Genomic DNA, 70,768 nt, shown 5'->3' with positions numbered 1-70,768 from the left:
AGCCACCATTACCGGGTATGTGAGGACCACACACCATGCCGACACCACCATCACGGCCACTCCGGCCACAAGCCCCATCCCCGACCCTGACCTGCCCTGCCCCAACAGCTGGGCGGCCATTCCCAATCTCACCAGCCAGGAGCAGTTCCAGATCGGCGACTGGGTGGAGGCGGTCCATACCCAGGAACGCCAGCAGCAGCAGCAGCAGCAGCAGACCATCAGCAGCAGCAGCAGCGGTAGTCGCCGGCTTGAGGCATTGGCGGCGTCGGCAGCGGCAGCGGCGTCAGCCAAAGCACCGCAATGTCAAGCCAAGCCAAGCCAAGCGGTACCAAGCGCGCCAATAATTCCGCTTCCCACACTCCAACAAACACAGACACGTATCGATGCACCGTATGCCGATGCATCGTGTGGAGAGAGCCGGAAACAGCAAGGAGCGAGAGAAGGCGCAAAGAGAGAGTGGGTAACAACCTCGTACCAGCGACAGTACGAGAGGGCACTCGAGCAGCCTCTGCACGAACAGCAGCCAACAAAAGATTCGTGTTCGAGTGCCCGTTCGGGAGCGAGTTCGAACTCGGTTCCAAATGCAATGCACACAGCCAATACCACAACCACAACCACAAATACAATGATGACATACATCAGCACAGCGACATCAAACACAAAAACGACAACTACAGTTACGTCGGCAGCCAGACGACGATGCCTGTTAACAGCAATGTTAACAGGCGGACCCCCCCCCCCCCCCCCACCACACCACCGCCGCCAGAGGAACATCAGCAGCAGCAAACACATCAACATCAACAACAACAACATCAGCCAACGGCAACAAACACAGCCAATACCGATGATATCCCATCCACCTCTGCTGCAGCAGCGGCCCGTTCGCCACTGAAGCGCGTCCGCGCCGAGGTGGATGATGATGATGACGATGATGACAGTGATGTTATGGTTGTTGAGTTTGATGACGATGATGACGACGACAATTTGGATGCCAATCATGCATCGGCCAAACCACGAGTCCGGGAAAGTACCAACAAACAGGCAAGCAAATCCCATATCCCCCAAATTCAAAACCATCCCCATCATCACCAACAATCAAACCAGCAACAACATCAGCGGACAATTACACAAAATGCCCCTGCCCCCGCCCTGCCCCTGCCCCTGCCACTGCCACTGCCACTGCCAATGCTCCACTAGCTCTACCTCACTCACCTGCAAATGCAACTAGTAGTTGCGGCACAGGAACCCACAGCAGCAGCAGCGGCGGCGGCGTTGGGCTGCTCCAGCTGCCCTCCCTGAGTATGCCCAATGCCAGACAAATTCGGATGCTGCAGCGACAGCACCAACCAACGACAATTATTTCCCCCCCCCATCATTCTGCCAGCTGTCCACGACATTATGCCCATTCTGGACAAGCTGCAGAATGACCCGAGGGTGGGCAACAGTAGCTATCACACCAAGCTCATCAGCCGCAATGGTGTCCGTATCCCAGGCCCGCGACATGGCTACCAGGGATGCCATCATGGCAATCCTGGGCGATGGCGGCGGCAGCGAGGCGATGACTGGCCACTACACACACTAGCACAAGAGTGACCGTGGGCTACGGATCGTCGTGCGAGATCTCCACCACTCCACAAGCACCCAACTAATAACAAATCAGATGGCCGAACTGGGCTATTCAGTTAAATTTATTAGAGCCATTAAAGCGAGATCCGATGGACAGCCACTCGACCAGTTCGAGTTGGAGATAGACCCCAAGCCGGATGAAAGCCACCACGATGTCCTCCAATTAACCCAGCTGGGCAACCAGTTGGTGATCGTTGAGAGGCAGGCCAAGCCAGTGGACCCAGCCCAGTGCCACAGATGTCAGGCTTTTGGGCACACCCGCACCTACTGCAGGCGTTCATTCGTCTGTATGAAGTGTGCGGGTGCCCACGCGTCCACGGCATGTGCCAAGCCAAGGGCAGACGCCCCTAAATACGCCAATTGCCAGGGCGCCTACATCAGCGCCTACAAGGGATGTCCGGCATTCAAGGCAGCAAGGGGCCGCCTTCTGTCGCACCGAGTGGCCATGCAGGAGTTGCGTCGCAAGCGCAGCTCGCTTCTGCAGCCATTGCCAGAGCAGCAGCCACCAGCAAAAACAACACCAGCACATCCAGGGCGCCGACAGCAGCAGCAGCAACAGCCAGCTCAAACGCCAGCCAATCCCTGGCGCGGACAGCAGCAGCAGCAGGCAGCATGGACGCCACTCAATGTCTCCTCTCCTGGGCGACGAAGAGGACAACAACAACAACATCAGCAGAAGCAGAAGCAGCAGCAGCCAATACATACAAAAAAACAGACGCCTGCTGCCTCTGGCCCACGCACTGGGCGACGACGTCCAGAGCAGCCATTGAGCCGTTCTCAGGCACAACAGCAGCAGCTACAGCAGCTGCAACAGCAGCCGCAGCGCGAACAACAACAGCGACAGCAGCAGTTTGCCAACAACCGCTCCCGGCAGAAGATGCAGCCGAAACGCCAATCTTTCGAGGGATCCTGCAGCCAGGCACTGTTGGAGAATACGCAGAGGATGACGCGATTGGAAAAGAGGCTGGAAGTGATGATGTCACTACTCACCTCGCTCATCCAATCCCAGGCAGTGACGGCAACTCCAGCAGTTCCAGAAACATCGGAAAATCCACCAACAATGGCAGCAGCAACAGTGGTTGCCCCACCACGATCACAGCCACCACAAAAAACGTTAGGGCGAACGCCAGCCGCCATTCCAGAGACGGATCCTGAAATGGATGAAGAAAATGATGACGAAAAAATCCATCAGCCACACATACGAAAAAAAAGGGCTCTCAAAATACTTACCGCCAGCCATTCAGACACACACACACAAACACTTGGGCGGCCGGACCTGTGCCGTTCGAGTTATGTGTGTCGTTGTCCGCCATTGCCCACAGCTGGTGGCCGGACCAGTGCCACTCGCTCTACATTAGGGCCACAATTGCCGACGCACACACACACAAACATCCATTACACTTGGGCGGCCGGACCTGTGCCGTTCGAGTAGGTGTGTCGTTGTCCGCCATTGCCCACAACTGGTGGCCGGACCAGTGCCACTCGCTCTACATTAGGGCCACAATTGACGACGCACACACACACTCACATCCATTTCACTTTGGCGGCCGGACACGTGTCGCCACAGTAAAATGTGTGCCATCTACTCCTGGCTCCCAGCTGGTGGCCGGACCAGTGCCACTCGCTCTACATTAGGGCCACAATTGCCGACGCACACACACTCACATCCATTTCACTTTGGCGGCCGGACCCGTGTCGCCACAGTAATATGTGTGCCGTCTACTCCTGGCTCCCAGCTGGTGGCCGGACCAGTGCCACTGGTTCTCCAAGAGGGCAGCCACAGCCACAACGACGACGACGAGGTGCTAATTGCACCTACTTCTGACGACTTCGGATGACGCCAATTTCGACGACCAGGGGGGACGACAGGGTCGGCCGGTATGCAACGCAATGTCTTTACAAGCATTGTGTTTTGCTATGCCGGCCGATGCTCCGCTGTTTCTTGTCTTCCCTGTAATTATAGAAAAAAAAGATATAGACATTATTTTAAATTGTTATGTTTATTGTAATATTGTAAACGTAAATCAATTGTACCTGTTTTGTCTCGTCTTTGTTCCAGTGTAGTATCTCTTTTATTACCTGTTTTTCCGTCGTCTTCACTCCAGTCTACTACTTATCTGTATTTTTATTTCTGCAAGTGCTTGTCTCTTTTTTTTATATTTTCCACGCAAAGCACCTGCATTGTTTACCTTTTTTCTATTCCTCAATTGACTACGTGTTGCAACACTGCATTTTCTGAATTTTCGATCTCATTTCTTTAACCCCTTCTTCCACCCCCCCACCCCCGCCCCACCATTGTTATTTTCGTAATTAGTGCGGTTCTCCGACACCCCACTTCAAAATTATTACAATCTGTGATAAAAATCTTCGGCGGCAACGGTGCTGACAATTGATTATCGGTTTCAAATCGACTTTCAAATCAGCATCAGTTGCCGCCACACCACCACCACTACGGCCTAAATGGAGCCAAAAATGCTAGTCTTCGCATAAAACAATTACGCCCCCTATAAACTGCCCGCCCACATGTACATGATACATTCCTAGTCGTCTGCCCTCAGCAGGTGGCAAGGGTAGTAGAGGGGACTGAAGACCACACACCGCATTACAGCCAACAAAACATCAAGTTGACGAACTCACAGGGGATTGCAAATCAAATTTATAAGTTAGGGGGAATTACAAAGGGAAGAGACAGCATACTTTTGAGCGTGGCCCCACTTTACTTTCTTGACTCACACCACACACACACACACACACACTTGACACACTATTACACACACTTGACGAGTCCCCCTCCCCCCTCTTGACAAATCGTACTTTTGGAGCCTTTTGCCCCGATCGTGGATTGGTCTCGAGTCTGGGTCTCTGTCCAAAGGAAAAGTCGTGTCGTAAACGTTGTGGAGTCGAGACGTGTTCGAGGTTTAGTTTAGTCCCTCCGTCAAAAAGCCGAATATTTTGTGTCTCTCTTTTTCCATTTTCCCTTTCCCCCCCCCTGCTGGCGGCGGGCCTATTTCGTGGTTACAAGTGTTTCGTTGCTGCAGTATTATATGTTTGTAAAGTTTATTGTGCCATCAAATGTACTAGTGTGTGTTTGAAGTGTCGTTTAAAGTTTAATTGTAAAACAAACACAAAAATGTACATAAATTAAATTAAGACATATACTGCCCAAAAAAATATTAATAAAGCAACGCGCTTGGTTGCTGGCGGCTCACACCCCAGCCTCTCCGCCCCTCCCCTGTTGGAGCACTGAGAGCCCTCAACCCAAAGCGGGTATATATTGAAAAAAATCCAATAAAAAACTGTGTGAATAATTTGGCTTGACAAAAACTCCACTCGCGTCGGTCGAAAAATTTATTACCAAATCCAACCAAAGCCAATCCAGCGCAGCTATGCCACGCGGATCCACTGCCAGAAGAGGACGACGACGACGAGGACCACACGGCGTCACAGCCAGGGATCGCCCCAAATCAGCCATTTCCACTGCCAGCTCCGACAGCGCCGCCGACGGCGAAGCCAGCGCCGACAGCGCAGCGACCGGCACCGTGGCAAACGCAGCGATACTGAGACGCCAATCCACCGACTCCGCCACCTGGTTGGAGGCACTTCCTCCAATTCCTGGACCGGCTCCAGCCACCATTACCGGGTATGTGAGGACCACATACCATGCCGACACCACCATCACGGCCACTCCGGCCACAAGCCCCATCCCCGACCCCGACCTGCCCTGCCCCAACAGCTAGGCGGCCATTCCCAATCTCACCAGCCAGGAGCAGTTCCAGATCGGCGACTGGGTGGAGGCGGTCCATACCCAGGAACGCCAGCAGCAGCAGCAGCAGCAGCAGACCATCAGCAGCAGCAGCGGTAGTCGCCGGCTTGAGGCATTGGCGGCGTCGGCAGCGGCAGCGGCGTCAGCCAAAGCACCGCAATGTCAAGCCAAGCCAAGCCAAGCGGTACCAAGCGCGCCAATAATTCCGCTTCCCACACTCCAACAAACACAGACACGTATCGATGCACCGTATGCCGATGCATCGTGTGGAGAGAGCCGGAAACAGCAAGGAGCGAGAGAAGGCGCAAAGAGAGAGTGGGTAACGACCTCGTACCAGCGACAGTACGAGAGGGCACTCGAGCAGCCTCTGCACGAACAGCAGCCAACAAAAGATTCGTGTTCGAGTGCCCGTTCGGGAGCGAGTTCGAAGTCGGTTCCAAATGCAATGCACACAGCCAATACCACAACCACAACCACAAATACAATGATGACATACATCAGCACACAAACAGCGACATCAAACACAAAAACGACAACTACAGTTACGTCGGCAGCCAGACGACGATGCCTGTTAACAGCAATGTTAACAGCCACAGCCACAACGACGACGACGAGGTGCTAGTGGCGCACAGAATTTTAATTTACATTGGCGAGAAAGAGGAAATTAAGCTTGTCGGTAGTGGTTGGGAAGGGGAATGTGAATGTGTGTGGGGCGAGTTGGGAAAATGGCTGCTTGGCTTGGCGTCGGCATTTTAATGTATTCCTTATTGGCGTTAATTAAGAATTTTTAACAGTTTAGTTGGGCGGCAAACAAGTTAAGGGGCTCGTTAGTCGCCCGACGTGTCACAGCGCTTCATCTGCCTCGTCGATCATCTGTAACTGTTTCTGTATCTGTACAAAGGAGCCTAGAATTTCTTAGATCTGTGTTCTTCTACCATCCTCTACATGGATTGGTTCCACATTAATCCTAAAGATGCACAAATTTTATAGCTTGAACAAAAAAAAAAAACACATACAATAATCGCATATCACATATTATGTTTTTTGTGTAGAGGGGGAGGGGGAGGGTTCCAAAGTATTTACACGGTCCAATGTTTGCACGGGTAATATAATGGAGATTCTCTTGGTAAAGATTTTATTCGTAATTTATTCGCCCAACTATCGAGAAAGACTCGCGTGTGCCGTACGATACGATCCATTACGATACGATATCGTCTGTGGGCTATATATGTATGTATATTGATGTGTGAATATGTATGTAAAATCCGAAGAGAGGATTACTCTTGTTTTGTTCTCTTTCCTAGATGATAATATCGTATCAGTGGTTCTGGAAGGGGGTGCTTAAACCTACGACGAAAGCTATAATCCAGTGGATGGGTCGGAATAGGTGTCCTGTTCCTCCGCTCAGACATAGACCTCTCCTGTCTTGGCCTCGGGACTGTGTTTGGCGAGGGTTGAGGTAGCACTCGTGGCCGTTGCCGTTGCCGTGGCGCCGCTCTGGGGCAGGGCGATCGTGCCACCGGATGAAGAGTTGTCCACTGTATCCACTGTGGGGGCTCCTGCCGAACGCACCGAGGAGCGCACTGTGGGGTCCTGCAGGTTGAAGCTCAGACTGAAGCTGTTGTTCCGCGAAATGTTGCCGTTGCCGCTGCCGTTCAGGGGCTTCACGGACAGGAGGGCCGTGGTGGTGATGCCGCCGCCGCCGCCCGCACCCGGCCCCACGGTCATGCCGTTGCTGGAGCCACTGTTGCTGTAGCCGTCCTGCTCCTGGGCCAGGTCCACGATGGACAGGGACGAGGGGAAGCGCTGAATGGAGAGCGAGACGGGGATCGTGGTGATGACGTCATTGGGCTCGTAGCCACTGGCCGTTGTCGTGATGGTCGGCAGCTGGGCGTTCGCCGCGATGGGAAGGATGCTCAGGGTCCCCGTGGGAATGGTGTACCCGCCGCCGCTGCTGTGGCCATCGCCCGGTACTCACTGCTGTGAACTCGCTGTAAATGATGACCACTGCGGGCAGGGTCAACGCCTTGACGCAGCACATGAGGAACCCAAAGAAGAGCCACGCGATCTCCCCGCAGGTGGAGAAGCGGAAGAGCTGCAGGAAGCCGATCGGCTGTGTGGGCTCCAGTCCTGCGGCCACCGGCGCCTCATCCAGGGACTTGCCATCGGTTGTCGTCGTGCCAGAAGCCTCGTCCATCTATCGGGGCGACGAAGGCCGGAGGAATAGTGTTACTCAAGCCAAGACCCGCGATTTATTCACAGACACGGACAGAGACAGACGGCACGTAAAGGTTAATTCAATTACTGCCACACTCTCAGAGGCATGTATCTTTATCTGTGGCTGTGGCAAGGGTACAGCAGCTACTTTGTATCTTTTGCCATAGTTCTCTCTCATTGACCCGCGGGGTTAACGAGTAATAGAATCTACCGTTTATTATTGGACATTCCAACGCCAATTTGGAGCGATTCGATTCGATTCCCTTTCAGAGGCCCGTACAGAAATCTGTGTGGCGCCATTCGCCCCCTGCCCCCTCTCCTTGTCGTGGGATGGATGATCACCTTTTAATTGATTTTCAACACTTTGATCCTTCAGATACTGTATCTATGCACTGATTTCTGCAGAAGATCCGTTACTGCTCACTCGGACCGCCCAAGCGCGACTGCTGGAACACCGTCCGCGGAGCCACCCATTTATGTTGATTCCCCGATGTGGATGCTGGACAGAGTACTCGGGCTTGGGCATGAGTACTCGTGAGTGTATCGTATCAATCGCTCGCTTTGGGGTTCACAATTCTAATTGATCTCCGCTTTCCGCTCTTGGGCTTCAATTTACAATGAGACATTCTGTAGAGGGTTTTTCTTTTCTTTGCTTTTCTTTTCTTTATTCTTTTTCTTTCATTTGGAGGGTGGAAGGTGCAACAATCTAAAACGGAGGCAGACTCTTGAGCCTCCTGCTGGTGCGCAGCACGAATGGTGCCGGCTGATTTGTACCGGCATTTCCTCCAGCGGGAACGACTTCGGGAGCAGCTACGGGAGCGACTGCGGGAGCGACTCCGACCGACTCGCCTTCATCGTCCGAGCCCCCGAGCATTACGCTGTCCAAAGTAGTGCGGGACGCCCGCAGTGTCATCATGTGCCGGGTGCTGCGTTCGCCCAAGGTGTTGCGCACCTTCAGGCAGCTCTTCTGCGACAGGGTTCTTTTTTTTTCGCCCGTACCCAGGGCGAGGACGCGGCGCTGGCACTCGCCGAATGCCACGGCATGGCTGCTGGTGGGCCCGTCGTCCTCATTGCCGGGCCGTTCAAAAATCGTCTCGAGACCGGTGGGCCTCGACTTTGCGATGGTCTGCGATGGCGCCTGAGAACCGGTGGTCGGCGTCAGGCTGGGCTTCTTGGCCAGGCGGCTGGGACTAAGACTGGGCCTGGCGGCGCTCTGGCTCTTGCTCTTGCAGGCGCGCGGCGGCATTTGGCGCCGAACCATAGTCGCGGTTGCCACAGATCCTGTATCCCCCAGTATACTCCCGGCTGAAATGAGACGAAATGAGAAATGAGTTACGACTGTCCGATGGCCGCAGAACCGAGTACTTCCTTTACCTTTAGCTTTGCCTTCAAGTTTTTCCTTTGCAGCCATTTCTCGTATCTTTTTCCGGCTTTTCCGTCTCCTGGGTAAACCTTTCGACTTCTCAAACGAGCAACGAGCCTCTTTGGGTTGAGGGCTCTCAGTGCTCTACAGGGGAGGGGCTGAGAGGCTGGGGTGTGAGCCGCCAGCAACCAAGCGCGTTGCTTTATTAATATTTGTCTTAATTTAATTTATGTACATTTTTGTGTTTGTTTTACAATTCAACTTTAAACGACACTCAAACACACACTAGTACATTTGATGGCACATTAATTTACAAACATATAATCTGCAGCAACGAAACACTTGTAACCTCGACTAGGCCCGCAGCCAGATGAGAGATCGCCGGCCAGATGAGGCCAAAACTCAGGGTGGAGTTGACGATCGGCAGCGGTGGACGTAGACATCCTACGCCCACAGCCAGGAAACATCTGCTCCCAGCACGTGCCAATATCAGCCTGTTTCAAAAGTCGCTGGAACGGTTGATCAATCTCAACACCGAGATTAGAATAGCGCAGGACATTGATGACGTCGTTGACTTGTTTTTGGACAATATACGGGTAGCAGCAGCAGCAGCAGCAGCAACAACACAACATCAACAGCAGCATCCAAACTCACATCGAAGATGGCCACAGCAGCGACAGCATCAACATCAGCAGCGGTCACAGCAACATCACCGGCACCATCACCTTAAGCTGGACGTGGCTACTAGCAAGCTGCTTTCCAACAAACAGCAGTGCAAGAGGATCTGGCTGGCGACTCGCACCATCGAAGCCAGACGAAACTACAGGGCGGCGCAAAATCGTCTTAATAAGGTGCTCACAATCCTGAAAAACAAAAATATCAACAAACTGCTCACAGGGATTGACAACAAAGACCGCTATCAAATGCAGAAACTTTGGAAACTGACCAGCACAATCAAAAGACAGCCGCAGCCAAACTGGCCACTGAGGCTGCCAACTATGACTGGAGGCAAGGCAAGTGTCTCGTGGACAAAGTCAACAGCCGAGACAGCCGATGCCTTTGCTACTCACCTGGAGGAGAGATTCAGCCCGATACTATCCAACTCAGATGAAGAGCGGACCGCAATCAACAGAGAGCGTGAGCAGTCAAAACGGCAGAAGCAGCTACAACCAGACCAGGAAATCAGGATTCCCTTCAGACCAGTCACACTGCCTGAGCTGATGCAGATTGTTGATGCATTGGAGCTGTCCAAATCACCTGGGGGCGACAAAATCAATAACAAACTGATTAAAAATTTGCCAAAAAAAGCGCTATTATATTTAATATTAATTTATAACTCCATTTTCAGACTGGGCCACTTTCCAAGTCAGGGAAAAATGCCCAGATTAAAATGATTTTAAAGCCGGGCAAAAACACAGCCGACATGTGTTCCTACCGGCCAATCAGTCTATTATCTGGCCTTTCAAAGATGATTGAAAAATTGCTGATGGCGAGATTGTTTGAGGTGGAGAATTTTGCCAAGGCCGTACCCAATTACCAATTTGGATTTCGGCGGAGCATGGCACTGAGCAGCAGCTGGCTCGAGTCACACAATATATCCTCAAGGCGTATGAGAAAAAACAAGTTTGCTCGGCAATTTTTCTGGACAGAGGCCGAAGCTTTTGACCGAGTATGGCATGAAGGGCTGCTGTACAAGTTGAAGAAGCTGCTGCCTTTAAATTTGTACTGCATTCTGGAGAGCTACCTGGCTGAACGCACTTTTTGCGTGAGCTGCGGAGACGATGATCTGTCAAGAATCGGAAAAATATCAGCTGGAGTCCTGCAGGGTAGTGTACTTGGGCCAATACTATACACGATCTATGCCTCGGACATACCCATGCCTCACCTCATCCCTGACAGCACTGGCTTCCATCCAGAACGGGAATCAATGCTGCTGTCCACGTATGCCGACGACACGGTGATAATGAGCGCATCTGCAATCCCAAATGTGGCAGTCAAAAATAACCAGCGGTACCTACAACACTTCTCTATATGGGCCAAGAAGTGGTGCATTAACATAAATGCAAAAAAAACCGGACATGTAATATTCACACTGAGGACAATTAGATCAACGGACTTAAGGCAAACGCCGACTATAAATGGACAGGCTGTGCCACTTGACAAATCACACACATATCTGGGCATAAAATTGGACAAAAAACTCACCCTAAGCTCACACATCACGACGCTCTGCACAAAACTCCGATCAAGAGCGGCCAAACTGGAGTGGCTTGCTGGCCCAAAAAGCCGGCTGCCTAACGAAATCAAGGCTATCGTCATCAAGCAGCTCATCATGCCCATTTGGCAATATGGTCTTCCGGTTTGGGGCGCACTTACATCCGATTCCCAGCTGCGACGGGTGCAAAGCCTACAAAATAAAATCATGGGCAATGAAGGCGACAAGGTTCACCAGGAACGATGCCATAAGGCAGACTCACAATCTAGACACAATTGACGAAGTGTTCCATGCGGCAAGTGGGCGCTTCGCCAACTCCTTGGTTAGCCATGTCAATCCGGAGGCTCGGAAACTATTACTGCAGCCGTATGAGCCACAGCGATTGCAGAGGCCACGATATCTGCAACAGCTGCTCCAACACTTCCGCCCGCTGCAGCCTCAAAATCAGGATCGGAGCAGCCATCAACAACAACATCCAGATCCGGCCATCTCCGAGGAATCGCTTCCAACGCTGGTCCGTCTCGAAGAGGAGGAGCTGAAAAGAAAGAGACAGGAGGAATCAGACGCCAGGCAATTAAGAAGAATCCAACAACAAAATATCATCAATCCGAACCCCGAAAGGTTCAACGGTTCGATGATAAATTGCTTCAGGAAACGATACCTCAGCGGCCAAACTCCCCGAGAAAGAATAGTGACTCTTATCTTTGGCCAGCCACTATCTGTCCAAAGGATAATCCTGCCAGATTACGAGGGGGATCCCGATCCAGTGACGCAGCAGCATACCCAGCAGCAGACTCAGCAACAGACGCAGCAGCAGACTCAGCAACAGATGCAGCAGCAGACGCAGCAGCGGACCCAGCAGCAGACACAGCAGCGGACCCAGCAGCAGACACAGCAAATTCTGGCGAGCAGCAACCTGCAGACGTCACATTATCGTTGCCAGACACGGGCTGCAAGCAGCAGCTCACGCACCCTGGACGACAGCCATCGACGCAATCCGCAAGAGGCACTTCTGGACCACGGACTGGAGCAAGTCCGACGGCGCCTTGAACGGGTGGTCGACGACGACGACGTCCAAATCATTACCGATGACGACGACGACGACGTCCAAATCATCACCGATGTCCAATCCATCTCAGATGACGACGACCACAACAACGACGATGATGCCGGCCGGCACATTGCACACACCGCCACAGACACTCCGCACTTTGGTGCAGCAAGGCGCCGATTATTGGGACGCCGCAATCCGGCCGCAGCAAGTCCAATATTCCTGTGGTGGACATTGTCGTTGTACCTGGTAAATGTAAAAATGACATTAAAATTTGCAAAATTATCCCCTCCACAGAGCAATTTAAAACGGCACAAAATTCACCTGAAGCGTGTACAAACACGCTTGCGACACCGGGCGACACCCCTAGTTGCTCCTCTGATCCTTCCTCATGGGCGTCACCACGGCATCCGGCCTCCAGAAGGGCTCCGCGGACGAGAGTCATCACGGCTGCTGGTTGGCCATGAATGCAAATTTGGACACGCTTGCGCTGCACACATGGCGCATCCGAATCCACGCAGGGGTGGTTTTCCTGCACTTCATGGCTGCTGGCAACCATCGCCACACAAATTTGGCCGAATCCCGGGCCACCTGGAGGACCACGGCGATCGCTCCATCCACTCTGCACGGCGCTGTGCATTGTCCACGTCTCCTGCCGCACCTTACACACGCGCTCATCCAGCGCCGTACGGTTGCGCACCGTGCCAAACACACTGCTCCAGACGACGACGATGATCCAGTACCTGCAAATAGAAATAAAATATAATTAAATTAGATTAAAATGTAAATAATTGTTCAAATATTGTCAATACTTATCTGTTTGTGACCACTTGCTGATTTATGTACGTTAATCCTGTGATTGACACATAAGGGCTGCCAGACCATTAGTTTCATGCTATAATGTTAATGTTAATGTAATGCTAATGTCAATGTAATGTTAATGTTAACAGCCCGCCAATTTTAAAATCGCATTATTGTTGTAAGTTAAGCTTAAATGTAAATTGCCATGTCCTAGGTAATAAGAAAAAGCTGAAATAAATTCCGCCAGTAGCAAAACTGGCGGGCGAGTGTGCGTAACGTAGGCGTGCACTTGCATAAAAAAAAAAAAAAAATCAGAAAGGCTTTTAATGCGTCCAGGCTCACCCGGAACGAATCAATTAGGAAAACTCACAATCTTAACACAGTAGATGAAGTATTCCAAACGGCAAGTGGGCGCTTCGCCAACTCTCTGGCTCGCCACGACAATCCTGAAGCCAGAAAATTGATCCTACAGCCGTACGAGCCGCAGCGATTGCAGAGGCCAAGATATTTGCAACAGCTGCAGCAACACATCCGTCCGCTGCAGCAACAAAATCGAAGCAGCCAACATCAAAGTCCAGATCCTGTTATCTCCGATGATACTCTTCCAACGCTGGTCCGGCTTGAGGAGGAGGAGCTGAAAAGGAAAAGACAGGAAGAATCAGACGCCAGGCAGTTGAGGAACATACAGCTGCAAAATATCATCAATCCGAACCCCGAAAGGTTCAACGGATTGATGATAAACTGCCTACGCAAACGTTATCTCACTGGACAAACGCCGCGGGAAAGGGTAGTGGCCCTCATATTCGGCCAGCCACTATCCATACAGAAGATAATCCTGCCGGATTACGAGGGGGATGCAGGGATACCAACACAACCGCAGCCAGCATCCGCGCAGCAGCCACAACATGTGCGTCAAATTTGCGACCGGCCGACATCACACCAGAGCTGCCAGACACGGGCTGCAAACAGCAGCTCACGCATCCCAGACGACATCCATCAACCCAATCCGCAGGAGGCACTGCTCGACCACGGACTGGACCAAGTCCGACGGCGCCTCGAACGCGTGGTGGACAGCGACGACGACATCCAAATTGTGGACGACGACGATGACGAAGATGCCGGCCAGCGCAATACACGCACCGCTGCAGTCTCTCCGCACTTTGGCGTAGCAAGGCGTCGATTATTGGGACGCCGCAATCCGGCCGCAGCAAGTCCAATATTCCTGTGGTGGACATTGTCGTTGTACCTGGTAAATGTAAAAATGACATTAAAATTTGCAAAATTATCCCCTCCACAGAGCAATTTAAAACGGCACAAAATTCACCTGAAGCGTGTACAAACACGCTTGCGACACCGGGCGACACCCCTAGTTGCTCCTCTGATCCTTCCTCATGGGCGTCACCACGGCATCCGGCCTCCAGAAGGGCTCCGCGGACGAGAGTCATCACGGCTGCCGGTTGGCCATGAGTTCAAATTCGTAAATGTTTGCGCTGCACACAAAGCGCATCCAAATCCGGGCAAAAATGTTTTTGCAGCACTTCATGGCCACCAGCTATCGTCCTCGCACACTCCCGGCCAAATCCTTGGCCGTCTGGGGTCCCACGACGGCGGCCTCATCTACTCCGCACGGCTATGTGCCCTATCCACGTGTCTGCTGCAACATACCTACACACGCGCACATCCAGCATCAAATAGTTGCGCAAAATGCATAATACGCTGCTCCCGACGAAGATGACGAATTATGCTGCACCAGTACCTGAAACTAGAATTAAATTAGATTAAACTATTAATAATTGACCATTTTTCTCTAATACTTATCTTTGAGTAACCAAGTTTCTTTGTACTTTTGTGTGGACGTTGACATGCAATGACTGCATCTTTCAAGAGGCGATGCAGTTACTGCACCGTCAAGTGGCCCGTGTGACACCAGCAGAAGGCTGTGACGCGCGGATCCCAGGCAAAACGCAGCCCTCCTCCCGCCCAACCGACCGAGGGGCGCTGCCGCATGACGCGCGGTGCGTAGCCGAACCAAACGCGAACATGCAATAAATATAGCTATTAGACTAACATTCGAGGAAAATTAGTACTAAACTTACTAAGAAACTAAGCATGCAATCAAAGTACAAATACCACTACAGTTACTAATTAACAGAAAGGTGTGTAAGGATTAATAATTTAATAAGAGGAAGAGAATTAGTGGTGGATATAATATGGTAGAGGGAATTATAATACGAGCATAAGACCCTAAACGGTTCATGCAAGGAATAATTCGATCTACAAAGTGGAAGGAACAACGGTATAAAATTTCTAGTCAGTCTAATAGGAATCGTGAAGTTTATGCGGCTCAACAGATCAGGGCTGTCTATGTCACCCCTGATCAAGTTGTGCATAAATATCACACCAAGCATTTTTCTACAGTTAACTAAGGATGGGAGGTTTACTAATAGTAGTCTACTAGAGTAAGATGGGAGTCTTACACCCGCATCCCAGTTAAGGCCCCGCAGAGCAAAGAGTAAAAAGTTTTTCTGTACTGATTCTATACGGTCCTGGTGTACTTTGTACTGAGGGCACCATACACAGGAGCCGTATTCTAAGATCGGACGAACAAGCGAGGTATAGAGAGTCTTTGTTATATAGGGGTCGTCAAATTCCTTTGACCACCTCTTTATAAACCCAAGCACGCTCATGGCCTTATTTACCATGGTAGAAATGTGTTCGGAAAACTTTAACTTGGGGTCTAACATAACACCCAGATCATCCACCAGGGTAATTCTCTCAAGAGAACCACCAAATAGGGTGTAAGGAGCCAACAAAGGGCTAGAACGATGAAATGTCATAACTTTGCATTTCGAGGCATTAAGGTGTAACAAGTTTGCACAACATCATGACTGAAAGTTATTGAGATCGGATTGCAAGCGAGAATGAAATGAAATGTCCTTGTACTGGACACAGAGTTTAACATCATCCGCATACATAAGTACTCGAGAGTATGTTAATACTGAAGGTAAGTCATTAATAAAGAGTGTGAAGAGTAAGGGGCCTAGATGGCTGCCTTGTGGTACTCCCGAAGAAACCTTTACTGGGAAAGAGAGGGAGTTTTTGAAGAGGACTCTTTGAGACCTAGAACAAAAATAGCTAGAAATCCATCTCAGGAGGTTGGGCGGAAACCCTAAAAGGTCAAGTTTATGCGCTAAAAGGGAATGGTTTACAGAGTCGAATGCTTTACTAAAGTCGGTGTAAATAACATCCGTCTGTAAGTTACCTTGAAAGCCTTTAATAATGAAAGAGGTAAACTCTAACAAGTTCGTGGTGGTTGATCGCCGCCTTATAAATCCATGCTGAGTTGGAGATATAAGTGACTTGCAGAGATGTTGCAAGTGCGGAGTTAAAACCTTCTCAAACATTTTAGGAATAGCGGATAACTTTGCTATACCTCTATAATTTTTTGCATCAGACTTGCTACCTTTTTTATGGAGAGGAATTATAAACGATTCCTTCCAGATCGGGGGGAAGCAAGAAGAATCAATGGATAGGGTGAATAGTTTAAGCAAAGGTCCACACAGAGCCTCGGCGCAGTACCTGAGTACACAACCTGGAACCCCGTCTGGACCCGGTGAAAACACCGGCTTAACTAGTCGAAGATCATGAAGTAGGGAACATTCATTTAACAAGGGACTGAAAATGCCGTTCGACCTCGGTAAACCGTATGGGTACGGGTGACCAGAGTAGCTTTCCTCAGAATAGGTGGTTTGGAAGAATTGGGCAAAAAGATCGGCAATTGCCTGATCATTATTTGCCGACGTATTACAAAATGATAGCGAGGATGGGTGTGCGGACGTTCTACGCTTACTGTTTACGAAGCTGTAAAACTGTTTAGGGTCCTGAGAAAAACGTATCCTGCATCGAGATAGGTAGTTCTTATAGCATTGAGCATTAAGAACTGAAAAGTTTGACCGAGCTAATACATAGCGAGAGTGAGAAGTAGGAGAACCCACTTCTTGAAATTTTTTATATAGTCTTGATTTTAAGTTTTTTAGACTGGATAACTCTTTGGTAAACCAAGGGGGTTTTCCAGATCTAGTCGGACAAGAAAGCGGGACACAAGAATCGAAAAATGTGCCAAGAGCATTGTAAAAAATGTTTGTGCCTTTTATGATATCAGTGCACAAGTACAAAGCGGACCAATCAAAATCTCTAATGAGGTTATTAAGCTTCGCAAACTCGGCTTTACGAAAGCAGCGGACACGTTCGGGCAGCCTACTCGACCGATCCAATACAGTTGGTCCTATATCTAGCGACACCTCGAAAGTAGGGTGGTAGGCGTCTTCAGGTATAGTGAGCGGAAGGGCTCGGGTTAACAACACTATGGTCGGATCCGATACAAAGCACAGATCAAGCAATCGACCCAAGGAATTATTCACATGGTTGACTTGAGACAGGGATAGGTCAAGCAAGCCGTCAACAAAGTCATGTCGTGACATGGGCACTAGGATACTAGACTCGTTTACCGAAGACCAAACAGTTCCTGGCAAGTTGAAGTCACCAAGAACTATCATACGATCTTTATCAGATAGCGAGGAAGAAACAGCGGTTAAAGCGGACAAGTGCTGCTCATAAATTGAAATATCCGAAGAAGGTGGGATATACGAGCAAGTAATGAATATAGCGAAAGCGGGAAGAATCAGTTTTACACACAGGAATTCCAGTTCCTGTTGAACTTGGACTGTGAAGTGTTCCGCCGTGAAGTAAGAGTCCACTGCAATTAGAACCCCCCCTGCCCGTCGAGACGAATGGTCCTTTCTAAAAGTTGTGTACCGACCTGCCAAAACCTCGGAACTAAGAATGTCCGGCTTTAACCAGGTTTCAGTAAACACAATAACGTGGGAAGCAAATGCAACACTATCCCGGAAAAGAATGCTGAGCTTACTACGCAAGCCTCTTACATTCTGATAGGTTACTAAAAGAGAAGTTAGTTTTTTGGAAAGGTGGAAGCAAGACGGGAAGTTGAGGAAGAGGAAGTTGAGGTTGAGGTTGAGGGTGGCACACTGGAAAGGTTCTTCTTAGCCTTAAACTCCTTCACCACCAAATGCTCCGGCCAAAATTTGGCGGAGCAAATGGTGTCAAATTGAGTTGGGGAGATGCTTATCTTAAACGAGGCTATCTCCCTGGCATAAGAGAAGTTAAATTTCTCCACCTTTAAACCCACGGCTTTTATTTTGCTTTGAATAAAAGCAATTACATCATTAGATGTGAGGTCAGGGGCCAGCCGTGAAACAAAAACTTGTCGTTTTGGTGGGACTCCCACCAGTGGTTTAGTCACCACAGGCCTAGTACCTGTGGTGGCAATATCCGGAGGTCCGGAAGGTCTATTTACTGGTGGGATCGGTATAGACGGGACAACTAGCGAACTTGCGGACACCACGGACACGGACGCTGCAGACGTACTTGGCTGCACATTCTCCGAGGCGATGAATTCGGCTACCGAATCTGCGTCGCCAGCAGCTGTCGTTGCCCTTGGAGTGGCAAACGAGATCAACTGCTGCACACTTGGAGTGGTCGGAGTCAGTTTTTCGGCGGCGCACGGCTGAGTGACGGTTGGCAATTGCAGATCCCGCGGAGTGACCTTTTTGCGCCTCGGAGACTCATTCAGCAGTTTTAAACCGCTAAACTGAGCCTCCATGGCTAGGAGCCGATCGTATTGGTTTTTAAAACCAACGGTCAGCTCCTTAAAGCCACTCCGCGTCTGCCTCATGAAAGCCACCATGTCTTTCTCCACCGCACGGCATGCCTCGCAACTGTAATGCAAGCCATTACGTTTGGCTATGGCATCACTCACGAGGCCAGAAAATCCAGCGCATTTTGCGTGCACTACGCTGTCGCAGAGCCAGCAGGGGACATTCGGCTGATCGTGGGTGATCTGCTTCTTACAGCTTTTTTTGGCACAGACCACAGCGTATTCCATTTTATTATTTATTTATATATATATACTATTATTTGCAAAACAAATTGGTATCAGACCAATGTGCCAGACAACGCTCAAAGCGGAATTGGTAAAAAAAAGAGAGCAGAGTGGAGAGCGGTTATAGCGAGAGCTACTAAGCAGAGAGCGCTATTGCTCAGAAAGTTTAAAGAGCGAGAGAGAAAGAACAGTTATTGAAGTTGAGGTGATAGCGAGAGAGTGATAAAACAACAAAAGCTACCAGACGAGAGCGGACTGCAATGCAATGTAATGCGTACTCACTCACTGCAACAACACAAACACAAGCACAAGCACAAGCCGACGCCGAAAAATAAAAAGTTAAATAATGTTTTAACACAAATCAAAAGGCATGCACTCGCGTAATAGAATAGGTTTCCAGATTGTTGTCTGGTTAGGAAGTAAATTTGGAATTTAGTTAGGAAAACACCGGCTGTTTATTCAAAACAAAAGGAAAAAAATGCGGAGCGCAAAACAAAAACACGTCTGATCACTACGAAAGATACGAAAGATTTTTTGATTTACCACCTGTTTGTATAAATGTACGTCAATTGTTGCGAATGTCAAAATAAGGCTGCCTGACTGATAGAATGTAAACATGTTTCTAGATGTTAATGTTAATGTTAATGTTAACAGCCCGCCAATTTTAAAATCACATTATTGTTGTGAGTCAAGCTTAAATGTAAATTGCCATGTCCTAGGTAATAAGAAAAGCTGGAAATAAACTCCGTCAGTAGCAAAACTGGCGGGCGAGTGTGCGCAACGTAGGCGTGCACTTGCATCTAAATTACCTCGAAAAAAAAAAAAAAAAGAATCGGAAAAATATCAGCTGGAGTCCCGCAGGGTAGTGTACTTGGGCCAATACTATACACGATCTATGCCTCGGACATGCCCATGCCTCACCTCATCCCTGACAGCACTGGCTTCCATCCAGAACGGGAATCAATGCTGCTGTCCACGTATGCCGACGACACGGTGATAATGAGCGCATCTGCAATCCCAAATGTGGCAGTCAAAAATAACCAGCGGTACCTACAACACTTCTCTATATGGGCCAAGAAGTGGTGCATTAACATAAATGCAAAAAAAACCGGACATGTAATATTCACACTGAGGACAATTAGATCAACGGACTTAAGGCAAACGCCGACTATAAATGGACAGGCTGTGCCACTTGACAAATCACACACATATCTGGGCATAAAAATGGACAAAAAACTCACCCTAAGCTCACACATCACGACGCTCTGCACAAAACTCCGATCAAGAGCGGCCAAACTGGAGTGGCTTGCTGGCCCAAAAAGCCGGCTGCCTAACGAAATCAAGGCTATCGTCATCAAGCAGCTCATCATGCCCATTTGGCAATATGGTCTTCCGGTTTGGGGCGCACTTACATCCGATTCCCAGCTGCGACGGGTGCAAAGCCTACAAAATAAAATCATTAGACGGGCAATGAAGGCGACAAGGTTCACCAGGAACGATGCCATAAGGCAGACTCACAATCTAGACACAATTGACGAAGTGTTCCATGCGGCAAGTGGGCGCTTCGCCAACTCCTTGGTTTGCCATGTCAATCCGGAGGCTCGGAAACTATTACTGCAGCCGTATGAGCCACAGCGATTGCAGAGGCCACGATATCTGCAACAGCTGCTCCAACACTTCCGCCCGCTGCAGCCTCAAAATCAGGATCGGAGCAGCCATCAACAACAACATCCAGATCCGGCCATCTCCGAGGAATCGCTTCCAACGCTGGTCCGTCTCGAATAGGAGGAGCTGAAAAGAAAGAGACAGGAGGAATCAGACGCCAGGCAATTAAGAAGAATCCAACAACAAAATATCATCAATCCGAACCCCGAAAGGTTCAACGGTTCGATGATAAATTGCTTCAGGAAACGATACCTCAGCGGCCAAACTCCCCGAGAAAGAATAGTGACTCTTATCTTTGGCCAGCCACTATCTGTCCAAAGGATAATCCTGCCAGATTACGAGGGGGATCCCGATCCAGTGACGCAGCAGCATACCCAGCAGTAGACTCAGCAACAGACGCAGCAGCAGACTCAGCAACAGATGCAGCAGCAGACGCAGCAGCGGACCCAGCAGCAGACACAGCAGCGGACCCAGCAGCAGACACAGCAAATTCTGGCGAGCAGCAACCTGCAGACGTCACATTATCGTTGCCAGACACGGGCTGCAAGCAGCAGCTCACGCACCCTGGACGACAGCCATCGACGCAATCCGCAAGAGGCACTTCTGGACCACGGACTGGAGCAAGTCCGACGGCGCCTTGAACGGGTGGTCGACGACGACGACGACGACGACGACGACGACGACGTCCAAATCATTACCGATGACGACGACGACGACGTCCAAATCATCATCGATGTCCAATCCATCTCAGATGACGACGAACACAACAACGACGATGATGCCGGCCGGCACATTGCACACACCGCCACAGACACTCCGCACTTTGGTGCAGCAAGGCGCCGATTATTGGGACGCCGCAATCCGGCCGCAGCAAGTCCAATATTCCTGTGGTGGACATTGTCGTTGTACCTGGTAAATGTAAAAATGACATTAAAATTTGCAAAATTATCCCCTCCACAGAGCAATTTAAAACGGCACAAAATTCACCTGAAGCGTGTACAAACACGCTTGCGACACCGGGCGACACCCCTAGTTGCTCCTCTGATCCTTCCTCATGGGCGTCACCACGGCATCCGGCCTCCAGAAGGGCTCCGCGGACGAGAGTCATCACGGCTGCTGGTTGGCCATGAATGCAAATTTGGACACGCTTGCGCTGCACACATGGCGCATCCGAATCCACGCAGGGGTGGTTTTCCTGCACTTCATGGCTGCTGGCAACCATCGCCACACAAATTTGGCCGAATCCCGGGCCACCTGGAGGACCACGGCGATCGCTCCATCCACTCTGCACGGCGCTGTGCATTGTCCACGTCTCCTGCCGCACCTTACACACGCGCTCATCCAGCGCCGTACGGTTGCGCACCGTGCCAAACACACTGCTCCAGACGACGACGATGATCCAGTACCTGCAAATAGAAATAAAATATAATTAAATTAGATTAAAATGTAAATAATTGTTCAAATATTGTCAATACTTATCTGTTTGTGACCACTTGCTGATTTATGTACGTTAATCCTGTGATTGACACATAAGGGCTGCCAGACCATTAGTTTCAGACGTCCAGAGCAGCCATTGAGCCGTTCCCAGGCACCACAACAGCAGCAGCTACAGCAGCTGCAACAGCAGCCGCAGCGCGAACAACAACAGCGACAGCAGCAGCAGCAGCAGTTTGCCAACAGCCGCTCCCGGCAGAAGATGCAGCCGAAACGCCAATCTTTCGAGGGATCCTGCAGCCAGGCACTGTTGGAGAATACGCAGAGGATGACGCGATTGGAAAAGAGGCTGGAAGTGACGATGTCACTACTCACCTCGCTCATCCAATCCCAGGCAGTGACGGCAACTCCAGCAGTTGCAGTTACATCGGAAAATCCACCAACAATGGCAGCAGCAACAGTGGTTGCCCCAGCTCCAGCAGCCAGGCGGTCAAAGAAACCACCACGATCACAGCCACCACAAAAAACGTTAGGGCCAACGTCAGCCGCCATTCCAGAGACGGATCCTGAAATGGATGAAGAAAATGATGACGATGAGATGTGGACAGATGACGACTCCATGGATGACATTAAGGCCTACGCCCGCAACATGAGGTACCATCTTGACAACCAGATATCCTGGAACGCTGTGTACTAATTGGACACATCTCTGCCACTGCATTGGATTAAATGACAAATGCATATCACTCGCATGCCACAACAAAAATGAACAACGGACGCTGCCGCCATCAAAGCATTCAGAGTGCCATGTGTACCTGGAATGGAAATACACACACACACACAAACATCCATTACACTTGGGCGGCCGGACCTGTGCCGTTCGAGTTATGTGTGTCGTGTCCGCCATCGTCCTAAGTTGGTGGCCGGATCCAGTGCCATGGCATTCAGAGTGCCCTATGATCCTGGAAAAGGAAAAAAATCCATCAGCCACACATACGAAAAAAAAGGGCTCTCAAAATACTTACCGCCAGCCATTCAGACACACACACACAAACACTTGGGCGGCCGGACCTGTGCCGTTCGAGTTATGTGTGTCGTTGTCCGCCATTGCCCACAGCTGGTGGCCGGACCAGTGCCACTCGCTCTACATTAGGGCCACAATTGCCGACGCACACACACACTCACATCCATTTCACTTTGGCGGCCGGACCCGTGTCGCCACAGTAAAATGTGTGCCATCTACTCCTGGCTCCCAGCTGGTGGCCGGACCAGTGCCACTCGCTCTACATTAGGGCCACAATTGCCGACGCACACACACACTCACATCCATTTCACTTTGGCGGCCGGACCCGTGTCGCCACAGTAAAATGTGTGCCATCTACTCCTGGCTCCCAGCTGGTGGCCGGACCAGTGCCACTCGCTCTACATTAGGGCCACAATTGCCGACGCACACACACACTCACATCCATTTCACTTTGGTGGCCGGACCCGTGTCGCCACAGTAATATGTGTGCCGTCTACTCCTGGCTCCCAGCTGGTGGCCGGACCAGTGCCACTGGTTCTCCAAGAGGGCAGCCACAGCCACAACGACGACGACGAGGTGCTAATTGCACCTACTTCTGACGACTTCGGATGACGCCAATTTCGACGACCAGGGGGGACGACGGGGTCGGCCGGTATGCAACGCAATGTCTTTACAAGCATTGTGTTTTGCTATGCCGGCCGATGCTCCGCTGTTTCTTGTCTTCCCTGTAATTATAGAAAAAAAAGATATAGACATTATTTTAAATTGTTATGTTTATTGTAATATTGTAAACGAATTGATTTATTGTACCTGTTTTGTCTCGTCTTTGTTCCAGTGTAGTATCTCTTTTATTACGTGTTTTACCTGTTTTTCCGTCGTCTTCACTCCAGTCTACTACTTATCTGTATTGTTATTTCTGCAAGTGCTTGTCTCTTTTTTTTATATTTTCCACGCAAAGCACCTGCATGGTTAACCTTTTCTCTTTATCTATTCCTCAATTGACTACGTGTTGCAACACTGCATTTTCTGAATTTTCGATCTCATTTTTTTAACCCCTTCTTCCCCCCCCCATTGTTATTTTCGTAATTAGTGCGGTTCTCCGACACCCCACTACAAAATTATTACAATCTGTGATAAAAATCTTCGGCGGCAACGGTGCTGACAATTGATTATCGGTTTCAAATCGACTTTCAAATCAGCATCAGTTGCCGCCACACCACCACCACTACGGCCTAAATGGAGCCAAAAATGCTAGTCTTCGCATAAAACAATTACGCCCCCTATAAACTGCCCGCCCACATGTACATGATACATTCCTAGTCGTCTGCCCTCAGCAGGCGGCAAGGGTAGTAGAGGGGACTGAAGACCACACACCGCATTACAGCCAACAAAACATCAAGTTGACGAACTCACAGGGGATTGCAAATCAAATTTATAAGTTAGGGGGAATTACAAAGGGAAGAGACAGCATACTTTTGAGCGTGGCCCCACTTTACTTTCTTGACTCACACCACACACACACACACACACACTTGACACACTATTACACACACTTGACGAGTCCCCCCTCCCCCCTCTTGACAAATCGTACTTTTGGAGCCTTTTGCCCCGATCGTGGATTGGTCTCGAGTCTGGGTCTCTGTCCAAAGGAAAAGTCGTGTCGTAAACGTTGTGGAGTCGAGACGTGTTCGAGGTTTAGTTTAGTCCCTCCGTCAAAAAGCCGAATATTTTGTGTCTCTCTTTTTCCATTTTCCCTTTCCCCCCCCCCTGCTGGCTGCGGGCCTATTTCGTGGTTACAAGTTTTTCGTTGCTGCAGTATTATATGTTTGTAAAGTTTATTGTGCCATCAAATGTACTAGTGTGTGTTTGAAGTGTCGTTTAAAGTTTAATTGTAAAACAAACACAAAAATGTACATAAATTAAATTAAGACATATACTGCCCAAAAAAATATTAATAAAGCAACGCGCTTGGTTGCTGGCGGCTCACACCCCAGCCTCTCAGCCCCTCCCCTGTTGGAGCACTGAGAGCCCTCAACCCAAAGCGGGTATATATTGAAAAAAATCCAATAAAAAACTGTGTGAATAATTTGGCTTGACAAAAACTCCACTCGCGTCGGTCGAAAAATTTATTACCAAATCCAACCAAAGCCAATCCAGCGCAGCTATGCCACGCGGATCCACTGCCAGAAGAGGACGACGACGACGAGGACCACACGGCGTCACAGCCAGGGATCGCCCCAAATCAGCCATTTCCACTGCCAGCTCCGACAGCGCCGCCGACGGCGAAGCCAGCGCCGACAGCGCAGCGACCGGCACCGTGGCAAACGCAGCGATACTGAGACGCCAATCCACCGACTCCGCCACCTGGTTGGAGGCACTTCCTCCAATTCCTGGACCGGCTCCAGCCACCATTACCGGGTATGTGAGGACCACACACCATGCCGACACCACCATCACGGCCACTCCGGCCACAAGCCCCATCCCCGACCCTGACCTGCCCTGCCCCAACAGCTGGGCGGCCATTCCCAATCTCACCAGCCAGGAGCAGTTCCAGATCGGCGACTGGGTGGAGGCGGTCCATACCCAGGAACGCCAGCAGCAGCAGCAGCAGACCATCAGCAGCAGCAGCAGCGGTAGTCGCCGGCTTGAGGCATTGGCGGCGTCGGCAGCGGCAGCGGCGTCAGCCAAAGCACCGCAATGTCAAGCCAAGCCAAGCCAAGCGGTACCAAGCGCGCCAATAATTCCGCTTCCCACACTCCAACAAACACAGACACGTATCGATGCACCGTATGCCGATGCATCGTGTGGAGAGAGCCGGAAACAGCAAGGAGCGAGAGAAGGCGCAAAGAGAGAGTGGGTAACGACCTCGTACCAGCGACAGTACGAGAGGGCACTCGAGCAGCCTCTGCACGAACAGCAGCCAACAAAAGATTCGTGTTCGAGTGCCCGTTCGGGAGCGAGTTCGAACTCGGTTCCAAATGCAATGCACACAGCCAATACCACAACCACAACCACAAATACAATGATGACATACATCAGCACACAAACAGCGACATCAAACACAAAAACGACAACTACAGTTACGTCGGCAGCCAGACGACGATGCCTGTTAACAGCAATGTTAACAGGCGGACCCCCCCCCCCCCCCCACCCACCACCGCCACCAGAGGAACATCAGCAGCAGCAAACACATCAACATCAACAACAACAACATCAGCCAACGGCAACAAACACAGCCAATACCGATGATATCCCATCCACCTCTGCTGCAGCAGCGGCCCGTTCGCCACTGAAGCGCGTCCGCGCCGAGGTGGATGATGATGATGACGATGATGACAGTGATGTTATGGTTGTTGAGTTTGATGACGACGATGACGACGACAATTTGGATGCCAATCATGCATCGGCCAAACGACGACTCCGGGAAAGTACCAACAAACAGGCAAGCAAATCCCATATCCCCCAAAAACACGTCTGATCACTACGAAAGATACGAAAGATTTTTTGACTTACCACCTGTTTGTATAAATGTACGTCAATTGTTGCGAATGTCAAAATAAGGCTGCCTGACTGATAGAATGTAAACATGTTTCTAGATGTTAATGTTAATGTTAATGTTAACAGCCCGCCAATTTTAAAATCACATTATTGTTGTGAGTCAAGCTTAAATGTAAATTGCCATGTCCTAGGTAATAAGAAAAGCTGGAAATAAACTCCGTCAGTAGCAAAACTGGCGGGCGAGTGTGCGCAACGTAGGCGTGCACTTGCATCTAAATTACCTCGAAAAAAAAAAAAAAAAGAATCGGAAAAATATCAGCTGGAGTCCCGCAGGGTAGTGTACTTGGGCCAATACTATACACGATCTATGCCTCGGACATGCCCATGCCTCACCTCATCCCTGACAGCACTGGCTTCCATCCAGAACGGGAATCAATGCTGCTGTCCACGTATGCCGACGACACGGTGATAATGAGCGCATCTGCAATCCCAAATGTGGCAGTCAAAAATAACCAGCGGTACCTACAACACTTCTCTATATGGGCCAAGAAGTGGTGCATTAACATAAATGCAAAAAAAACCGGACATGTAATATTCACACTGAGGACAATTAGATCAACGGACTTAAGGCAAACGCCGACTATAAATGGACAGGCTGTGCCACTTGACAAATCACACACATATCTGGGCATAAAATTGGACAAAAAACTCACCCTAAGCTCACACATCACGACGCTCTGCACAAAACTCCGATCAAGAGCGGCCAAACTGGAGTGGCTTGCTGGCCCAAAAAGCCGGCTGCCTAACGAAATCAATGCTATCGTCATCAAGCAGCTCATCATGCCCATTTGGCAATATGGTCTTCCGGTTTGGGGCGCACTTACATCCGATTCCCAGCTGCGAAGGGTGCAAAGCCTACAAAATAAAATCATTAGACGGGCAATGAAGGCGACAAGGTTCACCAGGAACGATGCCATAAGGCAGACTCACAATCTAGACACAATTGACGAAGTGTTCAGCGGACCCAGCAGCAGACACAGCAAATTCTGGCGAGCAGCAACCTGCAGACGTCACATTATCGTTGCCAGACACGGGCTGCAAGCAGCAGCTCACGCACCCTGGACGACAGCCATCGACGCAATCCGCAAGAGGCACTTCTGGACCACGGACTGGAGCAAGTCCGACGGCGCCTTGAACGGGTGGTCGACGACGACGACGACGACGACGACGACGACGTCCAAATCATTACCGATGACGACGACGACGACGTCCAAATCATCATCGATGTCCAATCCATCTCAGATGACGACGAACACAACAACGACGATGATGCCGGCCGGCACATTGCACACCCCGCCACAGACACTCCGCACTTTGGTGCAGCAAGGCGCCGATTATTGGGACGCCGCAATCCGGCCGCAGCAAGTCCAATATTCCTGTGGTGGACATTGTCGTTGTACCTGGTAAATGTAAAAATGACATTAAAATTTGCAAAATTATCCCCTCCACAGAGCAATTTAAAACGGCACAAAATTCACCTGAAGCGTGTACAAACACGCTTGCGACACCGGGCGACACCCCTAGTTGCTCCTCTGATCCTTCCTCATGAGCGTCACCACGGCATCCGGCCTCCAGAAGGGCTCCGCGGACGAGAGTCATCACGGCTGCTGGTTGGCCATGAATGCAAATTTGGACACGCTTGCGCTGCACACATGGCGCATCCGAATCCACGCAGGGGTGGTTTTCCTGCACTTCATGGCTGCTGGCAACCATCGCCACACAAATTTGGCCGAATCCCGGGCCACCTGGAGGACCACGGCGATCGCTCCATCCACTCTGCACGGCGCTGTGCATTGTCCACGTCTCCTGCCGCACCTTACACACGCGCTCATCCAGCGCCGTACGGTTGCGCACCGTGCCAAACACACTGCTCCAGACGACGACGATGATCCAGTACCTGCAAATAGAAATAAAATATAATTAAATTAGATTAAAATGTAAATAATTGTTCAAATATTGTCAATACTTATCTGTTTGTGACCACTTGCTGATTTATGTACGTTAATCCTGTGATTGACACATAAGGGCTGCCAGACCATTAGTTTCAGACGTCCAGAGCAGCCATTGAGCCGTTCCCAGGCACCACAACAGCAGCAGCTACAGCAGCTGCAACAGCAGCCGCAGCGCGAACAACAACAGCGACAGCAGCAGCAGCAGCAGTTTGCCAACAACCGCTCCCGGCAGAAGATGCAGCCGAAACGCCAATCTTTCGAGGGATCCTGCAGCCAGGCACTGTTGGAGAATACGCAGAGGATGACGCGATTGGAAAAGAGGCTGGAAGTGACGATGGCACCACTCACCTCGCTCATCCAATCCCAGGCAGTGACGGCAACTTCAGCAGTTGCAGTTACATCGGAAAATCCACCAACAATGGCAGCAGCAACAGTGGTTGCCCCAGCTCCAGCAGCCAGGCGGTCAAAGAAACCACCACAATCACAGCCACCACAAAAAACGTTAGGGCCAACGTCAGCCGCCATTCCAGAGACGGATCCTGAAATGGATGAAGAAAATGATGACGATGAGATGTGGACAGATGACGACTCCATGGATGACATTAAGGCCTACGCCCGCAACATGAGGTACCATCTTGACAACCAGATATCCTGGAACGCTGTGTACTAATTGGACACATCTCTGCCACTGCATTGGATTAAATGACAAATGCATATCACTCGCATGCCACAACAAAAATGAACAACGGACGCTGCCGCCATCAAAGCATTCAGAGTGCCATGTGTACCTGGAATGGAAATACACACACACACACAAACATCCATTACACTTGGGCGGCCGGACCTGTGCCGTTCGAGTTATGTGTGTCGTGTCCGCCATCGTCCTAAGTTGGTGGCCGGATCCAGTGCCATGGCATTCAGAGTGCCCTATGATCCTGGAAAAGGAAAAAAATCCATCAGCCACACATACGAAAAAAAAGGGCTCTCAAAATACTTACCGCCAGCCATTCAGACACACACACACAAACACTTGGGCGGCCGGACCTGTGCCGTTCGAGTTATGTGTGTCGTTGTCCGCCATTGCCCACAGCTGGTGGCCGGACCAGTGCCACTCGCTCTACATTAGGGCCACAATTGCCGACGCACACACACACTCACATCCATTTCACTTTGGCGGCCGGACCCGTGTCGCCACAGTAAAATGTGTGCCATCTACTCCTGGCTCCCAGCTGGTGGCCGGACCAGTGCCACTCGCTCTACATTAGGGCCACAATTGCCGACGCACACACACACTCACATCCATTTCACTTTGGCGGCCGGACCCGTGTCGCCACAGTAAAATGTGTGCCATCTACTCCTGGCTCCCAGCTGGTGGCCGGACCAGTGCCACTCGCTCTACATTAGGGCCACAATTGCCGACGCACACACACACTCACATCCATTTCACTTTGGTGGCCGGACCCGTGTCGCCACAGTAATATGTGTGCCGTCTACTCCTGGCTCCCAGCTGGTGGCCGGACCAGTGCCACTGGTTCTCCAAGAGGGCAGCCACAGCCACAACGACGACGACGAGGTGCTAATTGCACCTACTTTTGACGACTTCGGATGACGCCAATTTCGACGACCAGGGGGGACGACGGGGTCGGCCGGTATGCAACGCAATGTCTTTACAAGCATTGTGTTTTGCTATGCCGGCCGATGCTCCGCTGTTTCTTGTCTTCCCTGTAATTATAGAAAAAAAAGATATAGACATTATTTTAAATTGTTATGTTTATTGTAATATTGTAAACGAATTGATTTATTGTACCTGTTTTGTCTCGTCTTTGTTCCAGTGTAGTATCTCTTTTATTACGTGTTTTACCTGTTTTTCCGTCGTCTTCACTCCAGTCTACTACTTATCTGTATTGTTATTTCTGCAAGTGCTTGTCTCTTTTTTTTATATTTTCCACGCAAAGCACCTGCATTGTTAACCTTTTCTCTTTATCTATTCCTCAATTGACTACGTGTTGCAACACTGCATTTTCTGAATTTTCGATCTCATTTTTTTAACCCCTTCTTCCCCCCCCCCCCCCCCCCCCCCCCCCCATTGTTATTTTCGTAATTAGTGCGGTTCTCCGACACCCCACTACAAAATTATTACAATCTGTGATAAAAATCTTCGGCGGCAACGGTGCTGACAATTGATTATCGGTTTCAAATCGACTTTCAAATCAGCATCAGTTGCCGCCACACCACCACCACTACGGCCTAAATGGAGCCAAAAATGCTAGTCTTCGCATAAAACAATTACGCCCCCTATAAACTGCCCGCCCACATGTACATGATACATTCCTAGTCGTCTGCCCTCAGCAGGCGGCAAGGGTAGTAGAGGGGACTGAAGACCACACACCGCATTACAGCCAACAAAACATCAAGTTGACGAACTCACAGGGGATTGCAAATCAAATTTATAAGTTAGGGGGAATTACAAAGGGAAGAGACAGCATACTTTTGAGCGTGGCCCCACTTTACTTTCTTGACTCACACCACACAAACACACACACACACTTGACACACTATTACACACACTTGACGAGTCCCCCCTCCCCCCTCTTGACAATTCGTACTTTTGGAGCCTTTTGCCCCGATCGTGGATTGGTCTCGAGTCTGGGTCTCTGTCCAAAGGAAAAGTCGTGTCGTAAACGTTGTGGAGTCGAGACGTGTTCGAGGTTTAGTTTAGTCCCTCCGTCAAAAAGCCGAATATTTTGTGTCTCTCTTTTTCCATTTTCCCTTTCCCCCCCTGCTGGCTGCGGGCCTATTTCGTGGTTACAAGTGTTTCGTTGCTGCAGTATTATATGTTTGTAAAGTTTATTGTGCCATCAAATGTACTAGTGTGTGTTTGAAGTGTCGTTTAAAGTTTAATTGTAAAACAAACACAAAAATGTACATAAATTAAATTAAGACATATACTGCCCAAAAAAATATTAATAAAGCAACGCGCTTGGTTGCTGGCGGCTCACACCCCAGCCTCTCAGCCCCTCCCCTGTTGGAGCACTGAGAGCCCTCAACCCAAAGCGGGTATATATTGAAAAAAATCCAATAAAAAACTGTGTGAATAATTTGGCTTGACAAAAACTCCAATCGCGTCGGTCGAAAAATTTATTACCAAATCCAACCAAAGCCAATCCAGCGCAGCTATGCCACGCGGATCCACTGCCAGAAGAGGACGACGACGACGAGGACCACACGGCGTCACAGCCAGGGATCGCCCCAAATCAGCCATTTCCACTGCCAGCTCCGACAGCGCCGCCGACGGCGAAGCCAGCGCCGACAGCGCAGCGACCGGCACCGTGGCAAACGCAGCGATACTGAGACGCCAATCCACCGACTCCGCCACCTGGTTGGAGGCACTTCCTCCAATTCCTGGACCGGCTCCAGCCACCATTACCGGGTATGTGAGGACCACACACCATGCCGACACCACCATCACGGCCACTCCGGCCACAAGCCCCATCCCCGACCCTGACCTGCCCTGCCCCAACAGCTGGGCGGCCATTCCCAATCTCACCAGCCAGGAGCAGTTCCAGATCGGCGACTGGGTGGAGGCGGTCCATACCCAGGAACGCCAGCAGCAGCAGCAGCAGCAGCAGACCATCAGCAGCAGCAGCAGCGGTAGTCGCCGGCTTGAGGCATTGGCGGCGTCGGCAGCGGCAGCGGCGTCAGCCAAAGCACCGCAATGTCAAGCCAAGCCAAGCCAAGCGGTACCAAGCGCGCCAATAATTCCGCTTCCCACACTCCAACAAACACAGACACGTATCGATGCACCGTATGCCGATGCATCGTGTGGAGAGAGCCGGAAACAGCAAGGAGCGAGAGAAGGCGCAAAGAGAGAGTGGGTAACGACCTCGTACCAGCGACAGTACGAGAGGGCACTCGAGCAGCCTCTGCACGAACAGCAGCCAACAAAAGATTCGTGTTCGAGTGCCCGTTCGGGAGCGAGTTCGAACTCGGTTCCAAATGCAATGCACACAGCCAATACCACAACCACAACCACAAATACAATGATGACATACATCAGCACACAAACAGCGACATCAAACACAAAAACGACAACTACAGTTACGTCGGCAGCCAGACGACGATGCCTGTTAACAGCAATGTTAACAGGCGGACCCCCCCCCCCCCCCCCCCCCACCCACCACCGCCGCCAGAGGAACATCAGCAGCAGCAAACACATCAACATCAACAACAACAACATCAGCCAACGGCAACAAACACAGCCAATACCGATGATATCCCATCCACCTCTGCTGCAGCAGCGGCCCGTTCGCCACTGAAGCGCGTCCGCGCCGAGGTGGATGATGATGATGACGATGATGACAGTGATGTTATGGTTGTTGAGTTTGATGACGATGATGACGACGACAATTTGGATGCCAATCATGCATCGGCCAAACGACGACTCCGGGAAAGTACCAACAAACAGGCAAGCAAATCCCATATCCCCCAAATTCAAAACCATCCCCATCATCACCAACAATCAAACCAGCAACAACATCAGCGGAAAATTACACAAAATGCCCATGCCCCCCCCTGCCCCTGCCCCTGCCACTGCCACTGCCACTGCCAATGCTCCACTAGCTCTACCTCACTCACCTGCAAATGCAACTAGTAGTTGCGGCACAGGAACCCACAGCAGCAGCAGCGGCGGCGGCGTTGGGCTGCTCCAGCTGCCCTCCCTGAGTATGCCCAATGCCAGACAAATTCGGATGCTGCAGCGACAGCACCAACCAACGACAATTATTTCCCCCCCCATCATTCTGCCAGCTGTCCACGACATTATGCCCATTCTGGACAAGCTGCAGAATGACCCGAGGGTGGGCAACAGTAGCTATCACACCAAGCTCATCAGCCGCAATGGTGTCCGTATCCAGGCCCGCGACATGGCTACCAGGGATGCCATCATGGCAATCCTGGGCGATGGCGGCGGCAGCGAGGCGATGACTGGCCACTACACACACTAGCACAAGAGTGACCGTGGGCTACGGATCGTCGTGCGAGATCTCCACCACTCCACAAGCACCCAACTAATAACAAATCAGATGGCCGAACTGGGCTATTCAGTTAAATTTATTAGAGCCATTAAAGCGAGATCCGATGGACAGCCCCTCGACCAGTTCGAGTTGGAGATAGACCCCAAGCCGGATGAAAGCCACCACGATGTCCTCCAATTAACCCAGCTGGGCAACCAGTTGGTGATCGTTGAGAGGCAGGCCAAGCCAGTGGACCCAGCCCAGTGCCACAGATGTCAGGCTTTTGGGCACACCCGCACCTACTGCAGGCGTTCATTCGTCTGTATGAAGTGTGCGGGTGCCCACGCGTCCACGGCATGTGCCAAGCCAAGGGCAGACGCCCCTAAATACGCCAATTGCCAGGGCGCCTACATCAGCGCCTACAAGGGATGTCCGGCATTCAAGGCAGCAAGGGGCCGCCTTCTGTCGCACCGAGTGGCCATGCAGGAGTTGCGTCGCAAGCGCAGCTCGCTTCTGCAGCCATTGCCAGAGCAGCAGCCACCAGCAAAAACAACACCAGCACATCCAGGGCGCCGACAGCAGCAGCAGCAACAGCCAGCTCAAACGCCAGCCAATCCCTGGCGCGGACAGCAGCAGCAGCAGGCAGCATGGACGCCACTCAATGTCTCCTCTCCTGGGCGACGAAGAGGACAACAACAACAACATCAGCAGAAGCAGAAGCAGCAGCAGCCAATACATACAAAAAAACAGACGCCTGCTGCCTCTGGCCCACGCACTGGGCGACGACGTCCAGAGCAGCCATTGAGCCGTTCTCAGGCACAACAGCAGCAGCTACAGCAGCTGCAACAGCAGCCGCAGCGCGAACAACAACAGCGACAGCAGCAGCAGCAGCAGTTTGCCAACAACCGCTCCCGGCAGAAGATGCAGCCGAAACGCCAATCTTTCGAGGGATCCTGCAGCCAGGCACTGTTGGAGAATACGCAGAGGATGACGCGATTGGAAAAGAGGCTGGAAGTGATGATGTCACTACTCACCTCGCTCATCCAATCCCAGGCAGTGACGGCAACTCCAGCAGTTCCAGAAACATCGGAAAATCCACCAACAATGGCAGCAGCAACAGTGGTTGCCCCACCACGATCACAGCCACCACAAAAAACGTTAGGGCCAACGCCAGCCGCCATTCCAGAGACGGATCCTGAAATGGATGAAGAAAATGATGACGATGAGATGTGGAAAGATGACGACTCCATGGATGACATTAAGGCCTACGCCCGCAACATGAGGTACCATCTTGACAACCAGATATCCTGGAACGCTGTGTACTAATTGGACACATCTCTGCCACTGCATTGGATTAAATGACAAATGCATATCACTCGCATGCCACAACAAAAATGAACAACGGACGCTGCCGCCATCAAAGCATTCAGAGTGCCATGTGTACCTGGAATGGAAATACACACACACACACAAACATCCATTTCACTTGGGCGGCCGGACCTGTGCCGTTCGAGTTATGTGTGTCGTGTCCGCCATCGTCCTTAGTTGGTGGCCGGATCCAGTGCCATGGCATTCAGAGTGCCCTATGGTCCTGGAAAAGGAAAAAAATCCATCAGCCACACATACGAAAAAAAAGGGCTCTCAAAATACTTACCGCCAGCCATTCAGACACACACACACAAACACTTGGGCGGCCGGACCTGTGCCGTTCGAGTTATGTGTGTCGTTGTCCGCCATTGCCCACAGCTGGTGGCCGTAATAGAATAGGTTTCCAGATTGTTGTCTGGTTAGGAAGTAAATTTAGAATTTAGTTAGGAAAACACCGGCTGTTTATTCAAAACAAAAGGAAAAAAATGCGGAGCGCAAAACAAAAACACGTCTGATCACTACGAAAGATACGAAAGATTTTTTGATTTACCACCTGTTTGTATAAATGTACGTCAATTGTTGCGAATGTCAAAATAAGGCTGCCTGACTGATAGAATGTAAACATGTTTCTAGATGTTAATGTTAATGTTAATGTTAACAGCCCGCCAATTTTAAAATCACATTATTGTTGTGAGTCAAGCTTAAATGTAAATTGCCATGTCCTAGGTAATAAGAAAAGCTGGAAATAAACTCCGTCAGTAGCAAAACTGGCGGGCGAGTGTGCGCAACGTAGGCGTGCACTTGCATCTAAATTACCTCGAAAAAAAAAAAAAAAAAGAATCGGAAAAATATCAGCTGGAGTCCCGCAGGGTAGTGTACTTGGGCCAATACTATACACGATCTATGCCTCGGACATGCCCATGCCTCACCTCATCCCTGACAGCACTGGCTTCCATCCAGAACGGGAATCAATGCTGCTGTCCACGTATGCCGACGACACGGTGATAATGAGCGCATCTGCAATCCCAAATGTGGCAGTCAAAAATAACCAGCGGTACCTACAACACTTCTCTATATGGGCCAAGAAGTGGTGCATTAACATAAATGCAAAAAAAACCGGACATGTAATATTCACACTGAGGACAATTAGATCAACGGACTTAAGGCAAACGCCGACTATAAATGGACAGGCTGTGCCACTTGACAAATCACACACATATCTGGGCATAAAATTGGACAAAAAACTCACCCTAAGCTCACACATCACGACGCTCTGCACAAAACTCCGATCAAGAGCGGCCAAACTGGAGTGGCTTGCTGGCCCAAAAAGCCGGCTGCCTAACGAAATCAATGCTATCGTCATCAAGCAGCTCATCATGCCCATTTGGCAATATGGTCTTCCGGTTTGGGGCGCACTTACATCCGATTCCCAGCTGCGAAGGGTGCAAAGCCTACAAAATAAAATCATTAGACGGGCAATGAAGGCGATAAGGTTCACCAGGAACGATGCCATAAGGCAGACTCACAATCTAGACACAATTGACGAAGTGTTCCATGCGGCAAGTGGGCGCTTCGCCAACTCCTTGGCTTGCCATGTCAATCCGGAGGCTCGGAAACTATTACTGCAGCCGTATGAGCCACAGCGATTGCAGAGGCCACGATATCTGCAACAGCTGCTCCAACACTTCCGCCCGCTGCAGCCTCAAAATCAGGATCGGAGCAGCCATCAACAACAACATCCAGATCCGGCCATCTCCGAGGAATCGCTTCCAACGCTGGTCCGTCTCGAAGAGGAGGAGCTGAAAAGAAAGAGACAGGAGGAATCAGACGCCAGGCAATTAAGAAGAATCCAACAACAAAATATCATCAATCCGAACCCCGAAAGGTTCAACGGTTCGATGATAAATTGCTTCAGGAAACGATACCTCAGCGGCCAAACTCCCCGAGAAAGAATAGTGACTCTTATCTTTGGCCAGCCACTATCTGTCCAAAGGATAATCCTGCCAGATTACGAGGGGGATCCCGATCCAGTGACGCAGCAGCATACCCAGCAGTAGACTCAGCAACAGACGCAGCAGCAGACTCAGCAACAGATGCAGCATCAGACGCAGCAGCGGACCCAGCAGCAGACACAGCAGCGGACCCAGCAGCAGACACAGCAAATTCTGGCGAGCAGCAACCTGCAGACGTCACATTATCGTTGCCAGACACGGGCTGCAAGCAGCAGCTCACGCACCCTGGACGACAGCCATCGACGCAATCCGCAAGAGGCACTTCTGGACCACGGACTGGAGCAAGTCCGACGGCGCCTTGAACGGGTGGTCGACGACGACGACGACGACGACGACGACGTCCAAATCATTACCGATGACGACGACGACGACGTCCAAGTCATCATCGATGTCCAATCCATCTCAGATGACGACGAACACAACAACGACGATGATGCCGGCCGGCACATTGCACACACCGCCACAGACACTCCGCACTTTGGTGCAGCAAGGCGCCGATTATTGGGACGCCGCAATCCGGCCGCAGCAAGTCCAATATTCCTGTGGTGGACATTGTTGTTGTACCTGGTAAATGTAAAAATGACATTAAAATTTGCAAAATTATCCCCTCCACAGAGCAATTTAAAACGGCACAAAATTCACCTGAAGCGTGTACAAACACGCTTGCGACACCGGGCGACACCCCTAGTTGCTCCTCTGATCCTTCCTCATGGGCGTCACCACGGCATCCGGCCTCCAGAAGGGCTCCGCGGACGAGAGTCATCACGGCTGCTGGTTGGCCATGAATGCAAATTTGGACACGCTTGCGCTGCACACATGGCGCATCCGAATCCACGCAGGGGTGGTTTTCCTGCACTTCATGGCTGCTGGCAACCATCGCCACACAAATTTGGCCGAATCCCGGGCCACCTGGAGGACCACGGCGATCGCTACATCCACTCTGCACGGCGCTGTGCATTGTCCACGTCTCCTGCCGCACCTTACACACGCGCTCATCCAGCGCCGTACGGTTGCGCACCGTGCCAAACACACTGCTCCAGACGACGACGATGATCCAGTACCTGCAAATAGAATTAAAATATAATTAAATTAGATTAAAATGTAAATAATTGTTCAAATATTGTCAATACTTATCTGTTTGTGACCACTTGCTGATTTATGTACGTTAATCCTGTGATTGACACATAAGGGCTGCCAGACCATTAGTTTCAGACGTCCAGAGCAGCCATTGAGCCGTTCCCAGGCACCACAACAGCAGCAGCTACAGCAGCTGCAACAGCAGCCGCAGCGCGAACAACAACAGCGACAGCAGCAGCAGCAGCAGTTTGCCAACAACCGCTCCCGGCAGAAGATGCAGCCGAAACGCCAATCTTTCGAGGGATCCTGCAGCCAGGCACTGTTGGAGAATACGCAGAGGATGACGCGATTGAAAAAGAGGCTGGAAGTGACGATGTCACTACTCACCTCGCTCATCCAATCCCAGGCAGTGACGGCAACTCCAGCAGTTGCAGTTACATCGGAAAATCCACCAACAATGGCAGCAGCAACAGTGGTTGCCCCAGCTCCAGCAGCCAGGCGGTCAAAGAAACCACCACGATCACAGCCACCACAAAAAACGTTAGGGCCAACGTCAGCCGCCATTCCAGAGACGGATCCTGAAATGGATGAAGAAAATGATGACGATGAGATGTGGACAGATGACGACTCCATGGATGACATTAAGGCCTACGCCCGCAACATGAGGTACCATCTTGACAACCAGATATCCTGGAACGCTGTGTACTAATTGGACACATCTCTGCCACTGCATTGGATTAAATGACAAATGCATATCACTCGCATGCCACAACAAAAATGAACAACGGACGCTGCCGCCATCAAAGCATTCAGAGTGCCATGTGTACCTGGAATGGAAATACACACACACACACAAACATCCATTACACTTGGGCGGCCGGACCTGTGCCGTTCGAGTTATGTGTGTCGTGTCCGCCATCGTCCTAAGTTGGTGGCCGGATCCAGTGCCATGGCATTCAGAGTGCCCTATGATCCTGGAAAAGGAAAAAAATCCATCAGCCACACATACGAAAAAAAAAGGGCTCTCAAAATACTTACCGCCAGCCATTCAGACACACACACACAAACACTTGGGCGGCCGGACCTGTGCCGTTCGAGTTATGTGTGTCGTTGTCCGCCATTGCCCACAGCTGGTGGCCGGACCAGTGCCACTCGCTCTACATTAGGACGCACACACACACTCACATCCATTTCACTTTGGCGGCCGGACCCGTGTCGCCACAGTAAAATGTGTGCCATCTACTCCTGGCTCCCAGCTGGTGGCCGGACCAGTGCCACTCGCTCTACATTAGGGCCACAATTGCCGACGCACACACACACTCACATCCATTTCACTTTGGCGGCCGGACCCGTGTCGCCACAGTAAAATGTGTGCCATCTACTCCTGGCTCCCAGCTGGTGGCCGGACCAGTGCCACTCGCTCTACATTAGGGCCACAATTGCCGACGCACACACACACTCACATCCATTTCACTTTGGTGGCCGGACCCGTGTCGCCACAGTAATATGTGTGCCGTCTACTCCTGGCTCCCAGCTGGTGGCCGGACCAGTGCCACTGGTTCTCCAAGAGGGCAGCCACAGCCACAACGACGACGACGAGGTGCTAATTGCACCTACTTCTGACGACTTCGGATGACGCCAATTTCGACGACCAGGGGGGACGACGGGGTCGGCCGGTATGCAACGCAATGTCTTTACAAGCATTGTGTTTTGCTATGCCGGCCGATGCTCCGCTGTTTCTTGTCTTCCCTGTAATTATAGAAAAAAAAGATATAGACATTATTTTAAATTGTTATGTTTATTGTAATATTGTAAACGAATTGATTTATTGTACCTGTTTTGTCTCGTCTTTGTTCCAGTGTAGTATCTCTTTTATTACGTGTTTTACCTGTTTTTCCGTCGTCTTCACTCCAGTCTACTACTTATCTGTATTGTTATTTCTGCAAGTGCTTGTCTCTTTTTTTTATATTTTCCACGCAAAGCACCTGCATTGTTAACCTTTTCTCTTTATCTATTCCTCAATTGACTACGTGTTGCAACACTGCATTTTCTGAATTTTCGATCTCATTTTTTTAACCCCTTCTTCCCCCCCCCCCCCCCCATTGTTATTTTCGTAATTAGTGCGGTTCTCCGACACCCCACTACAAAATTATTACAATCTGTGATAAAAATCTTCGGCGGCAACGGTGCTGACAATTGATTATCGGTTTCAAATCGACTTTCAAATCAGCATCAGTTGCCGCCACACCACCACCACTACGGCCTAAATGGAGCCAAAAATGCTAGTCTTCGCATAAAACAATTACGCCCCCTATAAACTGCCCGCCCACATGTACATGATACATTCCTAGTCGTCTGCCCTCAGCAGGCGGCAAGGGTAGTAGAGGGGACTGAAGACCACACACCGCATTACAGCCAACAAAACATCAAGTTGACGAACTCACAGGGGATTGCAAATCAAATTTATAAGTTAGGGGGAATTACAAAGGGAAGAGACAGCATACTTTTGAGCGTGGCCCCACTTTACTTTCTTGACTCACACCACACACACACACACACACACTTGACACACTATTACACACACTTGACGAGTCCCCCCTCCCCCCTCTTGACAATTCGTACTTTTGGAGCCTTTTGCCCCGATCGTGGATTGGTCTCGAGTCTGGGTCTCTGTCCAAAGGAAAAGTCGTGTCGTAAACGTTGTGGAGTCGAGACGTGTTCGAGGTTTAGTTTAGTCCCTCCGTCAAAAAGCCGAATATCTGCCGTCTCTCTTTTTCCATTTTCCCTTTCCCCCCCCCTGCTGGCTGCGGGCCTATTTCGTGGTTACAAGTTTTTCGTTGCTGCAGTATTATATGTTTGTAAAGTTTATTGTGCCATCAAATGTACTAGTGTGTGTTTGAAGTGTCGTTTAAAGTTTAATTGTAAAACAAACACAAAAATGTACATAAATTAAATTAAGACATATACTGCCCAAAAAAATATTAATAAAGCAACGCGCTTGGTTGCTGGCGGCTCACACCCCAGCCTCTCAGCCCCTCCCCTGTTGGAGCACTGAGAGCCCTCAACCCAAAGCGGGTATATATTGAAAAAAATCCAATAAAAAACTGTGTGAATAATTTGGCTTGACAAAAACTCCACTCGCGTCGGTCGAAAAATTTATTACCAAATCCAACCAAAGCCAATCCAGCGCAGCTATGCCACGCGGATCCACTGCCAGAAGAGGACGACGACGACGAGGACCACACGGCGTCACAGCCAGGGATCGCCCCAAATCAGCCATTTCCACTGCCAGCTCCGACAGCGCCGCCGACGGCGAAGCCAGCGCCGACAGCGCAGCGACCGGCACCGTGGCAAACGCAGCGATACTGAGACGCCAATCCACCGACTCCGCCACCTGGTTGGAGGCACTTCCTCCAATTCCTGGACCGGCTCCAGCCACCATTACCGGGTATGTGAGGACCACACACCATGCCGACACCACCATCACGGCCACTCCGGCCACAAGCCCCATCCCCGACCCTGACCTGCCCTGCCCCAACAGCTGGGCTGCCATTCCCAATCTCACCAGCCAGGAGCAGTTCCAGATCGGCGACTGGGTGGAGGCGGTCCATACCCAGGAACGCCAGCAGCAGCAGCAGCAGACCATCAGCAGCAGCAGCAGCGGTAGTCGCCGGCTTGAGGCATTGGCGGCGTCGGCAGCGGCAGCGGCGTCAGCCAAAGCACCGCAATGTCAAGCCAAGCCAAGCCAAGCGGTACCAAGCGCGCCAATAATTCCGCTTCCCACACTCCAACAAACACAGACACGTATCGATGCACCGTATGCCGATGCATCGTGTGGAGAGAGCCGGAAACAGCAAGGAGCGAGAGAAGGCGCAAAGAGAGAGTGGGTAACGACCTCGTACCAGCGACAGTACGAGAGGGCACTCGAGCAGCCTCTGCACGAACAGCAGCCAACAAAAGATTCGTGTTCGAGTGCCCGTTCGGGAGCGAGTTCGAACTCGGTTCCAAATGCAATGCACACAGCCAATACCACAACCACAACCACAAATACAATGATGACATACATCAGCACACAAACAGCGACATCAAACACAAAAACGACAACTACAGTTACGTCGGCAGCCAGACGACGATGCCTGTTAACAGCAATGTTAACAGGCGGACCCCCCCCCCCCCCACCCACCACCGCCGCCAGAGGAACATCAGCAGCAGCAAACACATCAACATCAACAACAACAACATCAGCCAACGGCAACAAACACAGCCAATACCGATGATATCCCATCCACCTCTGCTGCAGCAGCGGCACGTTCGCCACTGAAGCGCGTCCGCGCCGAGGTGGATGATGATGATGACGATGATGACAGTGATGTTATGGTTGTTGAGTTTGATGACGATGATGACGACGACAATTTGGATGCCAATCATGCATCGGCCAAACGACGACTCCGGGAAAGTACCAACAAACAGGCAAGCAAATCCCATATCCCCCAAATTCAAAACAATCCCCATCATCACCAACAATCAAACCAGCAACAACATCAGCGGAAAATTACACAAAATGCCCATGCCCCCGCCCCTGCCCCTGCCCCTGCCACTGCCACTGCCACTGCCAATGCTCCACTAGCTCTACCTCACTCACCTGCAAATGCAACTAGTAGTTGCGGCACAGGAACCCACAGGAGCAGCAGCGGCGGCGGCGTTGGGCTGCTCCAGCTGCCCTCCCTGAGTATGCCCAATGCCAGACAAATTCGGATGCTGCAGCGACAGCACCAACCAACGACAATTATTTCCCCCCCCATCATTCTGCCAGCTGTCCACGACATTATGCCCATTCTGGACAAGCTGCAGAATGACCCGAGGGTGGGCAACAGTAGCTATCACACCAAGCTCATCAGCCGCAATGGTGTCCGTATCCAGGCCCGCGACATGGCTACCAGGGATGCCATCATGGCAATCATGGGCGATGGCGGCGGCAGCGAGGCGATGACTGGCCACTACACACACTAGCACAAGAGTGACCGTGGGCTACGGATCGTCGTGCGAGATCTCCACCACTCCACAAGCACCCAACTAATAACAAATCAGATGGCCGAACTGGGCTATTCAGTTAAATTTATTAGAGCCATTAAAGCGAGATCCGATGGACAGCCACTCGACCAGTTCGAGTTGGAGATAGCCCCCAAGCCGGATGAAAGCCACCACGATGTCCTCCAATTAACCCAGCTGGGCAACCAGTTGGTGATCGTTGAGAGGCAGGCCAAGCCAGTGGACCCAGCCCTGTGCCACAGATGTCAGGCTTTTGGGCACACCCGCACCTACTGCAGGCGTTCATTCGTCTGTATGAAGTGTGCGGGTGCCCACGCGTCCACGGCATGTGCTAAGCCAAGGGCAGACGCCCCTAAATACGCCAATTGCCAGGGCGCCTACATCAGCGCCTACAAGGGATGTCCGGCATTCAAGGCAGCAAGGGGCCGCCTTCTGTCGCACCGAGTTGCCATGCAGGAGTTGCGTCGCAAGCGCAGCTCGCTTCTGCAGCCATTGCCAGAGCAGCAGCCACCAGCAAAAACAACACCAGCACATCCAGGGCGCCGACAGCAGCAGCAGCAACAGCCAGCTCAAACGCCAGCCAATCCCTGGCGCGGACAGCAGCAGCAGCAGGCAGCATGGACGCCACTCAATGTCTCCTCTCCTGGGCGACGAAGAGGACAACAACAACAACATCAGCAGAAGCAGAAGCAGCAGCAGCCAATACATACAAAAAAACAGACGCCTGCTGCCTCTGGCCCACGCACTGGGCGACGACGTCCAGAGCAGCCATTGAGCCGTTCTCAGGCACAACAGCAGCAGCTACAGCAGCTGCAACAGCAGCCGCAGCGCGAACAACAACAGCGACAGCAGCAGCAGCAGCAGTTTGCCAACAACCGCTCCCGGCAGAAGATGCAGCCGAAACGCCAATCTTTCGAGGGATCCTGCAGCCAGGCACTGTTGGAGAATACGCAGAGGATGACGCGATTGGAAAAGAGGCTGGAAGTGATGATGTCACTACTCACCTCGCTCATCCAATCCCAGGCAGTGACGGCAACTCCAGCAGTTCCAGAAACATCGGAAAATCCACCAACAATGGCAGCAGCAACAGTGGTTGCCCCACCACGATCACAGCCACCACAAAAAACGTTAGGGCCAACGCCAGCCGCCATTCCAGAGACGGATCCTGAAATGGATGAAGAAAATGATGACGATGAGATGTGGAAAGATGACGACTCCATGGATGACATTAAGGCCTACGCCCGCAACATGAGGTACCATCTTGACAACCAGATATCCTGGAACGCTGTGTACTAATTGGACACATCTCTGCCACTGCATTGGATTAAATGACAAATGCATATCACTCGCATGCCACAACAAAAATGAACAACGGACGCTGCCGCCCTCAAAGCATTCAGAGTGCCATGTGTACCTGGAATGGAAATACACACACACACACAAACATCCATTTCACTTGGGCGGCCGGACCTGTGCCGTTCGAGTTATGTGTGTCGTGTCCGCCATCGTCCTTAGTTGGTGGCCGGATCCAGTGCCATGGCATTCAGAGTGCCCTATGGTCCTGGAAAAGGAAAAAAATCCATCAGCCACACATACGAAAAAAAAGGGCTCTCAAAATACTTACCGCCAGCCATTCAGACACACACACACAAACACTTGGGCGGCCGGACCTGTGCCGTTCGAGTTATGTGTGTCGTTGTCCGCCATTGCCCACAGCTGGTGGCCGGACCAGTGCCACTCGCTCTACATTAGGGCCACAATTGCCGACGCACACACACACAAACATCCATTACACTTGGGCGGCCGGACCTGTGCCGTTCGAGTAGGTGTGTCGTTGTCCGCCATTGCCCACAGCTGGTGGCCGGACCAGTGCCACTCGCTCTACATTAGGGCCACAATTGACGACGCACACACACACTCACATCCATTTCACTTTGGCGGCCGGACCCGTGTCGCCACAGTAAAATGTGTGCCATCTCCTCCTGGCTCCCAGCTGGTGGCCGGACCAGTGCCACTCGCTCTACATTAGGGCCACAATTGCCGACGCACACACACACTCACATCCATTTCACTTTGGCGGCCGGACCCGTGTCGCCACAGTAATATGTGTGCCGTCTACTCCTGGCTCCCAGCTGGTGGCCGGACCAGTGCCACTGGTTCTCCAAGAGGGCAGCCACAGCCACAACGACGACGACGAGGTGCTAATTGCACCTACTTCTGACGACTTCGGATGACGCCAATTTCGTCGACCAGGGGGAACGACAGGGTCGGCCGGTATGCAACGCAATGTCTTTACAAGCATTGTGTTTTGCTATGCCGGCCGATGCTCCGCTGTTTCTTGTCTTCCCTGTAATTATAGAAAAAAAAGATATAGACATTATTTTAAATTGTTATGTTTATTGTAATATTGTAAACGTAAATCAATTGTACCTGTTTTGTCTCGTCTTTGTTCCAGTGTAGTATCTCTTTTATTACCTGTTTTTCCGTCGTCTTCACTCCAGTCTACTACTTATCTGTATTTTTATTTCTACAAGTGCTTGTCTCTTTTTTTTATATTTTCCACGCAAAGCACCTGCATTGTTTACCTTTTCTCTTTATCTATTCCTCAATTGACTACGTGTTGCAACACTGCATTTTCTGAATTTTCGATCTCATTTCTTTAACCCCTTCTTCCACCCCCCCACCCCCCCCCCCCCCCCATTGTTATTTTCGTAATTAGTGCGGTTCTCCGACACCCCACTTCAAAATTATTACAATCTGTGATAAAAATCTTCGGCGGCAACGGTGCTGACAATTGATTATCGGTTTCAAATCGACTTTCAAATCAGCATCAGTTGCCGCCACACCACCACCACTACGGCCTAAATGGAGCCAAAAATGCTAGTCTTCGCATAAAACAATTACGCCCCCTATAAACTGCCCGCCGACATGTACATGATACATTCCTAGTCGTCTGCCCTCAGCAGGCGGCAAGGGTAGTAGAGGGGACTGAAGACCACACACCGCATTACAGCCAACAAAACATCAAGTTGAAGAAAGCACAGGGGATTGCAAATCAAATTTATAAGTTAGGGGGAATTACAAAGGGAAGAGACAGCATACTTTTGAGCGTGGCCCCACTTTACTTTCTTGACTCAAACCACACACACACACACACACACTTGACACACTATTACACACACTTGACGAGTCCCCCCTCCCCCTCCCGCCTCTTGACAATTCGTACTTTTGGAGCCTTTTGCCCCGATCGTGGATTGGTCTCGAGTCTGGGTCTCTGTCCAAAGGAAAAGTCGTGTCGTGAACGTTGTGGAGTCGAGACGTGTTCGAGGTTTAGTTTAGTCCCTCCGTCAAAGTGCCGAATATTTTGTGTCTCTCTTTTTCCTTTTTCCCTTCCCCCCCCCCCCAACCCCCTGCTGGCTGCAGGCCTATTTCGAGGTTACAAGTGTTTCGTTGCTGCAGTATTATATGTTTGTAAAGTTTATTGTGCCATCAAATGTACTAGTGTGTGTTTGAAGTGTCGTTTAAAGTTTAATTGTAAAACAAACACAAAAATGTACATAAATTAAATTAAGACATATACTGCCCAAAAAAATATTAAAGCAACGCGCTTGGTTGCTGGCGGCTCACACCCCAGCCTCTCAGCCCCTCCCCTGTTGGAGCACTGAGAGCCTTCAACCCAAAGCGGGTATATATTGAAAAAAAATCCAATAAAAAGCTGTGGGGATGAGTTGGCTTGACAAAAACTCCACTCGCGTCGGTCGAAAAATTTATTACCAAATCCAACCAAAGCCAATCCAGCGCAGCTATGCCACGCGGATCCACTGCCAGAAGAGGACGACGACGACGAGGACCACACGGCGTCACAGCCAGGGATCGCCCCAAATCAGCCATTGCCACTGCCAGCTCCGACAGCGCCGCCGACGGCGAAGCCAGCGCCGACAGCGCAGCGACCGGCACCGTGGCAAACGCAGCGATACTGAGACGCCAATCCACCGACTCCGCCACCTGGTTGGAGGCACTTCCTCCAATTCCTGGACCGGCTCCAGCCACCATTACCGGGTATGTGAGGACCACATACCATGCCGACACCACCATCACGGCCACTCCGGCCACAAGCCCCATCCCCGACCCCGACCTGCCCTGCCCCAACAGCTGGGCGGCCATTCCCAATCTCACCAGCCAGGAGCAGTTCCAGATCGGCGACTGGGTGGAGGCGGTCCATACCCAGGAACGCCAGCAGCAGCAGCAGCAGCAGCAGACCATCAGCAGCAGCAGCGGTAGTCGCCGGCTTGAGGCATTGGCGGCGTCGGCAGCGGCAGCGGCGTCAGCCAAAGCACCGCAATGTCAAGCCAAGCCAAGCCAAGCGGTACCAAGCGCGCCAATAATTCCGCTTCCCACACTCCAACAAACACAGACACGTATCGATGCACCGTATGCCGATGCATAGTGTGGAGAGAGCCGGAAACAGCAAGGAGCGAGAGAAGGCGCAAAGAGAGAGTGGGTAACGACCTCGTACCAGCGACAGTACGAGAGGGCACTCGAGCAGCCTCTGCACGAACAGCAGCCAACAAAAGATTCGTGTTCGAGTGCCCGTTCGGGAGCGAGTTCGAACTCGGTTCCAAATGCAATGCACACAGCCAATACCACAACCACAACCACAAATACAATGATGACATACATCAGCACACAAACAGCGACATCAAACACAAAAACGACAACTACAGTTACGTCGGCAGCCAGACGACGATGCCTGTTAACAGCAATGTTAACAGGCGGACCCCCCCCCCCCCCACCCACCACCGCCGCCAGAGGAACATCAGCAGCAGCAAACACATCAACATCAACAACAACAACATCAGCCAACGGCAACAAACACAGCCAATACCGATGATATCCCATCCACCTCTGCTGCAGCAGCGGCCCGTTCGCCACTGAAGCGCGTCCGCGCCGAGGTGGATGATGATGATGACGATGATGACAGTGATGTTATGGTTGTTGAGTTTGATGACGACGACAATTTGGATGCCAATCATGCATCGGCCAAACGACGACTCCGGGAAAGTACCAACAAACAGGCAAGCAAATCCCATATCCCCCAAATTCAAAACCATCCCCATCATCACCAACAATCAAACCAGCAACAACATCAGCGGAAAATTACACAAAATGCCCATGCCCCCCCTGCCCCTGCCCCTGCCACTGCCACTGCCACTGCCAATGCTCCACTAGCTCTACCTCACTCACCTGCAAATGCAACTAGTAGTTGCGGCACAGGAACCCACAGGAGCAGCAGCGGCGGCGGCGTTGGGCTGCTCCAGCTGCCCTCCCTGAGTATGCCCAATGCCAGACAAATTCGGATGCTGCAGCGACAGCACCAACCAACGACAATTATTTCCCCCCCCATCATTCTGCCAGCTGTCCACGACATTATGCCCATTCTGGACAAGCTGCAGAATGACCCGAGGGTGGGCAACAGTAGCTATCACACCAAGCTCATCAGCCGCAATGGTGTCCGTATCCAGGCCCGCGACATGGCTACCAGGGATGCCATCATGGCAATCCTGGGCGATGGCGGCGGCAGCGAGGCGATGACTGGCCACTACACACACTAGCACAAGAGTGACCGTGGGCTACGGATCGTCGTGCGAGATCTCCACCACTCCACAAGCACCCAACTAATAACAAATCAGATGGCCGAACTGGGCTATTCAGTTAAATTTATTAGAGCCATTAAAGCGAGATCCGATGGACAGCCACTCGACCAGTTCGAGTTGGAGATAGCCCCCAAGCCGGATGAAAGCCACCACGATGTCCTCCAATTAACCCAGCTGGGCAACCAGTTGGTGATCGTTGAGAGGCAGGCCAAGCCAGTGGACCCAGCCCTGTGCCACAGATGTCAGGCTTTTGGGCACACCCGCACCTACTGCAGGCGTTCATTCGTCTGTATGAAGTGTGCGGGTGCCCACGCGTCCACGGCATGTGCTAAGCCAAGGGCAGACGCCCCTAAATACGCCAATTGCCAGGGAGCCTACATCAGCGCCTACAAGGGATGTCCGGCATTCAAGGCAGCAAGGGGCCGCCTTCTGTCGCACCGAGTGGCCATGCAGGAGTTGCGTCGCAAGCGCAGCTCGCTTCTGCAGCCATTGCCAGAGCAGCAGCCACCAGCAAAAACAACACCAGCACATCCAGGGCGCCGACAGCAGCAGCAGCAACAGCCAGCTCAAACGCCAGCCAATCCCTGGCGCGGACAGCAGCAGGCAGCATGGACGCCACTCAATGTCTCCTCTCCTGGGCGACGAAGAGGACAACAACAACAACATCAGCAGAAGCAGAAGCAGCAGCAGCCAATACATACAAAAAAACAGACGCCTGCTGCCTCTGGCCCACGCACTGGGCGACGACGTCCAGAGCAGCCATTGAGCCGTTCTCAGGCACAACAGCAGCAGCTACAGCAGCTGCAACAGCAGCCGCAGCGCGAACAACAACAGCGACAGCAGCAGCAGCAGTTTGCCAACAACCGCTCCCGGCAGAAGATGCAGCCGAAACGCCAATCTTTCGAGGGATCCTGCAGCCAGGCACTGTTGGAGAATACGCAGAGGATGACGCGATTGGAAAAGAGGCTGGAAGTGATGATGTCACTACTCAACTCGCTCATCCAATCCCAGGCAGTGACGGCAACTCCAGCAGTTCCAGAAACATCGGAAAATCCACCAACAATGGCAGCAGCAACAGTGGTTGCCCCACCACGATCACAGCCACCACAAAAAACGTTAGGGCCAACGCCAGCCGCCATTCCAGAGACGGATCCTGAAATGGATGAAGAAAATGATGACGATGAGATGTGGAAAGATGACGACTCCATGGATGACATTAAGGCCTACGCCCGCAACATGAGGTACCATCTTGACAACCAGATATCCTGGAACGCTGTGTACTAATTGGACACATCTCTGCCACTGCATTGGATTAAATGACAAATGCATATCACTCGCATGCCACAACAAAAATGAACAACGGACGCTGCCGCCATCAAAGCATTCAGAGTGCCATGTGTACCTGGAATGGAAATACACACACACACACAAACATCCATTTCACTTGGGCGGCCGGACCTGTGCCGTTCGAGTTATGTGTGTCGTGTCCGCCATCGTCCTTAGTTGGTGGCCGGATCCAGTGCCATGGCATTCAGAGTGCCCTATGGTCCTGGAAAAGGAAAAAAATCCATCAGCCACACATACGAAAAAAAAGGGCTCTCAAAATACTTACCGCCAGCCATTCAGACACACACACACAAACACTTGGGCGGCCGGACCTGTGCCGTTCGAGTTATGTGTGTCGTTGTCCGCCATTGCCCACAGCTGGTGGCCGGACCAGTGCCACTCGCTCTACATTAGGGCCACAATTGCCGACGCACACACACACAAACATCCATTACACTTGGGCGGCCGGACCTGTGCCGTTCGAGTAGGTGTGTCGTTGTCCGCCATTGCCCACAGCTGGTGGCCGGACCAGTGCCACTCGCTCTACATTAGGGCCACAATTGACGACGCACACACACACTCACATCCATTTCACTTTGGCGGCCGGACCCGTGTCGCCACAGTAAAATGTGTGCCATCTACTCCTGGCTCCCAGCTGGTGGCCGGACCAGTGCCACTCGCTCTACATTAGGGCCACAATTGCCGACGCACACACACACTCACATCCATTTCACTTTGGCGGCCGGACCCGTGTCGCCACAGTAATATGTGTGCCGTCTACTCCTGGCTCCCAGCTGGTGGCCGGACCAGTGCCACTGGTTCTCCAAGAGGGCAGCCACAGCCACAACGACGACGACGAGGTGCTAATTGCACCTACTTCTGACGACTTCGGATGACGCCAATTTCGTCGACCAGGGGAACGACAGGGTCGGCCGGTATGCAACGCAATGTCTTTACAAGCATTGTGTTTTGCTATGCCGGCCGATGCTCCGCTGTTTCTTGTCTTCCCTGTAATTATAGAAAAAAAAGATATAGACATTATTTTAAATTGTTATGTTTATTGTAATATTGTAAACGTAAATCAATTGTACCTGTTTTGTCTCGTCTTTGTTCCAGTGTAGTATCTCTTTTATTACCTGTTTTTCCGTCGTCTTCACTCCAGTCTACTACTTATCTGTATTTTTATTTCTACAAGTGCTTGTCTCTTTTTTTTATATTTTCCACGCAAAGCACCTGCATTGTTTACCTTTTCTCTTTATCTATTCCTCAATTGACTACGTGTTGCAACACTGCATTTTCTGAATTTTCGATCTCATTTCTTTAACCCCTTCTTCCACCCCCCCACCCCCCCCCCCCCATTGTTATTTTCGTAATTAGTGCGGTTCTCCGACACCCCACTTCAAAATTATTACAATCTGTGATAAAAATCTTCGGCGGCAACGGTGCTGACAATTGATTATCGGTTTCAAATCGACTTTCAAATCAGCATCAGTTGCCGCCACACCACCACCACTACGGCCTAAATGGAGCCAAAAATGCTAGTCTTCGCATAAAACAATTACGCCCCCTATAAACTGCCCGCCCACATGTACATGATACATTCCTAGTCGTCTGCCCTCAGCAGGCGGCAAGGGTAGTAGAGGGGACTGAAGACCACACACCGCATTACAGCCAACAAAACATCAAGTTGACGAACTCACAGGGATTGCAAATCAAATTTATAAGTTAGGGGAATTACAAAGGGAAGAGACAGCATACTTTTGAGCGTGGCCCCACTTTACTTTCTTGACTCAAACCACACACACACACACACACACTTGACACACTATTACACACACTTGACGAGTCCCCCTCCCCCTCCCGCCTCTTGACAATTCGTACTTTTGGAGCCTTTTGCCCCGATCGTGGATTGGTCTCGAGTCTGGGTCTCTGTCCAAAGGAAAAGTCGTGTCGTGAACGTTGTGGAGTCGAGACGTGTTCGAGGTTTAGTTTAGTCCCTCCGTCAAAGTGCCGAATATTTTGTGTCTCTCTTTTTCCATTTTCCCTTTCCCCCCCCCCAACCCCCTGCTGGCTGCAGGCCTATTTCGAGGTTACAAGTGTTTCGTTGCTGCAGTATTATATGTTTGTAAAGTTTATTGTGCCATCAAATGTACTAGTGTGTGTTTGAAGTGTCGTTTAAAGTTTAATTGTAAAACAAACACAAAAATGTACATAAATTAAATTAAGACATATACTGCCCAAAAAAATATTAAAGCAACGCGCTTGGTTGCTGGCGGCTCACACCCCAGCCTCTCAGCCCCTCCCCTGTTGGAGCACTGAGAGCCTTCAACCCAAAGCGGGTATATATTGAAAAAAAATCCAATAAAAAACTGTGTGAATAATTTGGCTTGACAAAAACTCCACTCGCGTCGGTCGAAAAATTTATTACCAAATCCAACCAAAGCCAATCCAGCGCAGCTATGCCACGCGGATCCACTGCCAGAAGAGGACGACGACGACGAGGACCACACGGCGTCACAGCCAGGGATCGCCCCAAATCAGCCATTGCCACTGCCAGCTCCGACAGCGCCGCCGACGGCAAAGCCAGCGCCGACAGCGCAGCGACCGGCACCGTGGCAAACGCAGCGATACTGAGACGCCAATCCACCGACTCCGCCACCTGGTTGGAGGCACTTCCTCCAATTCCTGGACCGGCTCCAGCCACCATTACCGGGTATGTGAGGACCACATACCATGCCGACACCACCATCACGGCCACTCCGGCCACAAGCCCCATCCCCGACCCCGACCTGCCCTGCCCCAACAGCTGGGCGGCCATTCCCAATCTCACCAGCCAGGAGCAGTTCCAGATCGGCGACTGGGTGGAGGCGGTCCATACCCAGGAACGCCAGCAGCAGCAGCAGCAGCAGCAGACCATCAGCAGCAGCAGCAGCGGTAGTCGCCGGCTTGGGGCATTGGCGGCGTCGGCAGCGGCAGCGGCGTCAGCCAAAGCACCGCAATGTCAAGCCAAGCCAAGCCAAGCGGTACCAAGCGCGCCAATAATTCCGCTTCCCACACTCCAACAAACACAGACACGTATCGATGCACCGTATGCCGATGCATAGTGTGGAGAGAGCCGGAAACAGCAAGGAGCGAGAGAAGGCGCAAAGAGAGAGTGGGTAACGACCTCGTACCAGCGACAGTACGAGAGGGCACTCGAGCAGCCTCTGCACGAACAGCAGCCAACAAAAGATTCGTGTTCGAGTGCCCGTTCGGGAGCGAGTTCGAACTCGGTTCCAAATGCAATGTACACAGCCAATACCACAACCACAACCACAAATACAATGATGACATACATCAGCACAACGACAACAGCAATGTTAACAGGCGGACCCCCCCCCCCCCACACCCACCACCGCCAGAGGAACATCAGCAGCAGCAAACACATCAACATCAACAACAACAACATCAGCCAACGGCAACAAACACAGCCAATACCGATGATATCCCATCCACCTCTGCTGCAGCATCGGCCCGTTCGCCACTGAAGCGCGTCCGCGCCGAGGTGGATGATGATGATGACGATGATGACAGTGATGTTATGGTTGTTGAGTTTGATGACGACGACAATTTGGATGCCAATCATGCATCGGCCAAACGACGACTCCGGGAAAGTACCAACAAACAGGCAAGCAAATCCCATATCCCCCAAATTCAAAACCATCCCCATCATCACCAACAATCAAACCAGCAACAACATCAGCGGAAAATTACACAAAATGCCCATGCCCCCGCCCCTGCCCCTGCCCCTGCCACTGCCACTGCCACTGCCAATGCTCCACTAGCTCTACCTCACTCACCTGCAAATGCAACTAGTAGTTGCGGCACAGGAACCCACAGCAGCAGCAGCGGCGGCGGCGTTGGGCTGCTCCAGCTGCCCTCTCTGAGTATGCCCAATGCCAGACAAATTCGGATGCTGCAGCGACAGCACCAACCAACGACAATTATTTCCCCCCCCCATCATTCTGCCAGCTGTCCCCGACATTATGCCCATTCTGGACAAGCTGCAGAATGACCCGAGGGTGGGCAACAGTAGCTATCACACCAAGCTCATCAGCCGCAATGGTGTCCGTATCCAGGCCCGCGACATGGCTACCAGGGATGCCATCATGGCAATCCTGGGCGATGGCGGCGGCAGCGAGGCGATGACTGGCCACTACACACACTAGCACAAGAGTGACCGTGGGCTACGGATCGTCGTGCGAGATCTCCACCACTCCTCAAGCACCCAACTAATAACAAATCAGATGGCCGAACTGGGCTATTCAGTTAAATTTATTAGAGCCATTAAAGCGAGATCCGATGGACAGCCACTCGACCAGTTCGAGTTGGAGATAGCCCCCAAGCCGGATGAAAGCCACCACGATGTCCTCCAATTAACCCAGCTGGGCAACCAGTTGGTGATCGTTGAGAGGCAGGCCAAGCCAGTGGACCCAGCCCAGTGCCACAGATGTCAGGCTTTTGGGCACACCCGCACCTACACGCGTCCACGGCATGTGCCAAGCCAAGGGCAGACGCCCCTAAATACGCCAATTGCCAGGGCGCCTACATCAGCGCCTACAAGGGATGTCCGGCATTCAAGGCAGCAAGGGGCCGCCTTCTGTCGCACCGAGTGGCCATGCAGGAGTTGCGTCGCAAGCGCAGCTCGCTTCTGCAGCCATTGCCAGAGCAGCAGCCACCAGCAAAAACAACACCAGCACATCCAGGGCGCCGACAGCAGCAGCAGCAACAGCCAGCTCAAACGCCAGCCAATCCCTGGCGCGGACAGCAGCAGCAGCAGGCAGCATGGACGCCACTCAATGTCTCCTCTCCTGGGCGACGAAGAGGACAACAACAACAACAACAACATCAGCAGAAGCAGAAGCAGCAGCAGCCAATACATACAAAAAAACAGACGCCTGCTGCCTCTGGCCCACGCACTGGGCGACGACGTCCAGAGCAGCCATTGAGCCGTTCTCAGGCACAACAGCAGCAGCTACAGCAGCTGCAACAGCAGCCGCAGCGCGAACAACAACAGCGACAGCAGCAGCAGCAGTTTGCCAACAACCGCTCTTGGCAGAAGATGCAGCCGAAACGCCAATCTTTCGAGGGATCCTGCAGCCAGGCACTGTTGGAGAATACGCAGAGGATGACGCGATTGGAAAAGAGGCTGGAAGTGACGATGTCACTACTCACCTCGCTCATCCAATCCCAGGCAGTGACGGCAACTCCAGCAGTTCCAGAAACATCGGAAAATCCACCAACAATGGCAGCAGCAACAGTAGTTGCCGCACCACGATCACAGCCACCACAAAAAACGTTAGGGCCAAAGCCAGCCGCCATTCCAGAGACGGATCCTGAAATGGATGAAGAAAATGATGACGATGAGATGTGGACAGATGACGACTCCATGGATGACATTAAGGCCTACGCCCGCAACATGAGGTACCATCTTGACAACCAGATATCCTGGAACGCTGTGTACTAATTGGACACATCTCTGCCACTGCATTGGATTAAATGACAAATGCATATCACTCGCATGCCACAACAAAAATGAACAACGGACGCTGCCGCCATCAAAGCATTCAGAGTGCCATGTGTACCTGGAATGGAAATACACACACACACACAAACATCCATTTCACTTGGGCGGCCGGACCTGTGCCGTTCGAGTTATGTGTGTCGTGTCCGCCATCGTCCTTAGTTGGTGGCCGGATCCAGTGCCATGGCATTCAGAGTGCCCTATGGTCCTGGAAAAGGAAAAAAATCCATCAGCCACACATACGAAAAAAAAGGGCTCTCAAAATACTTACCGCCAGCCATTCAGACACACACACACAAACACTTGGGCGGCCGGACCTGTGCCGTTCGAGTAGGTGTGTCGTTGTCCGCCTTTGCCCACAGCTGGTGGCCGGACCCGTGCCACTCGCTCTACATTAGGGCCACAATTGCCGACGCACACACACACTCACATCCATTGGCGGCCGGACCCGTGTCGCACCAGTAATATGTGTGCCGTCTACTCCTGGCTCCCAGCTGGTGGCCGGACCAGTGCCACTGGTTCTCCAAGAGGGCAGCCACAGCCACAACGACGACGACGAGGTGCTAGTGGCGCACAGAATTTTAATTTACATTGGCGAGAAAGAGGAAATTAAGCTTGTCGGTAGTGGTTTTTTTTTTTTTTTTTTTTTTTTTTTTTTTTTTTTTTTTTGTTGTGTGACTACAGGAAAGCTTCATGCCGACTCAGCCGAAGCCGAAGTGAGGGACTCTAACCGCTCTAAAACCAACCACACCTATCCCGGATCCCGGCGGTACTGTCGCGAGATATTACTTCGCCGGGGGAGATGCCCGTAGGGCTCTTCTCTTAATAATCTCCTTTATCCTTTATCTCCTTGCATTGCGTGCTCTTTCTTCGCGACGCAGTTTGGTAGCCATAGTTACGGCCATGAATCTAATCGAGGCCCAGTTTCCTTCCGACTCCAGCAGGCACTCAGCCAGGTTTGACACCGCTGGCATTCTTCCAAGCTTGTTGCTTAGATCCTCTCGTTCTTGCCGAAATCTTGGACATTCGAAGAAGCAGTGCTCTGCGTCTTCGATGACCCCTGCGCAGACCACGCAGAAGGGGTCGTCCTCGTGCTTAAACCTATGCAGGTAGGCTTTAAAGCAACCGTGTCCTGTCAGCAGTTGTGTCAGGTGATACTCCACTTGTCCATGGCTACGGTTCAGCCAACTCTTCAGGTCTGGGATTAGCCTATGGGTCCATCGCCCTTTGCTGCTGTTATCCCACGAATCTTGCCATTGCAGGATTGTGCGCTGCCTTAAGGCACCTCTGGTGTCCTGGTCCGTAGTCCCCAGGGTTCGCTGTGCCCTGATTCCTGCGGCTTCTCTTGCCAGCAGATGGATGGGAATCATTCCTGCGACCACAAGTGCGGCGTCTTGGGATACCGTTCTGAATGCGCAACACACCCTCAGGGCACACAGCCTCTGGACTGCGTTGCATTCTCGGGCATATGTTTTATGCTTCATTGCATCAACCCATATTGGTGCAGCGTACATTAGCGTTGAGCCAACTACGCTCGCTAGTAGCTTTCGCCTTGGCTGTTTCGGGCCTCCGGTGTTGGCCATGATGCGGGATAGGGCCACTGCCGTCTTTCCTGCCTTGCTGCTTGCATACGCCATGTGATGCTTGAAGCTGAGTCTGTGGTCAATCATGACCCCCAGGTACTTCAGGCTTGGACTGGAGCTAATAGTGCAGTCTCCTACTCGGATCGTGACCGTCTCCACTACTTTCCTGCTGCTTATGAGCACCGCCTCCGTTTTGTGGGTGGCTAATGAGAGATCCCTCCCTGATAGCCATGTTCTGGCTCTCTCTACCGCGTCGTTGCAGATTTCTTCCGCCGCTTCTTTCTGTTTTGCCACTACGACTATTGCTATGTCGTCGGCAAAGCCTATCACCGTAGCGCCCATTGGCATATCCATCTTGAGGATTCCATCATACATGATGTTCCACAGCAGCGGGCCGAGGACCGATCCTTGGGGAACTCCTCCAGTGATTTGGTGCTCACGTGTCCCTTTATCCGTCTCATATATGAGCACTCGGTCTCTTAGGTAGTCCGCGATGATATTCTGCAGATACGGCGGTATTTGAAAGTTTCTCAATTCTTCTAGTATGTGATCCCAATTGGCAGAGTTGAATGCATTTTGGACATCGAGTGTTGCCACTATGCAATACTCTTTGGTCCCGTACATCCATCGGGTGCCATCGATAGCTCGCTTTGCTATCTCACATACCTCGCCGATTGCGTCCACCGTGGACCTGCCTTTGCGAAACCCGTGCTGTCTCGGTGAGAGCTGACGCGTTACTGCCTTCTCCAGCCTGGTGTGGATTATGCGCTCGAGGATCTTACCCACTGTGTCGAGCATGCAGAGTGGTCTATAGGATGATGGCTCCTCGGTCGGCTTGTTCCCCTTGGGTAAGAGGACTAGCCGCTGTCGCTTCCATGGTCTGGGGAAGGTCCCTTCGGACATGCACGCATTGAATAAATCCACGTACATTTGTGGATTGGTCTCAATAGCCGTGCGGAGAACGGCATTTGGGACCCCATCAGGTCCTGGTGCTTTGCCGTTCTTGATCCGTTGTAGAGCTTCGAGGACTTCTGCTCCCGTGGTGGCTTCTATTTCAGGTGGCGGTATTCTATCCATCACCCTCTGGGCTGCCACTTTCTCTGGAAATAGGGTTTCTACTATGTTAACCAGCAGATCTGCACACATTGGCGGCGGGGGACTGAACACTCGCAGTCTCTTCATTACCAGCCTGTATGCGTAGCCCCAAGGGTTCGCATCTGCGTCATCGCAGAGCTTTTCGAAGCATTTGCGCTTGGCATCCTTGATCTGCCTTTTCAAGCAGCGTCTGCTTTCCTTATATTCTCCTTGGAGCCTCTCGAATTCCGGGGAACCTCTCGAACGCTGGTATAGTCGTCTTTTCCGCTGGCACTCCTGCCTGGCGCTACCTATTGCAGCGTTCCACCAATACGTTGGCCTGCGGTTGTTCAGGCTTCTTCTTTTCCTTAGCATGGAGGCATCACATGCTTCCAGCGTATGTATAGCCAGTTGGCGTGCTCTCTCGTCAGCCGTACCGTTGGTCTCGTAGTCCTCAAACATGGCCCGGACTATATCCGGCTCTAGCGTTTCGGTCTTATAACCGATCTGCTTACCAATGAACGGGTTAGGTGCGCCCGTTTCCTGGATTTCACATATGAGGGCTTGGTGGTCACTCCCGGTGTATAAGCCACTAACTTCCCACGTTGTCCTGCGGCTGAGGCTGCTGCTCACGAACGTAAGGTCTATTATAGACCCCGTTCCAGCTCTGCCGAACGTCTGCTGTGTGCCTGTGTTCAGCAGTACGGCATCCAACGTCGCAAAGCATTCTAAGAGCGCCTGTCCCCTTGGGTTCGTTCTCGGGCATCCCCACTCCGTCGCCCAAGCGTTGAAATCGCCGGCTATGAGCGTAGGGTGTTTCTCCCGCGCATCTTCAGCAATCCTTTCTAGTGCCTGCGTCGCCTGCTGTAGGCTGAGGCTCGGGGCAGGTAGCAGCTATATATGTGCACTCCATTTATCCGGGCTCTGGCGAATCCGTCTCCGACGTATGTTTGCAGTAGTTGCTGTGTGGGACTCGCACAGCTCCATATCGCTGCCTTCTTGCTCGAGTCAGCAATCCACTCTCCCGAGTTGCGATTCCGGTATTGCTCGCTTATGACTGCTACATCAATACGGTGCTCCCTTATGGTCTGGTCCAGCAGCTGCTGTGCCATCTCGCAGTGGTTGAGGTTTAGTTGGATGATTTTCATCTATCCTTCATTTGCTGCATCGCCTTTTGGTACTGCGGGCACCTCGAACTCGTCGTTTGGTGCTTCGGGTCCTTCACCCGGTGGCGCTTGCAAAGAATGCAACTTGGTTCGTCTTTGCAATCTTTGGCCTGGTGGTCGGCTCCTGCGCAATTGTAGCAGCACTTCGTGAAGTCTTGGCTGCTCTTACAATTAGGCGCGATGTGGCCAAATTCCATGCACTTGTAGCATCTTCGGGGAGTTGACTTGGGTCGTATTCTGCAATACCCCCACCCCAGGCGAATTCTTCCTTTCTCCAGGAGGGGCTTTGCTATAGCCGGTGGAACTTTCAGAGTCAGGGTCTGCGTGCTCCTATAGGCTGGTCTGATGGAGATGGCTGCGGCCTCGCAGATTTCCACCCCTGCCTGCGCTTTGAGTTCCGCTAGGACTTCCTCTTGGGTGGACACTTCGTCTATGTCCCTTACCTCCAAGATGACAGTTTCGGTAAGACTCCTTACTTCAACCGTGCTTCCTAGCGCTTCCTTGACTGCTGCCTGCATCTCGTGGGTTCTCGGGTCCGCCGATTTTTCCAGCATCAGCAACAGCTCTCCTTTTGCCGTGCGTCGCACCCCTTGCACCGATTGCCCTAGCTTTTTAAGACTTGGCTCTGTCTTGACCTTCCTTAGAATGTCTGCATATGAGACAGTGCTGGTGGCGGCGATGACTATTGCATCGCTGCGTGGCGGTCTTGGTCGTTGCTGCTGCTTTGGCTTTGGCCTTTGCCTAGCTACGACCTTCACCCACCCCACATCTCGATCCTTTGGGGCGTCCTCCGGTCCCTTGCGCGCTACGGCGTCCCTCATTTGGCCTTCCTGCGGCTTCTTCTCCGTTTTTTTTGACTTTTTGGGTCCATGTTTTGGCTTCTTCGGCCTTGGGGACGGGGACGGGGACGGGTGGGTGGTGTTCCTGGGCTCTGGCCGTGCCCTCTTTCCCGCCCTCTCCGTCACTGCCGGCTGTGTAACCTTGGCTACAGCCTGCTCCGCAGAGATCGCCTGCCAGCACGATTCCAACTCTCGCTGCAGATATTCGATCTCATCCACCAGATCCCTCATTGGGTTCGTGATGGACCTCTTTGGGAGCACCATCAGCTTCCTCAACTCTCTGGCCTTTTGGCCCAAGCTCGCCAAATGCGCCATGGCCCTCTCCTTCTGGTCTGCTTGCTCCTCTTGGGGCGCTGCAGCGTTGGAGGAGAGGATCTTGAGCGCTCCTCCACTGCTTCCGCCAGCTGGTTTGGCGATCGCGCCAGAGCATTTTTCCGGCGAAAGGGATTCTCCTCATCCCAGGCGAATGAGCTTGTCAGTGGAGTGCTGCAAGCCGCAGCTTGTTCCCGCTGATCGCTCATCTCCGATCTGGCCGTTGATCTGGCAACTCCGGTTGCTGTGGCCGCGCCCTCTATTGGCCAGACGCTGTCGTTTTCCCGCACTTAGCTCCGTGCCTTTAGTCAGCTGTTCTTCCGTCGTTATCCAACACCACTTGCGGTGTGCTTGGCCAATTTTGCCCAAAAACAAAAAGAAGGCAGCAACCAACAAGTGGCGCCAAGAATCACAGCGAAGAAGAGTAGGAAAACAGGCACTTACCTGCTGTTCCTTCCCCCCCCTTCGGCCTAGGGCTCGACGGGGTCCCACTGGGGTTTCGGCCAGTACTATTGGCCAGGTGGCCGCTTCTCTGCTTGCGGACTTGCGATCAGCGCAGGTAAGTAACGCAGCACTACTATGGCTCGCGCTAACAACTCTTTGCCTCTTTTCCAGGCTAACTTCCGACGTTTTCCACTGAATTATACGGAACGATTTAAAAACACGACCGCACTCACTAGAATACACTGTGTGTCGGTAGTGGTTGGGAAGGGGAATGTGAATGTGTGTGGGGCGAGTTGGGAAAATGGCTGCTTGGCTTGGCGTCGGCATTTTAATGTATTCCTTATTGGCGTTAATTAAGAATTTTTAACAGTTTAGTTGGGCGGCAAACAAGTTAAGGGGCTCGTTAGTCGCCCGACGTGTCACAGCGCTTCATCTGCCTCGTCGATCATCTGTAACTGTTTCTGTATCTGTACAAAGGAGCCTAGAATTTCTTAGATCTGTGTTCTTCTAACATCCTCTACATGGATTGGTTCCACATTAATCCTAAAGATGCACAAATTTTATAGCTTGAACAAAAAAAAAAAAAACATACAATAATCGCATATCACATATTATGTTTTTTGTGGAGAGGGGGAGGGGAGGGTTCCAAAGTATTTACACGGTCCAATGTTTGCACGGGTAATATAATGGAGATTCTCTTGGTAAAGATTTTATTCGTAATTTATTCGCCCAACTATCGAGAAAGACTCGCGTGTGCCGTACGATACGATCCATTACGATACGATATCGTCTGTGGGCTATATATGTATGTATATTGATGTGTGCATATGTATGTACAATCCGAAGAGAGGATTACTCTTGTTTTGTTCTCTTTCCTAGATGATAATATCGTATCAGTGGTTCTGGAAGGGGGTGCTTAAACCTACGACGAAAGCTATAATCCAGTGGATGGGTCGGAATAGGTGTCCTGTTCCTCCGCTCAGACATAGACCTCTCCTGTCTTGGCCTCGGGACTGTGTTTGGCGAAGGTTGAGGTAGCACTCGTGGCCGTTGCGGTTGCCGTGGCGCCGCTCTGGGGCAGGGCGATCGTGCCACCGGATGAAGAGTTGTCCACTGTATCCACTGTGGGGGCTCCTGCCGAACGCACCGAGGAGCGCACTGTGGGGTCCTGCAGGTTGAAGCTCAGACTGAAGCTGTTGTTCCGCGAAATGTTGCCGTTGCCGCTGCCGTTGCCGCTGCCGTTCAGGGGCTTCACGGACAGGAGGGCCGGGGTGGTGATGCCGACGCCGCCGCCCGCACCCGGCCCCACGGTCATGCCGTTGCTGGAGCCACTGTTGCTGTAGCCGTCCTGCTCCTGGGCCAGGTCCACGATGGACAGGGACGAGGGGAAGCGCTGAATGGAGAGCGAGACGGGGATCGTGGTGATGACGTCATTGGGCTCGTAGCCACTGGCCGTTGTCGTGATGGTCGGCAGCTGGGCGTTCGCCGCGATGGGAAGGATGCTCAGGGTCCCCGTGGGAATGGTGTACCCGCCGCCGCTGCTGTGGCCATCGCCCGGTACTCACTGCTGTGAACTCGCTGTAAATGATGACCACTGCGGGCAGGGTCAACGCCTTGACGCAGCACATGAGGAACCCAAAGAAGAGCCACGCGATCTCCCCGCAGGTGGAGAAGCGGAAGAGCTGCAGGAAGCCGATCGGCTGTGTGGGCTCCAGTCCTGCGGCCACCGGCGCCTCATCCAGGGACTTGCCATCGGTTGTCGTCGTGCCAGAAGCCTCGTCCATCTATCGGTACGACGAAGGACGGAGGAATAGTGTTACTCAAGCCAAGACCCGCGATTTATTCACAGACACGGACAGAGACAGACGGCACGTAAAGGTTAATTCAATTACTGCCACACTCTCAGAGGCATGTATCTGTATCTGTGGCTGTGGCAAGGGTACAGCAGCTACTTTGTATCTTTTGCCATAGTTCTCTCTCATTGACCCGCGGGGTTAACGAGTAATAGAATCTACCGTTTATTATTGGACATTCCAACGCCAATTTGGAGCGATTCGATTCGATTCCCTTTCAGAGGCCCGTACAGAAATCTGTGTGGCGCCATTCGCCCCCTGCCCCCTCTCCTTGTCGAGGGATGGATAATCACCTTTTAATTGATTTTCAACACTTTGATCCTTCAGATACTGTATCTATGCACTGATTTCTGCAGAAGATCCGTTACTGCTCACTCGGACCGCCCAAGCGCGACTGCTGGAACACCGTCCGCGGAGCCACCCATTTATGTTGATTCCCCGATGTGGATGCTGGACAGAGTACTCGGGCTTGGGCATGAGTACTCGTGAGTATATCGTATCAATCGCTCGCTTTGGGGTTCACAATTCTAATTGATCTCCGCTTTCCGCTCTTGGGGTAGGTTCCGCCGAAAGAGGCGCTTCAATTTACAATGAGAGCAAAAGAGACATTCTGTAGAGGGTTTTTCTTATCTTTGCTTTTCTTTTCTTTATTCTTTTTCTTTCATTTGGAGGGTGGAAGGTGCAACAATCTAAAACGGAGGCAGACTCTTGAGCCTCCTGCTGGTGCGCAGCACGAATGGTGCCGGCTGATTTGTACCGGCATTTCCTCCAGCGGGAACGACTTCGGGAGCAGCTACGGGAGCGACTGCGGGAGCGACTCCGACCGACTCGCCTTCATCGTCCGAGCCCCCGAGCATTACGCTGTCCAAAGTAGTGCGGGACGCCCGCAGTGTCATCATGTGCCGGGTGCTGCGTTCGCCCAAGGTGTTGCGCACCTTCAGGCAGCTCTTCTGCGACAGGGTTCTTTTTTTTTCGCCCGTACCCAGGGCGAGGACGCGGCGCTGGCACTCGCCGAATGCCACGGCATGGCTGCTGGTGGGCCCGTCGTCCTCATTGCCGGGCCGTTCAAAAATCGTCTCGAGACCGGTGGGCCTCGACTTTGCGATGGTCTGCGATGGCGCCTGAGAACCGGTGGTCGGCGTCAGGCTGGGCTTCTTGGCCAGGCGGCTGGGACTAAGACTGGGCCTGGCGGCGCTCTGGCTCTTGCTCTTGCAGGCGCGCGGCGGCATTTGGCGCCGAACCATAGTCGCGGTTGCCACAGATCCTGTATCCCCCAGTATACTCCCGGCTGAAATGAGACGAAATGAGAAATGAGTTACGACTGTCCGATGGCCGCAGAACCGAGTACTTCCTTTACCTTTAGCTTTGCCTTCAAGTTTTTCCTTTGCAGCCATTTCTCGTATCTTTTTCCGGCTTTTCCGTCTCCTGGGTAAACCTTTCGACTTCTCAAACGAGCAACGAGCCTCTTTGGGTTGAGGGCTCTCAGTGCTCTACAGGGGAGGGGCTGGGAGGCTGGGGTGTGAGCCGCCAGCAACCAAGCGCGTTGCTTTATTAATATTTGTCTTAATTTAATTTATGTACATTTTTGTGTTTGTTTTACAATTCAACTTTAAACGACACTCAAACACACACTAGTACATTTGATGGCACATTAATTTACAAACATATAATCTGCAGCAACGAAACACTTGTAACCTCGACTAGGCCCGCAGCCAGATGAGAGATCGCCGGCCAGATGAGGCCAAAACTCAGGGTGGAGTTGACGATCGGCAGCGGTGGACGTAGACATCCTACGCCCACAGCCAGGAAACATCTGCTCCCAGCACGTGCCAATATCAGCCTGTTTCAAAAGTCGCTGGAACGGTTGATCAATCTCAACACCGAGATTAGAATAGCGCAGGACATTGATGACGTCGTTGACTTGTTTTTGGACAATATACGGGTAGCAGCAGCAGCAGCAGCAGCAACAACACAACATAAACAGCAGCATCCAAACTCACATCGAAGATGGCCACAGCAGCGACAGCATCAACATCAGCAGCGGTCACAGCAACATCACCGGCACCATCACCTTAAGCTGGACGTGGCTACTAGCAAGCTGCTTTCCAACAAACAGCAGTGCAAGAGGATCTGGCTGGCGACTCGCACCATCGAAGCCAGACGAAACTACAGGGCGGCGCAAAATCGTCTTAATAAGGGGCTCACAATCCTGAAAAACAAAAATATCAACAAACTGCTCACAGGGATTGACAACAAAGACCGCTATCAAATGCAGAAACTTTGGAAACTGACCAGCACAATCAAAAGACAGCCGCAGCCAAACTGGCCACTGAGGCTGCCAACTATGACTGGAGGCAAGGCAAGTGTCTCGTGGACAAAGTCAACAGCCGAGACAGCCGATGCCTTTGCTACTCACCTGGAGGAGAGATTCAGCCCGATACTATCCAACTCAGATGAAGAGCGGACCGCAATCAACAGAGAGCGTGAGCAGTCAAAACGGCAGAAGCAGCTACAACCAGACCAGGAAATCAGGATTCCCTTCAGACCAGTCACACTGCCTGAGCTGATGCAGATTGTTGATGCATTGGAGCTGTCCAAATCACCTGGGGGCGACAAAATCAATAACAAACTGATTAAAAATTTGCCAAAAAAAGCGCTATTATATTTAATATTAATTTATAACTCCATTTTCAGACTGGGCCACTTTCCAAGTCAGGGAAAAATGCCCAGATTAAAATAATTTTAAAGCCGGGCAAAAACACAGCCGACATGTGTTCCTACCGGCCAATCAGTCTATTATCTGGCCTTTCAAAGATCTTTGAAAAATTGCTGATGGCGAGATTGTTTGAGGTGGAGAATTTTGCCAAGGCCGTACCCAATTACCAATTTGGATTTCGGCGGGAGCATGGCACTGAGCAGCAGCTGGCTCGAGTCACACAATATATCCTCAAGGCGTATGAGAAAAAACAAGTTTGCTCGGCAATTTTTCTGGACAGAGGCCGAAGCTTTTGACCGAGTATGGCATGAAGGGCTGCTGTACAAGTTGAAGAAGCTGCTGCCTTTAAATTTGTACTGCATTCTAGAGAGCTACCTGGCTGAACGCACTTTTTGCGTGAGCTGCGGAGACGATGATCTGTCAAGAATCGGAAAAATATCAGCTGGAGTCCTGCAGGGTAGTGTACTTGGGCCAATACTATACACGATCTATGCCTCGGACATACCCATGCCTCACCTCATCCCTGACAGCACTGGCTTTCATCCAGAACGGGAATCAATGCTGCTGTCCACGTATGCCGACGACACGGTGATAATGAGTGCATCTGCAATCCCAAATGTGGCAGTCAAAAATAACCAGCGGTACCTACAACACTTCTCTATATGGGCCAAGAAGTGGTGCATTAACATAAATGCAAAAAAAACCGGACATGTAATATTCACACTGAGGACAATTAGATCAACGGACTTAAGGCAAACGCCGACTATAAATGGACAGGCTGTGCCACTTGACAAATCACACACATATCTGGGCATAAAATTGGACAAAAAACTCACCCTAAGCTCACACATCACGACGCTCTGCACAAAACTCCGATCAAGAGCGGCCAAACTGGAGTGGCTTGCTGGCCCAAAAAGCCGGCTGCCTAACGAAATCAAGGCTATCGTCATCAAGCAGCTCATCATGCCCATTTGGCAATATGGTCTTCCGGTTTGGGGCGCACTTACATCCGATTCCCAGCTGCGACGGGTGCAAAGCCTACAAAATAAAATCATGGGCAATGAAGGCGACAAGGTTCACCAGGAACGATGCCATAAGGCAGACTCACAATCTAGACACAATTGACGAAGTGTTCCATGCGGCAAGTGGGCGCTTCGCCAACTCCTTGGTTTGCCATGTCAATCCGGAGGCTCGGAAACTATTACTGCAGCCGTATGAGCCACAGCGATTGCAGAGGCCACGATATCTGCAACAGCTGCTCCAACACTTCCGCCCGCTGCAGCCTCAAAATCAGGATCGGAGCAGCCATCAACAACAACATCCAGATCCGGCCATCTCCGAGGAATCGCTTCCAACGCTGGTCCGTCTCGAAGAGGAGGAGCTGAAAAGAAAGAGACAGGAGGAATCAGACGCCAGGCAATTAAGAAGAATCCAACAACAAAATATCATCAATCCGAACCCCGAAAGGTTCAACGGTTCGATGATAAATTGCTTCAGGAAACGATACCTCAGCGGCCAAACTCCCCGAGAAAGAATAGTGACTCTTATCTTTGGCCAGCCACTATCTGTCCAAAGGATAATCCTGCCAGATTACGATTGGGATCCCGATCCAGTGACGCAGCAGCATACCCAGCAGCAGACTCAGCAACAGACGCAGCAGCAGACTCAGCAACAGATGCAGCAGCAGACGCAGCAGCGGACCCAGCAGCAGACACAGCAGCGGACCCAGCAGCAGACACAGCAAATTCTGGCGAGCAGCAACCTGCAGACGTCACATTATCGTTGCCAGACACGGGCTGCAAGCAGCAGCTCACGCACCCTGGACGACAGCCATCGACGCAATCCGCAAGAGGCACTTCTGGACCACGGACTGGAGCAAGTCCGACGGCGCCTTGAACGGGTGGTCGACGACGACGACGTCCAAATCATTACCGATGACGACGACGACGACGTCCAAATCATCACCGATGTCCAATCCATCTCAGATGACGACGACCACAACAACGACGATGATGCCGGCCGGCACATTGCACACACCGCCACAGACACTCCGCACTTTGGTGCAGCAAGGCGCCGATTATTGGGACGCCGCAATCCGGCCGCAGCAAGTCCAATATTCCTGTGGTGGACATTGTCGTTGTACCTGGTAAATGTAAAAATGACATTAAAATTTGCAAAATTATCCCCTCCACAGAGCAATTTAAAACGGCACAAAATTCACCTGAAGCGTGTACAAACACGCTTGCGACACCGGGCGACACCCCTAGTTGCTCCTCTGATCCTTCCTCATGGGCGTCACCACGGCATCCGGCCTCCAGAAGGGCTCCGCGGACGAGAGTCATCACGGCTGCTGGTTGGCCATGAATGCAAATTTGGACACGCTTGCGCTGCACACATGGCGCATCCGAATCCACGCAGGGGTGGTTTTCCTGCACTTCATGGCTGCTGGCAACCATCGCCACACAAATTTGGCCGAATCCCGGGCCACCTGGAGGACCACGGCGATCGCTCCATCCACTCTGCACGGCGCTGTGCATTGTCCACGTCTCCTGCCGCACCTTACACACGCGCTCATCCAGCGCCGTACGGTTGCGCACCGTGCCAAACACACTGCTCCAGACGACGACGATGATCCAGTACCTGCAAATAGAAATAAAATATAATTAAATTAGATTAAAATGTAAATAATTGTTCAAATATTGTCAATACTTATCTGTTTGTGACCACTTGCTGATTTATGTACGTTAATCCTGTGATTGACACATAAGGGCTGCCAGACCATTAGTTTCATGCTATAATGTTAATGTTAATGTAATGCTAATGTCAATGTAATGTTAATGTTAACAGCCCGCCAATTTTAAAATCGCATTATTGTTGTAAGTTAAGCTTAAATGTAAATTGCCATGTCCTAGGTAATAAGAAAAAGCTGAAATAAATTCCGCCAGTAGCAAAACTGGCGGGCGAGTGTGCGTAACGTAGGCGTGCACTTGCATAAAAAAAAAAAAAAATCAGAAAGGCTTTTAATGCGTCCAGGCTCACCCGGAACGAATCAATTAGGAAAACTCACAATCTTAACACAGTAGATGAAGTATTCCAAACGGCAAGTGGGCGCTTCGGCAACTCTCTGGCTCGCCACGACAATCCTGAAGCCAGAAAATTGATCCTACAGCCGTACGAGCCGCAGCGATTGCAGAGGCCAAGATATTTGCAACAGCTGCAGCAACACATCCGTCCGCTGCAGCAACAAAATCGAAGCAGCCAACATCAAAGTCCAGATCCTGTTATCTCCGATGATACTCTTCCAACGCTGGTCCGGCTTGAGGAGGAGGAGCTGAAAAGGAAAAGACAGGAAGAATCAGACGCCAGGCAGTTGAGGAACATACAGCTGCAAAATATCATCAATCCGAACCCCGAAAGGTTCAACGGATTGATGATAAATTGCCTACGCAAACGTTATCTCACTGGACAAACGCCGCGGGAAAGGGTAGTGGCCCTCATATTCGGCCAGCCACTATCCATACAGAAGATAATCCTGCCGGATTACGAGGGGGATGCAGGGATACCAACGCAACCGCAGCCAGCATCCGCGCAGCAGCCACAACATGTGCGTCAAATTTGCGACCGGCCGACATCAGACCAGAGCTGCCAGACACGGGCTGCAAACAGCAGCACACGCATCCCAGACGACATCCATCAACCCAATCCGCAGGAGGCACTGCTCGACCACGGACTGGACCAAGTCCGACAGCGCCTCGAACGCGTGGTGGACAGCGACGACGACATCCAAATTGTGGACGACGACATCCAAATTGTGGACGACGACGATGACGAAGATGCCGGCCAGCGCAATACACGCACCGCTGCAGTCTCTCCGCACTTTGGCGTAGCAAGGCGTCGATTATTGGGACGCCGCAATCCGGCCGCAGCAAGTCCAATGTCGCTGTTGTGGACATTGTCGTTGTACCTGGTAAATGTAAAAATGACATTAAAATTTGCAAAATTATCCCCTCCACAGAGCAATATAAAACGGCACAAAACTCACCTGAAGCGTGTGCAATCACGCTTGCGACACCGGGCGACACCCCTAGTTGCTCCTCTGATCCTTCCTCATGGGCGTCACCACGGCATCCGGCCTCCAGAAGGGCTCCGCGGACGAGAGTCATCACGGCTGCCGGTTGGCCATGAGTTCAAATTCGTAAATGTTTGCGCTGCACACAAAGCGCATCCAAATCCGGGCAAAAATGTTTTTGCAGCACTTCATGGCCACCAGCTATCGTCCTCGCACACTCCCGGCCAAATCCTTGGCCGTCTGGGGTCCCACGACGGCGGCCTCATCTACTCCGCACGGCTATGTGCCCTATCCACGTGTCTGCTGCAACATACCTACACACGCGCACATCCAGCATCAAATAGTTGCGCAAAATGCATAATACGCTGCTCCCGACGAAGATGACGAATTATGCTGCACCAGTACCTGAAACTAGAATTAAATTAGATTAAACTATTAATAATTGACCATTTTTCTCTAATACTTATCTTTGAGTAACCAAGTTTCTTTGTACTTTTGTGTGGACGTTGACATGCAATGACTGCATCTTTCAAGAGGCGATGCAGTTACTGCACCGTCAAGTGGCCCGTGTGACACCAGCAGAAGGCTGTGACGCGCGGATCCCAGGCAAAACGCAGCCCTCCTCCCGCCCAACCGACCGAGGGGCGCTGCCGCATGACGCGCGGTGCGTAGCCGAACCAAACGCGAACATGCAAGAAATATAGCTATTAGACTAACATTCGAGGAAAATTAGTACTAAACTTACTAAGAAAATAAGCATGCAATCAAAGTACAAATACCACTACAGTTACTAATTAACAGAAAGGTGTGTAAGGATTAATAATTTAATAAGAGGAAGAGAATTAGTGGTGGATATAATATGGTAGAGGGAATTATAATCCGAGCATAAGACCCTAAACGGTTCATGCAAGGAATAATTCGATCTACAAAGTGGAAGGAACAACGGTATAAAATTTCTAGTCAGTCTAATAGGAATCGTGAAGTTTATGCGGCTCAACAGATCAGGGCTGTCTATGTCACCCC

General features: G+C 51.5%; 7 protein-coding genes across 8 annotated transcripts; 2 read left to right on the top strand and 5 right to left on the bottom strand.

The window, feature by feature from the left end:
- Nucleotides 1-4,646: 4,646 nt before the first annotated feature.
- Nucleotides 4,647-5,807, top strand: LOC117194384. The gene is made up of 2 exons (XM_033398958.1): nucleotides 4,647-4,893; nucleotides 4,997-5,807. Exon 2 carries the CDS (start codon nucleotides 5,013-5,015, stop codon nucleotides 5,361-5,363), a length of 351 nt encoding a protein of 116 aa, XP_033254849.1. The 5' UTR covers nucleotides 4,647-4,893; nucleotides 4,997-5,012; the 3' UTR covers nucleotides 5,364-5,807.
- A 1,399-nt stretch (nucleotides 5,808-7,206) lies between these two features.
- LOC117194382 (multidrug resistance protein homolog 65-like) lies at nucleotides 7,207-8,036 on the bottom strand. Its single transcript, XM_033398955.1, has 2 exons — nucleotides 7,949-8,036; nucleotides 7,207-7,586 (listed from the first exon to the last, which is right to left on the bottom strand). Exon 2 carries the CDS (start codon nucleotides 7,584-7,586, stop codon nucleotides 7,233-7,235), a length of 354 nt encoding a protein of 117 aa, XP_033254846.1. The 5' UTR covers nucleotides 7,949-8,036; the 3' UTR covers nucleotides 7,207-7,232.
- LOC117194378 (protein tantalus-like) lies at nucleotides 7,774-9,094 on the bottom strand. Its single transcript, XM_033398951.1, has 2 exons — nucleotides 8,981-9,094; nucleotides 7,774-8,911 (listed from the first exon to the last, which is right to left on the bottom strand). Exons 1-2 carry the CDS (start codon nucleotides 9,015-9,017, stop codon nucleotides 8,313-8,315), a joined length of 636 nt encoding a protein of 211 aa, XP_033254842.1. The 5' UTR covers nucleotides 9,018-9,094; the 3' UTR covers nucleotides 7,774-8,312.
- Nucleotides 9,095-11,391: 2,297 nt separating this feature from the next.
- Nucleotides 11,392-28,718, top strand: LOC117194377. Its single transcript, XM_033398950.1, has 2 exons — nucleotides 11,392-12,082; nucleotides 27,660-28,718. The coding sequence occupies exons 1-2, from the start codon at nucleotides 11,399-11,401 to the stop codon at nucleotides 28,563-28,565; spliced, it is 1,590 nt and encodes a 529-aa protein (XP_033254841.1). The 5' UTR covers nucleotides 11,392-11,398; the 3' UTR covers nucleotides 28,566-28,718.
- On the bottom strand, nucleotides 21,373-27,529 carry LOC117194380. Its single transcript, XM_033398953.1, has 3 exons — nucleotides 27,330-27,529; nucleotides 21,648-22,066; nucleotides 21,373-21,569 (listed from the first exon to the last, which is right to left on the bottom strand). Exons 2-3 carry the CDS (start codon nucleotides 21,961-21,963, stop codon nucleotides 21,388-21,390), a joined length of 498 nt encoding a protein of 165 aa, XP_033254844.1. The 5' UTR covers nucleotides 21,964-22,066; nucleotides 27,330-27,529; the 3' UTR covers nucleotides 21,373-21,387.
- A 33,019-nt stretch (nucleotides 28,719-61,737) lies between the features above and the next one.
- On the bottom strand, nucleotides 61,738-63,435 carry LOC117194383 (multidrug resistance protein homolog 65-like). 2 transcript variants are annotated; one of them, XM_033398957.1, is made up of 2 exons: nucleotides 63,254-63,431; nucleotides 61,738-62,891 (listed from the first exon to the last, which is right to left on the bottom strand). In XM_033398957.1, the coding sequence occupies exon 2, from the start codon at nucleotides 62,420-62,422 to the stop codon at nucleotides 62,087-62,089; it is 336 nt and encodes a 111-aa protein (XP_033254848.1). In that variant the 5' UTR covers nucleotides 62,423-62,891; nucleotides 63,254-63,431; the 3' UTR covers nucleotides 61,738-62,086. The 2 variants fall into 2 exon arrangements, with proteins under 2 accessions (XP_033254848.1, XP_033254847.1); XM_033398956.1 differs by having other exon boundaries at nucleotides 62,430-62,891; nucleotides 63,254-63,435.
- A 30-nt stretch (nucleotides 63,436-63,465) lies between these two features.
- LOC117194379 (protein tantalus-like) lies at nucleotides 63,466-64,546 on the bottom strand. Its single transcript, XM_033398952.1, has 2 exons — nucleotides 64,318-64,546; nucleotides 63,466-64,248 (listed from the first exon to the last, which is right to left on the bottom strand). The coding sequence occupies exons 1-2, from the start codon at nucleotides 64,352-64,354 to the stop codon at nucleotides 63,650-63,652; spliced, it is 636 nt and encodes a 211-aa protein (XP_033254843.1). The 5' UTR covers nucleotides 64,355-64,546; the 3' UTR covers nucleotides 63,466-63,649.
- Between the last annotated feature and the right edge of the window lie 6,222 nt (nucleotides 64,547-70,768).

Source organism: Drosophila miranda, assembly GCF_003369915.1.
Source record: "Drosophila miranda strain MSH22 chromosome Y unlocalized genomic scaffold, D.miranda_PacBio2.1 Contig_Y3_pilon, whole genome shotgun sequence".
In the NCBI taxonomy this organism is placed as follows: Eukaryota; Metazoa; Arthropoda; class Insecta; order Diptera; family Drosophilidae; genus Drosophila; species Drosophila miranda.
This window is presented reverse-complemented; position numbering and strand designations above follow the sequence as displayed.

What these genes read in the sequence shown, in the direction of transcription:
- LOC117194384 (XM_033398958.1), top strand. Translation starts at nt 5,013, where the DNA reads ATGCCACGCGGATCCACTGCCAGAAGAGGACGACGACGACGAGGACCA.
- LOC117194382 (XM_033398955.1), bottom strand. Translation starts at nt 7,586, where the DNA reads ATGGACGAGGCTTCTGGCACGACGACAACCGATGGCAAGTCCCTGGAT.
- LOC117194378 (XM_033398951.1), bottom strand. Translation starts at nt 9,017, where the DNA reads ATGGCTGCAAAGGAAAAACTTGAAGGCAAAGCTAAAG. An exon ending in ACTTGAAGGCAAAGCTAAAG is followed by an intron (nt 8,912 to 8,980) that starts GTAAAGGAAGTA and finishes GTCTCATTTCAG; the next exon opens with CCGGGAGTATACTGGGGGAT.
- LOC117194377 (XM_033398950.1), top strand. Translation starts at nt 11,399, where the DNA reads ATGAAGGCGACAAGGTTCACCAGGAACGATGCCATAAGGCAGACTCAC. An exon ending in CCCAGCAGCAGACACAGCAA is followed by an intron (nt 12,083 to 27,659) that starts ATTCTGGCGAGC and finishes CAGACACAGCAA; the next exon opens with ATTCTGGCGAGCAGCAACCT.
- LOC117194380 (XM_033398953.1), bottom strand. Translation starts at nt 21,963, where the DNA reads ATGCACAGCGCCGTGCAGAGTGGATGGAGCGATCGCCGTGGTCCTCCA. An exon ending in CGTGTTTGTACACGCTTCAG is followed by an intron (nt 21,570 to 21,647) that starts GTGAATTTTGTG and finishes TACATTTACCAG; the next exon opens with GTACAACGACAATGTCCACC.
- LOC117194383 (XM_033398956.1), bottom strand. Translation starts at nt 62,891, where the DNA reads ATGGACGAGGCTTCTGGCACGACGACAACCGATGGCAAGTCCCTGGAT.
- LOC117194379 (XM_033398952.1), bottom strand. Translation starts at nt 64,354, where the DNA reads ATGGCTGCAAAGGAAAAACTTGAAGGCAAAGCTAAAG. An exon ending in ACTTGAAGGCAAAGCTAAAG is followed by an intron (nt 64,249 to 64,317) that starts GTAAAGGAAGTA and finishes GTCTCATTTCAG; the next exon opens with CCGGGAGTATACTGGGGGAT.